Source organism: Alosa pseudoharengus, unplaced genomic scaffold (genome assembly GCF_046254945.1).
Source record: "Alosa pseudoharengus isolate Yale_2024_CS ecotype anadromous, Long Island Sound unplaced genomic scaffold, YU_APseudo_1.1 YU_APseudo_1.1_scf_4, whole genome shotgun sequence".
Classification (NCBI taxonomy): domain Eukaryota; kingdom Metazoa; phylum Chordata; class Actinopteri; order Clupeiformes; family Clupeidae; genus Alosa; species Alosa pseudoharengus.
Window position 1 is genome coordinate 16,399,639 of NW_027468774.1, and position 72,089 is coordinate 16,471,727.

At 40.9% G+C, this 72,089-nt stretch overlaps 1 protein-coding gene across 2 annotated transcripts; it reads right to left on the minus strand.

Moving 5' to 3' along the window:
• Nucleotides 1-8,368: 8,368 nt before the first annotated feature.
• Nucleotides 8,369-46,585, minus strand: kcnj19a (potassium inwardly rectifying channel subfamily J member 19a). Of its 2 annotated transcripts, none has more exons than XM_076265031.1 (4): nt 45,920-46,585; nt 15,561-15,777; nt 8,643-9,069; nt 8,369-8,585 (listed from the first exon to the last, which is right to left on the minus strand). In XM_076265031.1, exons 1-4 carry the CDS (start codon nt 46,583-46,585, stop codon nt 8,369-8,371), a joined length of 1,527 nt encoding a protein of 508 aa, XP_076121146.1. The 2 variants fall into 2 exon arrangements, with proteins under 2 accessions (XP_076121146.1, XP_076121147.1); XM_076265032.1 differs by having other exon boundaries at nt 8,369-8,563; nt 8,627-9,069.
• Nucleotides 46,586-72,089: the final 25,504 nt, after the last annotated feature.

Below are 72,089 nucleotides of genomic sequence, written 5' to 3' on the forward strand. Positions count from 1 at the left end.
ATTTACTCTTTTTACAACATTGTAACCTGCAAGTGGATATTACGCCGCATTTTGTTATCATCTCCAAAGTGCTGAAAAGTAAAGAACTTATTTAACCTTGGCATCTAATTCTTCAAGCAGTATTTTTTGTCTTTTCTTGGTTTTCCTACGAATTCCAGCAGGAGGGTAAGATAACGTGTCTCTTCTGTGGTTATTCATCTGTCTTTTCTAAGACTTAGGTCAGCGTGACTTTATACTGAACTCCACTCTTTAAAAACCTAAGCAAGAAGTAGCCTATAACCTGTGTCTCTAGATAAATTCTAGGGTCAAACATCTTCGCACGTTAGCCAACTGTTCGAGACCTAGGCGTAGTCGCTCCTTATTTCATAAACATCTCAATAAATCCACCACGGAAGCCTGATCAACTTCCAAGGGGGATATTTAAAAATAGGAGCTTTAGGTTATCTGCGCCGCAGAGGGAAGTCGTGCGACTGCACTCGACAGTAGGTCCCTGCTATCTACAATTACCTCCAGGGAGGTATCGTAGGTTTTAACTGCTTAGGCCTGGGGTTACGTCTGAGAAACGGCTGACGTTGACTAGGTTCTGGGGGTTACCTGCAGGGGGCAACACAATGTGGGTGTCTGTATGTGTGAATCTGTGTGTGTAGGTGTGTGTGTTGGGAATGGGATTACAGGTGTGTGTGTGTGTGTGTGTGTGTGTGTCCTGAGAGGAAAAAGCTTATCAGTCAGCCAGTGGGAGTATCAGTGTGGGTCCAGATGAGAGCCCAGCAGCACAAATGAATGAGTTAATAAAGAAAGCGAGGGAGGGGGAGAGAGAAAGAGGGAGGGAGGAGTGAAAGGAGAGAGGGGGGGAGGTGTGATTGTAGAGGGGACGTAGGGCTGGGGTAAATAGATAAATGGGGCATGGAGAGGGGACATTATTCATGTTTACAGGTTTCTGACACCAGGATTTAATTTATCTCCCAGCAGCAGAGCCTGGGGGGGGGGGGGGCACAGGCTGACAAGCAGGCACATGCATGTACACCCTTACACACACACACATGCACACACACTCACACACACCTATTAGCTACATGCATACATAGGCCAATAATATGATTTGTGTGCAAACATCCCTCACAAGTTGGGGGTTACTGGCAGCCATGTTCTAGAGGCTGTGGCCTAATTGGGTTGTGATGGTGCCCACGCACTGCTGTGTCTTAATTGATTTGTGGAGCTCATTCTCTCCTCACAGTGAGGTCATCTACCCACTCTGTCTAATCACCTGGACATTCAGTTTCTTTTTCATTCATTTTCATCAGGCTTTATGAGATGTACAACAAAGCAATTGCTTGTCATATTTCATATAGGCCTATGAATGTTTAATAAGGATATTAATATTAAATGATAGGTTTGTGTGTGTGTCTCTCTCTCTCTCTCTCTCTCTCTCTCAGTGTGTGTGTGTATGCGTGTCTAAGAATGTGTGAAAAAGATGTGTAGCTTTGTGCTGTAGCATTCTTTACTTCCACTGCACTGGCACAGAAATGTGCTCCTATGCCTTTGCATATCATCATATGCCTGTGTGTGTGTGTGTGAGAGAGAGAGAGAAATAGAGAGAGAGAAGAGAGATGGGGGAAACATCCGACCTCAGTTTTGCTACGAAGACCTTTGTGGCCATGGCACTGCGCAGCACACACCACTGAAGGTCACCAAATCTTTTAGGGATAGGAGAGAGAAAGAAAAGAGAGAGAAATGGTTTCTTTGCTTGTGAATGGCTCAAGTGTTGTTCATACGCTTGTGTGAAAAAAAACCCAGCCTTGGTCACAGGTCATGACCCCTGCCCAATTTAAGGTGGAATTGATCAATACGGCTCTTTCTTTCCTCTCCCAGGATATCACATGTCAAAATCCGATCAATTCATACACTGATATACAGAGATCCTCATATGCCCATGTGCCAAACACTTTGATTTATTTAACAGAGAATTGATCTCACTGGGTATTGATAAAAAAAAAAGTTTCATATGATATGTTTAAGTGGTTCTGAATGACCCCTCAATCTCTCTTTACACTTCCAAACATGAAAAAGGGAATGCCAGTAAGCTCAGCAGTGGTATGAGTTCAGCTGCCACAGCTATTTGGAATTCACCATCTCTCCTATCAGTCAGAAGCCACTTGACATGAAACATAATGAGCTGCTGGAGCCATTCATTCACTTGTCCATTAACTCAAGCTGATCTCCTATTAGAAATATGTCCTGACCATAGCGCTAAAGCCCCTGACCACTCTTTACAAGTCAGTGAGCAATGCCCCTGCTACATGCTGACCACTCTTTACAAGTCAGTGAGCAATGCCCCTGCTACATGCTGAGGAAACATTGATCAGTGGTACTCTGTCCCCAGCAGAGACTTAATGTGTGTGTGTGTGTGTGTGTGTGTGCGTGTGTGTGTGTGTGTGTGTGTGGTTGACAATGTGTTTGAGCGTGTGCTTACAGTAGGTGCTTATAGGTATACAGTATGCACATGTTTGTGCACGTTTACATGATAGCGTAAGAATGGAAGTGTATGTGTTCCTGTTAAATGTTGTGTGTCCATGTAAGTCTGTGAGTGTTTATGTGAGTTGGGTTTGTGACAAATGCCTGGGGAAACCAGATCAATATATCCCTGTGGATCCTCCACTGATGTATTTTATTCACAAATTTAAGCAGAGCAAACTACTGAATACACACACACACACACACACACACACACACACACACACACACACACACACACACACACAAACACACACACACACACACACACACACACACACACACACACACACAAACACATTTTGTCATGCATACATATATTTATATCAAGTATATCATATCATACACACACACACACACACACACACATATCTATATATCAGGTCTTCCTGCACCAAATGTAAATGTCCCATGCATGATATAGCCCGATTGATAGATTCATAAATAAATCAGTTAATGCACGTGCATATAGAGACAATGTATAGTACTTAAAAAACATGAATGTGTGTACTGTGAAGACATGCACTGCTTAATGAGTGAACATGCCTTCCACATGCTAGTAATCAATTGGGTCATTGAATAAACATGAACGTATTATTGATTTGGGGAATAAAAGAGAGATAGTGTGTCACCGTGAGGTGTGGAGAGACTGTTCATGGTGGATTCAAGTGCTGCCATGTCTTTGGATGGTGAGGGGAGCCTTCTCCAAATATCTCCAGAGAGTAGAAAGAAAATTTGTGTCTAAGTCTATTTTATTCTGTACTGTGTAACTCTATATGGCAGAGTTGCCCATGAACTATACCCTATAATATGATTTGGTCTCCACTATGCTGGCAAACATAGGTGAGTGTTTGCAAATGTTTGCTAACTGTTTTTTTCCATTAATGTTTGGAACATTTAGCGGAGTTGGACAAAGAGTTGCCGTTAAAATTGAATGTTTGCACAAAATTGTTCAAATGTAAGTGTTCAGAAAAAGCATTTTTCACTTTGTTTGTTGAATTTGAACGCACCTCGCATGTCGCTGCTCTCTGGGAGTTGAGGCCAGGATAATGGTGACGCTGTGCCCTGCTGCTGGAGCTGGTGTCTACTGCTGCCTCCTGATGGGCTTTGAAGTGGAATACACCTTAGTTGACATCAGAGTTCACTACAGGAGAAAGGAGGAGAGCAGAGAAGAGAGGAGAGGACAGGAGGAGAGCAGAGGATGGGAGGAGAGAGGAGGACAGGAGGAGAGCAGAGGAGAGGGGAGAGGAGGAGAGCAGAGGAGAGGAGGAGAGAGGAGGACAGGAGGAGAGCAGAGGAGAGGAGGACAGGAGGAGAGGAGAGGGGAGAAAAGAGGAGGAAAGGAGGAGAGCAGCAGAGAGGAGAGGGGAGAAAAGAGGAGGAGAGAGGAGGGAGAGAGGAGGAAAAGAGGAGAGCAGAGGAGGAGAGCAGAGAAGAGAGGAGAGGAGGATAGAGGAGACCAGAGGACAGGAGGAGAGCAGAGGACAGAGAACAGGAGGAGAGGAGAGAAGATGAGAGAGAAGAGGACAGAAGGAAAGGAGAGGAGAGGTTTTCGCCAGAAGCCTGGGGGCAAAGATCCTGTCATAATCCTCTCCCTTATCTTCTTTCTCCATGAACATTCTTCTCCTCATTGCTCTCCTATATCCTCTCTCTTTCTTTTATTCAGTTTCAATCTGTTGTCCATCTGCTGGGCACATGATCTGATACATGAGTGAGGCAACCTGAACACACAGAGATGTACACACACATGCACACACAAGTGTGTACTCATGTTGTTTCTTACATTGCCTGTGACTGTGGCAACAGCTAAGCGATCTTTTTCCAAACTCAAACTTATTAAGACCTATACCTAAGGAGCAGCATGGGGCAGGAGAGGCTCCGTGGGTTAGCTATCCTGTCCATTGAAAATACGAGAGCCAGAGCATTAAATATTGGGAACATCGTTGACGATTTTGCACAACGAAAGGCTTGTAAGATGGCCTTCTTCTAATGGCCTAATTCACGCATATTGGGGATTGTATGCATATGAATGATTTTATTTGGTTTCTGGACGGTTAAATAAGTTAGGCTACATTAAGTTTTGTTTGTGCGCAGTGCGAGTTTATAAGCAAGCAAACTACGCTTGCAGTTTCAGCAGAGGGTTGAAGAGGCGCATTGAGTGTTTCCATAATTCCATGTGAGTTGATGTTAATGCAGTAATATTAGATTACCCTGGCCTGCAGGCTGTTAATAAAATTATTTTTTAATGTTTTCACATGTAATGGATATATAGTCGTGTGTTTTTTATTTGAAATTGTAATCTGTAACTACTAAACTACTTCGGTGCCTCAGGCCCTTTGCATAAACAATTGAAGTCACCCTTAATGTGTATTGCATGTATCAGAGCTAATTCATCCTGGGCCAAAGTTCGTCGGTATGGGGCCCGCATAGCGCTCTCGCACCTGGGCCCACCATTGGTTTGTTACGTCACTGGTGATAGTACATGACCACCACACGACACATTTTTGTGTGTGTGTGTGTGTGTGTGTGTGTGTATGTGTGTGTGTGTGTGTGTGTGTGTGTGTGTGTGTGTGTGTGTGTGTGTAAAGAAAAAGAGAGCGAGAGAGAGCCTGTGTGTGAGACCTACTTTCATTGATGTGTTTGGTCAAGCACGCTTCCTTCTTGCTTTCAGGGGTCTGAGCCATTAAATCTCATGGTGAGTGTGTGGGAGCAACACCTCCATTTCCTGCAGCTGTAATCAAAGAGGAGACAAGCCAAAAGACGAGACACTGGAAGATAGAGGAGCGATGCAATCAGGCGCGTAGCAAGCGTGGTTATGTGGGTGTTATAACGTACACACTTTTGCTGGAACACGATTCTATCCCCAACACTTTTTGTTGAATGTCGAATGCATGCCAAGTTTCATGAACTTTCGTTCATGGGGGGCCTTACAATAACATAAGTTATGTGTACATTTAGTGACCGTACACCAACAGAGTTTTCTGTGAATATCTTGAGAACCGTAGGGCCTAGGATGACCAATTTTTTCATATGTTTGCCTCCAGGGGTCATGTTAACCCATTCCATATGCACACATGTGCATAAACAGATACACACGCACACACATACATTCACAGTAATCATATGTATGACACATACTCACACAGTAGACATATGTACGCATGCATGCACATGCACATGCACACACACAGGCTTATACACAGGCACACACACACACACACACACACACACACACACATAAACATAAACATGTACACGCAGACAGGACTGGGCGGCGGTCGTATTTTGTACCGCCCTGCGGTACATCTAGTTTTTTGGTGGCATATTCATGGTCCAGTGCATGTAGCGTACTACAGACAATTTTGACATTTAAATATGTCATGCATATTTGTATTTGTTCGTCTCCAGTTTCAATCAGAAAGTGACAAATCTGCAAGCGGCTACATCTGTCAAAGTCGTCACTCGTGAAATGTCACCAACGCAGCCAGTTAACATGGGTGCCAGTTGCCATGTAACACCGGCACGGGGCTCTCTTAAAGGAGCCGCACCATTTTACAACAATTGCATCTACATTTTCATATTAGAATGTTTTGTCAAGTGTAAGCTTAAACTACTGTGATCAATTTAAGTTCCCGTGCCCCCCTTGAAAAAGTGTAATGCCCGTCCGTAAATTTGTGTCTGCCGCCGGGTCTGGGATGGGTAGGTAATAGCATTAGCACTACTTCTGTTCTGTCTTGTTAGCACTGCCTTTAGCTTCTCTTAAATCATCATCTGTACCTCTACTCCTGTCATCTGCCTATTAAACATTCATAGCGCAGGTATTTTTACCCAAAAAGACTGGCACTGATATCAATCTCATTATTATAAGTCTTGAGACATTGCAAAAATGTCATGAGTGAAGTCTGTTAAGTAATAATGCCACTGCAGTATTTTTGGTTTGATGTATGAGGAAAAGTTTCTTGTTATATGCAGAAGTCCACAAGCAGTGCTCACGCCTGCAGTGTTAGGTGAGTGAGTATTTTCTTTAAAGTTGGATTTAGACCAATCATTTGGGAGTTGGGGTGAACAGGTACATGAGTATTGGATACATTTGGGCGTGATGACCCTTATGAGCTGAATGTTAAACTGCACTGGTAAACGTTTCATTTTTCATATTCTGTGTCTATGTGAGTGAGTGTGATGTGGTTTACCTTTAACTGTACTTAGTTTAATGAGTTCAGAGAACAGGTATTTCATTTGGTGCAAGGTCACATCCTCTGGTGGATAAGATGCTGAAGGCCCCTGTCACCTTTTATTTTCCTCTCAGTCTCAGGAACCTGGACCAATGGACTCTGTATTTCCAACATGTCATGTTTTGTGAGTTTCACCCGAATTCCTCTTTATTTCTTGGCTTAAGTGTGATTTATGCCCTCTACCTTTCTCCGCCTCCTTGAGTCCCCTCCAGAAAGCAACAGAGAGAGAGAGAGAGAGAGAGAGAGAGAGAGAGAGAGAGAGAGAGAGAGAGAGAGGAGGGCTGCAGTGCACAGGTGTTGCCCTGGCCATTCAAATCTATAACTGTCGGGGCTAAAGCAATTACTGCTGAGTAATTGATCACTAATAGATGTGTACTTTGTAACCCTTCCTGTCTCTGTTGTGTAATTAGATTACATCAGCATACATTCACATTTATTCATCTAGCTGACGCTTTGGTCCAAAATGAAGTGACTTACAAAAAACAGAGAACAATCAAAAGTACAATAAATACTACCTTATATAAGAAATAGGTTCACAGGCTACAGTCAAGTTAGGTCAGGGATGTAGATGTAGTGGTTTTGTTAAAACACAAGGTCACATCCTTTTCTTTATGTTCACGCTTTGCACCCTTTTTTGACCTAACAGTCCCTCCAACTGCGATAATCACAGGCCTACACCCCCCGCTCCCGTCTAGTTTGCTCCTGCTCACACGCAGCCATGACAACTGGTAACCTTTGGGCCAATTACAGCACACAGCCCCATTCCATGCACATTAATCGCTCATTTGTTCGCCAGGGCGGTCAAGAACCGTGCCTCATCTCTGAAGGTAATGAAAGGGTCCTGACTGGTTCACTTAATGATAGCGAATGGACCCAGGTCAAAATTGAAGGCCATTCACTGGCAGAAATTGACAAAGCAACACAGTGTGTAAATGGGAAATGATTACAGTCCCCTTAGTCAACTGAATGCAAGTCATTCAGTCTGTGTGAAGAGAAATCACTCTTTCCATCCCTATAAGCTTGACTGACATCTTGTGCATATATGCACATAAATGTATATGGACTATTCACTTTGCTTCCTAAGGCTGGAGCTAAACTGTCTGTACAACAAACATTTGTATACAGGTGACATCATGTGTGTTCTTTTCATCTGTAATATAGAGAGGAATAGAAAGAAGAAGGGAAACTATACCACAGAATTTGCTGTCATCTTAAATAGAATTTATTCATTCCAAACTAAGAAATACAACGAGGAACTGTTTGAGTGTGTGTGTGTGGTCAGAATAATATATATACGAGCATAGATGACAAAATGTGTGTGTGCATATGTGCAACACAGAGAAGTGCCAGTGTCTACTCTGTCACTACCAGACAAGATTGAAATGAAATCACAGTAAATCCAGTTAAGAGCTGTTCTCCATGTTTCCTATTGTTGTCAAAATTAAGACGGACTCAAAAATAGCTAAATTGATAACGATCCACCCAAATCCAAGTCATGCCTCCTGCGCCATTCAATTCATATTGTCCATATTAAATATTATATATCTATACATCCTTTCAAAATCTGTTTTGGGAGTTAGCAGTTCAATTCTGAGACCGTTTCCTTTGGGCTCTCTGGGCAAAGGCTAGCGGTCGGCATTCATGCGGCGCAGCTTTGCGGGCAAGTTGTCCTCTGGGCGTTTGGGTGTGGGCGTGCTGAGGGGCGTGTGGAGGGGAGCGTGCATCTGCGTGTGGAGCAGGCTGCGCCGGTGGAGGTCGCCCGTGGACCGCGTCACCCCGTGGACCTCAAAGCCCACCTTGAGCGACTTGAGCTGCAACCCCTGGTCTTCCCCAACGCAGATGCTCACGCCACCACCGCCGCCGCCACCGCCGCCGCCACCGGCGATCTCGTCCTGGCACGGCGACGAGCCCATGCGCTGGAGCTTGAGCGGCAGGTCGCCCGTGCTGCACGCCCGCTCGGCGGGCTGTGAGCTCAGCCGCAGCACCTTCCGCTGGAGATCCTCCTTGCCCGAGGAGCTCATGCGCTGCAGCTTGCTCGGCAGCCTGCTGGACACCGACCCTCCCCGACCGCCGCGCCCCTCCACCGCCTCCAGGCAGTCCACGGAGAAGACGCGGTCGCGGTGTGGCGTCGCCGCCGGCGACGGTAGTGAGGACTTCTCCTCGTACTCCTTGACGCTGTAGGCGGGAGTGGGCACCTCGAAGTTGCTGTGGAACTGGGAGTAGTCCACGCGGAAGAAGCCATCCTCTAGGGACATGACAGGCAGGAAGCGGTGACCCCACAGGACCTCATCTTCTGTGTAGGACGTCCGAGCCTGGCAAGTCATACCTGAGAGAGGGAGAGTGAGAGAAGGGTAAAGAGGGACAGTTGATTCCATCTGATGCATATGAGTGATGGTCACGTCATATGATGCATATGAGTGATGGTCACGTCATATGATGCATATGAGTGATGGTCACGTCATCTGATGCATATGAGTGATGGTCACGTCATATGATGCATATGAGTGATGGTCACGTCATATGATGCATATGAGTGATGGTCACGTCATATGATGCATATGAGTGATGGTCACGCCATCTGATGCATATGAGTGATGGTCACGTCATATGATGCATATGAGTGATGGTCACGCCATCTGATGCATATGAGTGATGGTCACGCCATCTGATGCATATGAGTGATGGTCACGTCATATGATGCATATGAGTGATGGTCACGCCATCTGATGCATATGAGTGATGGTCACGTCATATGATGCATATGAGTGATGGTCACGTCATATGATGCATATGAGTGATGGTCACGTCATCTGATGCATATGAGTGATGGTCACGTCATATGATGCATATGAGTGATGGTCACGTCATATGATGCATATGAGTGATGGTCCGTCAAATATGCAGCTGGGATGACATTGGCGACAGGTAAAAGAGGAGGCAGTTCAGACAGAAATACCACAGGAAAAACAACAAAATTATGGTGAGACTGAAAAAAAAACAGGTAAACTAGAAATAAAGAAAGAAAGAAAGAAAAAGGAGTAACAGCCAAAACAGAGAGCTTGCACTAAAAAAAAAAACAGTAAAAGAACAGTATCAGTTTGTCTCTAAGCCATAATGGTTGAGTTCAAAGAGACTGTCTGCATGTATAATGTCCTTTTCAAACATGAGTTCACAACATAATTTACAGACATGAACACATGCAAGCCTTTTTTGCACTCGTTTTCTCTCTCTCCTTGGTTCTCTTTTGCTCATTCATGGCGTCTTCTATTGATCATTCTCTCTCTCTTTCTCTTGCTCTCCTTCTCTGAGGAAATTTACAAGCACTGAGGTTGGCACGTGGTGAGCACCCCACAGAAGAGATTTAAACACTCCTCTTGCCGTAATTCAGACCAGGAGACGTAGAACAGCTCATGAAAGCAGAAAAGCCAACATCATCAGTCAGCTACTATAGGAGAGACTGAAGTAAGAGAGAGAGAGAGAGAAAGAGAAAGAGAGAGAGAGAGAGAGAGAGAGAGTTTGCGGGAGTGGACTTTTGGGGGAATGGTGAGTGCTGAAAATGTGCTCTGAATAGAAGAAAAGCAGACCCCGGCACAATGATACTCTCAGCAAATGAGATCGGGGTTTGTCCACGGACCATAAAGGGACCGACAATGTCTCTCTTGCACATTTACACTGAGCACAACTCATCCAATTAGCCCATTGTCACTTCAGAAGCATGTTCCCCCTCAGGTCTGATAATGAGCTCAATGTGAGCACAAAACAAGGGGCTCTCCAGAGGACAATAGTCAAAAGCCTGACCTTTTTGGAATTTCTTTGAAAATCAGTGGGAACGACATGTATATATCCACTGTAAAAAAAAAAAAAAAGCCAGCAGATGTGCCAAGCCAGGATCAATAACCATTAGCTTTTTGTGCGTTCCACACCATCCATGAGGAGAGCTCAATTAACTGTCCACGCACACATCTGATGAAGCACCGGTCAGGGAGCCGTTGGGATGCCAGTGTAACCGGGCCGAGGCAAGAGCATCATGAGTTTCATTGTCTGGTTGGGAAAGCCCGTTTCTTCACCTAATTAGGTGTCTAATTCTTCAGATCACTGCAGAAATCCACACTATTGACCCTGGGCCATGCATCACTGCTGATTGAATCATTCAATGTATGCAGTGACATGGGGCTCTCATGGAGCTCCACCTGACAGGAGGAGACAGATGAGTTGACTATTGGTTCACTTAACCTGTTGAGGAGTAAATTATTTTCCTGGTTCCTTCTAGAATTCTACGCAAACAATCTATAGTTTCAGTGTTCCTTATACAGTCTAAGGGGAAAATCTCTGAGGGTAATTGTGACATCATAATGTGGAACTCTCGGTTCGCAAACATTCTAATCACATATTTGTGACCGTACTCCTCAACAGGTTAACAACAGTTTTACTCACAATATAAATAGCAATGAACATCCCTACCGGCAGAATGCAAAGAGACATGATCATAAAAACTACAAAAAGTGCTACAACATTATGAAATGGTGCTGAATGATTGAATGTTACTTAAAACATTCCTTACATTACATACATTTTCGGTAACACTCCATAATAAGGTGCCATAATAAATAGCAAACTAGTAATTACCTAACCCTTTGTTAATTGTTACTAAAATATCTATTTGGCACAAGTTAATAGTTTTTTCATCATTAATTAAATATTAGTTGTTTGCATAAAATATGTATGTTAATGTTTTAACAAATCTATTAACTAATATTGTATTAATATATGTTAATAGTTAACTAAATATATTTTTGGCACTAATTAACAGTTATTTCTTACATCATTTAAATGTTAAATGTTTATTTATTATTATTTACAAACTATATGCTAATATAAAAGTTAATGACATATCATTATTTATCTAGCTTTTATGATTAGCTTTGTTGAGAATTTATGGAATTTATGGTTTATGGCTTTATGGTCTTGTGGGGTGCATACGGCACCCTACTGCCAGTGGTTGGTTGTGTGAGAGTTTGCGCTCCTCTTCTTCCACTTCATCCTTATTGGATACCTTTGTGGTTGGCTGTCCTGTAATTGGTGACTCTCTGTCTAGTCTTTGAAAGTAGTGTACTCTTTGCATTTAGAAGTACTATTTGGTTGCTGCTTGGATTTGGTGAAATTCAGGGGAGGGGTGTAACAGAGTTAGAAATGTAGTTTAGTGTTTGTATGTGATTTTCGCCGTAATTAAGCAGCTTTATTGATATTGGTGTTTTGGAGCCCCCTTTGGAAAAACGCTATACTGCAGTTCTGCTGCGTTTTGTCCTTGTATTGTTGCCATAGCCGATCAGAAGCGGTATGCTTTGCATTGGGTAGGTTGACTGTATAAAGCACTCCCCACTTTTGTAACTGTGAAATGTTGTTTAAGTTGAAAGCTTTGATATACCACCTGTATTATGTTACTTTACATGTATTTTTAAGATTTGGGTGCAATTCTAGCGACTTAGAGAACGTTTATTAATGTTTTCATTATGACCACGAGTTCATACACACTGAGTCTAACGTGACTAGCTGTAAACTCCGCTAGCAACTTTCCATGCATTCAGTGTAGTTAAGCAGTTTAGCTTAGTGTGCATGGAAAGTGCAATTCAGTCTAGCAGGAAATGAATGTACATTTAGTTTAGCATTATGTTTATGCATTACCTCCGTATGGTCTACGTCTGTGAGTGTTTAGTGAGTCTCAGAATATTAATAAACTGTCGTTCTGTGCACCTGAACATTCCATTTCTCCCTTGCTAGTAGGGCTGACAGTGATGGTATAGGAATGATGCATGTAATATAGCCCATTCAACTACTTGTTGTTTTGTTTTAACTTTTCCTAAAAGAATAAATGTGATAAGCCAGTTTTGGTCTCAGTCCCTTCACTGTCTGACTATAGTTATATATTACTAATATATTAATAAAGCTTAACCAACTTTATTATAAGGGTCCCCCATACTGATAGTTATATATTACTAATATATTAATTAAGCTTAACCAACTTTATTATAAGGGGCTCCACACTGATAGCTATATACTACTAATATATGAATTAAGCTTAACCAACTTTATTATAAGGGTCCCCCATACTGATAGTAATATATTACTAATATATTAATTAAGCTTAACCAACTTTATTATAAGGGACCCCACGCTTATAGCTATATACCACTAATATATTAATTAAGCTTAGCCAACTTTATCGCAAGCGGTTCCGGCGCTGACAACAGTGGCAACATGTCAAGGTGGCTCCATGTTTTTTTCTTGAATTTCCCCTTGGGGATCAATAAAGTATCTACAGTATCTATCTAAGGGTCTTATGGAGAGTGGTTCATATTGGGATAGGCAGAAGCACAGTTTAATAACAATTAGTTAAATAATAATATGTCATTAACTTTTCTATTAACATATACAGTAGTTTGCAAATAAACATTAAACATTTAAATGATGTAAGATATGACTGTTAATTAGTAATCACATATTAATGCAATATTAGTTAATAGATTTGCTAAAGCATTAACATACAGTTTTTATGCAAACAACTAATATTTAATTAATGATGAAAAAACTATTAACTTGTACCAAATAGATATGTTAGTAACAATTAACAAAGGGTTAGGTAATTACTAGTTTGCTATTTATTATGGCACCTTATTATGGAGTGTTACCACATTTTCTGATGCACAAATATGACAAGTGATACATGTGATTAATTACAATATTACAAACAAACTATGCAATTCTGACATGATGTAGTACATGACTCCTCTTCTCAGTATGAGTTTTGGTATGTCTCTCATGTGGATATCAGACAGCCCCTGTGGGGATGATGATGCCCACTCAGCGTGATGGCCAGACATGATACTCAGTTAGAGAAGGCTGACCCAATAATGCCTCTGCATGGGAGTATCATGGTGGGAATCGGTCGTCATTGCTGACCCTCGTTGCTTGACATGGCTGTTTTTACCAGTGAGTCCCTTACTGTCAGTCAATAAGCACTCTGCGCTCAGTGAGCAGACCTCTCGGGGCAACTCTGTTACGGTGTGTGTGTGTGTGTGTGTGTGTGTGTGTGTGTGTCTACACAGTGTGATACACACTGAGAGTAAATTGAACATTTTCTTTCTGCTCTCTGTGGATATGATGCAGAGGCTGGCAAATTAATAGGAAGGGGGCTAAAGCCAGCAGCCTAGTTTAATGACCTTATCACCAGCACCCACACACCCACACAGCACAGCACAGCACAGCACAGAGGAGTGGAGCAGCCGACTGCAGGGCATTGCTACACAAAACAGCACCTGTAGGTTAAGGGAGAAAAACAAAGCATATACTGTAGATATATCAGAGAGGCGTAAACCACTTGAGGTATCACACAGATGGCAGAGTTTGCTGCTTGTGTACTGCTACAGCTTTCGATCACTAGTCCTGACCCATAAAGAAAAGCAACAAAAAACTACACATACTGTACCAGAACGATATGAGAAAAATGTAGTGGAAGAATCACAGGAAGGGAGTCAGAAGCAATGCTGATATGCCAGAAAGCAAAAGAGCAAGCTATCGGTACAGAATGAACTGAAAAAAAGGGTTCAATTAAAGAGATTAGAGGGAAGTAAGATAGTGGAATACCAAATACACCCCTTTTTTACTTTGTATTTGACAGTATTGTGTGTGTGTGTGTGTGTGTGTGTGTGTCTGTCTGTTTGTTTGTTTATTGGAAAGGTGCCATATAACCATTTCAATAGGCATAAATAAAAGGGAAATGGAAAAAGATAACACAAAGTGCCTGGGGCCATTTCTCATGTCCATGTCTGTCCATCACGTTTCACGCTTGCAATCATTTCATCTCCTCAACTGTGGAAAAAAGGGAGAGAAAAAGGACGACCGAGATAGAATGAGAGAGAAAGAGTGTATCGGCATCGAAGGAAACATGAGACCTGCACGGCGAGTCTGGAGCTCGTACATCAAAGTGACGCGAGTGTGACCACGGGCTCTTATTATGCATAGTGCCGAGCTAACGCACAGCGCCTGCCCTGCACAGTAATAAAGAAGTCCTCATAATTCAATCAGTGGTCGGATCCCCCTCCCTGCTCACCACACACCCCACCGCACCGCACCTCCTCCGACTCCTCCATCTGCCTCCACTCCTCTCCCCTCCACCCGAGAGGCAGAACGCTGAAGGGACCAATGGGAACAGAGAGAACTAGAGAGGGCTTCGCAAAAGAGAGCAGATCCATCTCTCTTGGTTTCTGCTGGGTAAATGAAGGGAATGGTTGTGTGACAGTGTGAAAAGGAAAGGGAGAGACGCCATCTCAGAGTGATTGCTTCAAAATCCACAGGAGCAACCCACACACACACACACACACGGGAGCAACACACACACACGCACACACACGCACACATACACATAGAGCAATAGAGATGAATGAAAGGAATGAGAGGTAGGAAGAGTGTGAGTGGTGGGGGGTGAGTGGGAAAGCATCACGTGTGAGAATACTGGGCTGAATGTACACAGGCTGCTGGACCCCAGCTGCATGCCTGGAGGCTGGAGAGAGGTACAGTAAGGTGAGGAGCAAGACAGGGGAGGTGTGTGTGTGTGTGTGTGTGTGTGTGTGTGTCTGTGTGTGTCTGTGTGTGTGTATGTGTGTGTCTGTGTGTGTATGTGTGTGTGTGTGTGTGTGTGTGTGTGTCTGTGTGTGTGTGTGTGAGTGTGTGTCTGTGTGTGTCTGTGTGTGTGTGTGTGTGTGTGTCTGTGTGTGTGTGTGTGTGTGTGTGTGTGTGGGTGCAGCTGTCAACCAGCCATACCTGTCGTCTCCACGATGCCCTCCAGGATGACCACGATCTCGAACTGCTCGCTCTTGAGCGAGCGCTGCGACAGGTCGAAGAACGGGCTCTTGGAGTTGATCTCGTGGCAGATGGTGAGAGGTGAGACCAGGAAGAGCTGGTCAGCACCCGTCCCGAAGCCGACGTCCAGCTCACACTGGTCCAGCGGCAGGAACTCCCCTTCAGGAGTCTGACGAGACTACGTAAATAGAGAGAAACAGAGAGACAGCGCGAATGAGAAAAAGAGAGAAAAGTAGAGAAAGAGGGAAAAGGACAGAAAGAGAAAATAACACTAAATTACAATACATAACAACGAAATATTGCACTGCACAATTACACAGATACAGTACATATACATGGGTACAAATTGCCTGAGAGTCTTTAGCACTGGTTATTTATTTACTGCTTTGGGTGGACTGATCTGCAATCAGGTCATATCACCGTGATCTGTTATGAGTGCACAGTGGTCACAGAGCCAGGTTCAGTGTAGTCGAGCAGAACACACCAGCATGGAAGAGACATGACTGCAGGTCATAACTGCATAACCATAGCTACCTCCTCTGGATAAATATAACCCCACTGAATATACATAAGTTCCCAAGGGCCAGTGTGCTGAACACTGGCCTTAGGTCACTGTCTAGTCTTTGTGTGTGTGTGTGTGTGTGTGTGTGTGTCTGTGTGTGTGTGTGTCTGTGTGTGTACGTGTGTGTGTGTTGTGTGTCCGTATGTGTATGTATGCAGAGAGAGAGAGAGAGAGAGAGAGAGAGAGTGTGAAATGGCCATTGTTTAGACAGGACCTGCCACACTGGCGGAACACTGAGGTGGAAACATTTAATGGCTAGCTGAGAAGGAGCCGGTGAGTGGCGCTCTGTAACTCACTGGCCCCACACACACTGCCCATTATCTCCCTTTGGTGCACTCACAAGCTCACTGGGCTTTGATCCTGCACCCTTTCTCATCTCAGGGTGTGTGCTCTACACAAAATAAAAAAAACACTAGTTCAAAGCCACTAGGACATTCTAAGGCATATTTATTGGGTGGGTGACATTTCCAAGCATATCCTTCTTGTGGCTTCAGAAGTGTGCTCATATAATACGCACTCTATGCACACAAATACTTTTCACACACATAGTATCACACTGTTCATGCACATGCGCACACCACCACCACCACCACCCCTACACACACACACACACACACTCTCTCTCTCTCTCTCTCTCATACACACACACACACACACACACGTATTTGATCAAACAGCACTTCCTACAGTCCTGCACAACCCTCTCCCACACAGAGGCACACTAGCTGTCTCTGCAGAGACACCACATTTCCCATTTTTCCGCCTCTCTCGCATTCACCCTCTTCCACATATTTCAGGAAGATGTGTTTGCAGCTCTATGATGAAGTGAACTACAGGTATTAGAGTGCTGACATCAGCTCATGTAAACATGATGTGCTTTGAGTGGGGAAAGTCATAGGGTCAGCAGCATGCCGAAGAGGTAAATGCCTGCATATTTCTTCAGCTCACACACACACACACACACACACACACACACACACACACACACACACAGATACAGAAACTCTCTCTCTCTCTTTCTCTCTCTCTCTCTCTCTCACACCCACACACACACGCACACATACACATACACAGAAACTCTCTCTCTCACACACACACACAATATAAGAGGAGTAGTGTCACCTCTCAGCTGCTACAGTGAAATGAGAAGAGCTTTGCTCAAACTGTTGAACATACGTTTGTAACTGTTGTAACTCAATGTTCTTATAGGAAACTATCTTCTATTTGCTCCATTAAAAATAAAAGAAAGTTTTCCTTTTGTTTTCACTCATGTTGCTTTGCAACCATATTTATTTGATTCCCTGTGTCTGTTTGCTCCCAAGGCTGTGTGTGTGTGTGTGTATGTGTGTGTGTGTGTGTGTGTGTGTGTGTTTTCAGTGTATGTGTGTCGTGTGATCTTTTGGTACCACCAGGGGATGTCACCGCTTCACTGCACTTCACTGTCGCCTTTGCTCAGCATTAAAAAGACAGATTGCAGTATCTCAAATGCTGACACACAAAGCATCTTCACAGAGGTGCCTGCAGCAACACTTGTCTCTCTAGTAGAGGAGGTGCACCAGGGCTCTGTTGACCCGAATGGCTTTGTCTTAAGCATGCCGAACCAGCCTGTGATGTTTGGCTGGTTTTCCTGAAATGAGAAGAAAGAAACCTTGGGAGAATACAGGTCACATCTTCTGTAGCCTGGCATCACCATCCCACTAGTTTCACTGCCAAACTGAGCTAGCGAGATACGGTCTCTCAGCTCCAGGCTGTCTCCCCCATGTGTTTGGTTATAAAAAGAGCCGTTGCTACAGATGCAGTATGCACTCCTTAACAGGTTAACCTACATTTTATATAAAAGCTTTTTCAGCGTCTGTCTGACAATGGTAGTTTCTGATGAAGGCAATCGTGTTAAGTACAGAGGTTATCAGAGGGGCAGCAGAAGGCAGGCACATCTTAATCAAAATTTTTGGGACAGGATTCAACGGACAGGTGGAAGAATTAAGTTCACGTTACAAATTTGCAAAAAGAGGAGCAAGCGAAAAGCGTGTTTGGCGAGATCTCTAGCCAGGGTCATGGAGTGCTTTGCAGGGATCGTGCAGGAATCTACTGCTGCAGGATCCATGCGGACACCCAAATGCTATTCTTAACCTAGGAAGATGGGAGGCCATGGGGAGGTGGTGGGTTGAAAGCCAGTGATCAAACCAGAACAGGCAGGCTGGGAATAAATTACCTGCTAAGAGGGACACTGTGGCACATTTTGTCAAGCTCCTCCCGAACTTTCATTTAAAATCGCCTTTGATCTTGACTTGATCTGCATTCAGATGTGAACTTGAAGAGTATATGAGAACATGACCATGCCATGACCCTCTAGTTAATTAGACAAGCAGGTTCCTCTGGCTTGACCTTTTTAATGCTGTGAGATGATATGACATGAACTTCATGGTGATTTCATGACAGGCAGGCACCATAGGTGTCAAATAGCACAACTTTGTGGTCTGAAATGGGTAGTTCAGCAGCAGTGAGCAATTTGACCATTTGGCTGCCATACTACCAAATCTGGTTGTTTGGTGATAATGGTCAGGATGGCCGGTTTGGATTTACATAATTGTAATGTGGACATCGGTTGCACAAATGAAATGTGTAAAATTAATGCAGCATTTTGTTCCTGTTTCCATAATAAGGTGCCATAATAAATAGCAAACTAGTAATTACCTAACCCTTTGTTAATATTTGTTAATTGTTATTTGGCACAAGTTAATAGTTTTTTCATCATCAATTAAATATTTGTTGTTTGCATAAAATCTGTATGTTAATGTTTTAGCAAATCTATTAACTAATATTGTATTAATATGTGTTAATAGTTAACTAAATGTATTTTTGGCACTAATTAATAGTTATTTCTTACATCATTTAAATGTTAAATGTTTATTTACAAACTATATGTTAATAGAAAAGTTGATGACTTATTATTATTTAACTAATTGATATTAAACTGTGCTTCTGCCTATCCCAATATGAACCACTCCCCATAGGACCCTTACAATAGATAGATAGATACTTTATTGATCCCAAAGGGAAATTCAAGAAAAAAACACGGAGCTACCTTGACATGCCGCCACTCTTGTCGGCGCCAGAAACGCTTGCAATAGTTGGTTAAGCTTAATTAATATATTAGTAGTATATAGCTATAAGCGTGGGGCCCCTTATAATAAAGTTGGTTGAGCTTAATTAATATATTAGTAATATATAACTATCAGTACGGGGGACCCTTATAATAAAGTTGGTTAAGCTTTATTAATATATTAGTAATATATAACTATTAGTCAGACAGTGAAGGGACTGAGACCAAAACTGGCTTATCACATTTATTCCTTTAGGAAAAGTTAAAACTAAACATGCCTTCAGGCACTGGCATACATAAAACAGCATCTGCACAAGCAAAATAAAAAGAAGTAGTTGAATGGGCTATATTACATGCATGACTTCTATACCATCACTGTCAGCCCTACTAGCAAGGGAGACGTGCGACATGGAATGAATGGAATGGAAGGTGCACAGAACGAGTTTATTAATATTCTGACTCACTAAACACTCACAGACGTAGACCATACGGAGGTAATGCATAAACATAATGCTAAACAAATTGTACATTCATTTCCTGCTAGACTGAATTGCACTTTCCATGAGCACTAAGCTAAACTACACTGAATGCATGGAAAGTTGCTAGCGGAGTTTACAGCTAGTCACGTAGACTCGTGTATGAACTCGTGGTCATAATAAAAACATTAATAAACGTTCTCTAAGTTGCTAGAATTGCTACCAAATCCTAACAATACATGTAAAGTAGTATAATACAGGTGGTATATCAACGTTTTCAACGTAAACAACATTTTACAGTTACAAAATTAAAACAAAGTGGAGAGTGCTTTATACAGTCAACCCATAGACATAATATCATAGACAGTAAAAGATATGGACAGAGTCATCACGTAGACGTCAATCCATAGACAGTAAAAGAAATGGACGAACAGACTCCGTCGTTCTCAATGGGAGGGTACCAAGGGGGCAGGCGAATTCCCGGAAGTAGAAGAATCGACGTAGGCTGGAGGGACCACCTCTCTGCTAACTCCCATAGAAGTCTATTCATTCTAGGATTTTTTTGAAATACCATAACTTCATATAACGTATATCCTGTGCCGATATTGTAGCTTCTGTGTAATCTACATAAACACTACAAAGGCAAAACAGACTCCATTACCTCGTCCATAACGTTGGTTACCCGTAAGAAGAATGGTTAGCTTGTTCAGTTGGAGGGAAGCTAGCTTTGACGTAATCTCTCTTTCGCGCCGTAGGGAGATAACCGTATTGTTTGGATAAGAAGCTCAGTCCACCTTACTGTCTGACGGTAACTCATAAGCAAAACCTAGCATACACGACCGTATGTTAAGGTAAAGCATTACACAGAGGCAACCTTATAGTAATAAAAAAGTAAACCTAATTTTTTTAAAAACGGCACTAATCATTTCAGAGGTTTTCGATGGATTGACCGTAGGTCGGAAAAGTGGAAAGAAGATTAGCTTCAAGGCTATAACTTTTTTGTTTTGTTTTAGCATGACTGTTTTTGAAGATGATCATGTATGGTAGCTTCAACATTAACACGACTTGGTGAGGATGATATTAATAATAATACATAAATAAATGTTTAACTTTGATGACTTTGAAGGCGAAGGAAGTGTGAGAAGAATTTCTGTGTATCTATCATATGAGTTACAAGATTCAGTTCGATGGCTAACGTCACGAAGTTAAGTGTGAGTCTGCGCAGTACTGGGGGGACCAACTGAAAAATCGTTCTATTTGACTCAGTGCCCTCCCATTGAAAACGACGGAGTCTGTTCGTCCATTTCTTTTACTGTCTATGGAGGGTACTGAGTCATTTTTCAGTTGGTCTCCCCAGTACTGCGCAGACTCGCACTTAACTTCGTGACGTTAGCCATCGAACTGAATCTTGTAACTCATATGATAGATAGGCTACACAGAAATTCTTCTCACACTTCCTTCGCCTTCAAAGTCATCAAAGTTAAACATTTATTTATGTATTATTATTAATATCATCCTCACAAGTGATATCAAGTCGTGTTAATGTTGAAACTACCACACATGATCATCTTCAAAAACAGTCAAAACAAGTTATAGCCTTGAGGCTAATCTTCTTTCCACTTTTCTGACCTACGTCCATCCATCGAAAACCTCTGAAATGATTATCGTTAGACTACCTAACGGTAAAACTACTGTTTTTCCATTAGGTTTACTTGCCTCTATGCTTTACCTTAACATAGGCTACAATGCTATAGGGTGTGGGCGTCATGACGTAATTACTCCGCCATGTTGATTGCCTCCTTTACCGCTACTCAGACTACTGCCTATGACTACTGCGTAATGTACTCCCTCTCAGCCGTTAATAATGCTGATTTTGTCAACATACCGGTACCTGGCTTCTCTATTGAATGCGTCCCGGTAAATTCCAGATCCTTTTCGGGATTATTCCAGATCCTTTTCGGGATTTTAACATATTTCTTCTATCTATTTTTCTATCTATTCTTTCTCAACTCTACTTCTAGCTACATCTCTTCATTCAACAACGTTATGTCAGAGTTATTTTAACGTTCGCGTAGCCATCAACATGGCCGCCACGTCCCACAATGCAACGCGGATCCCACGCCCTATTGTAGGCTACATAGCTTTGTTCACGAGTTTCCGTGCTGGCTGGACTACGCTTCTTATCCAAACAATACGGTTATCTCCCTTCAGTGCGTTAGCTTCCCTTCAACCAGACATGCTAAACATTCTTCTTACGGGAACCTAACGTTACGTACGAGGTAGTCGAGTCTTGTTTTGCCTTTTATTGTTTATGTAGATAACACAGAAGCTAAAATATTGGCACATGATATATGTTATATGAAGTTATGGGAGTTCAAAAAAATCCTAAATGGATGGGCGTTCTATGGGGTTAGCAGAGAGTTGATAACCAGCGCTACATCGATGCTTCTACTTCCGGGAATTCGCCTGCCCCCTTGCGTCAATCGAGGCGGGTGAAGCAAATTTCAACCGTTTCCTGTTGGTTGACGAGGCTTTCTGCGCAGGCTCAGGGGACGTAAATGTAACGTAGGCACGTAGTCTGACTTGTTTAACTCTTGTGATAGCTGCACCGAGAGATTGGGTATGTAGCCACTTACTTCGTTACCACCATGTCTACATTACTGTTCTAAATGTCCTAGTTGTTCGTAGATAAATGTGATTTAATATAAACAGCACTTGCCACATTCATAGCCTAGGCTACTGTCAATCCATCAAAACTTCGCTGAAATGTTGTGCTCCGATGCTTTCGTTCTTATCCAGAGAATACAGTTATTTTGCTCCTGTGCGACGCTTTCACCCGCTCTGGCTGTATGCTTATTACGTCACTTTAGCATTGATTTCGGAAAAAAGTTTATTACTCAGTCTGTAAGTCAGTTACGAGGTTATGACGCCAATCACACAATGTTGTTTTAAAAAGTTCATATAAAGGCTTAAAACGCTTCAGCTGTAACATTATTTGATGTCAAAGTGGCGCCAAAATTGAATGGGCTTCAATAAGGGGATGGCTAGGTGAACTGGTCTACTATTTAGCCTCAGATCCGCCATAGTGTCTACACTCTCCGAACGTTCGCCTGCCCCCTTGCATAATATCAAGGGGGCAGGCGAATTCCCGGAAGTAGAAGAATCGACGTAGGCTGGAGGGACCACCTCTCTGCTAACTCCCATAGAAGTCTATTTATTCTAGGATTTTTTTGAAATACCATAACTTCATATAACATATATCCTGTGCCGATATTGTAGCTTCTGTGTAATCTACATAAACACTACAAAGGCAAAACAGACTCTATTACCTCATCCGTAACGTTGGTTACCCGTAAGAAGAATGGTTAGCTTGTTCGGTTGGAGGGAAGCTAGCTTTGACGTAATCTCTCTTTCGCGCCGTAGGGAGATAACCGTATTGTTTTTTGAGGACTATTGCTCAGTCCACCTTACTGTCTGACGGTAACTCATAAGCAAAACCTAGCATACACGACCGTATGTTAAGGTAAAGCATTACACAGAGGCAACCGTATAATAATAAAAAAGTAAACCTAATTTTTTTAAAAACGGCACTAATCACAGAGGTTTTCGATGGATTGACCGTAGGTTGGAAAAGTGGAAAGAAGATTAGCTTCAAGGCTATAACTTTTTTGTTTTGTTTTAGCATGACTGTTTTTGAAGATGATCATGTATGGTAGCTTCAACATTAACACGACTTGGTGAGGATGATATTAATAATAATACATAAATAAATGTTTAACTTTGATGACTTTGAAGGCGAAGCAAGTGTGAGAAGAATTTCTGTGTATCTATCATATGAGTTACAAGATTCAGTTCGATGGCTAATGTCACGAAGTTAAGTGTGAGTCTGCGCAGTACTGGGGGGACCAACTGAAAAATCGTTCTATTTGACTCAGTGCCCTCCCACTGAAAACGACGGAGTCTGTTCGTCCATTTCTTTTACTGTCTATGGCATAATATACAGTCAACCTACCCAATGCAAAGCATACCGCTTCTGATCAGCTATGGCAACAATGCAAGGACAAAACGCAGCAGAGCTGCAGTATACCGTTTCTCAAGGGCGCTCTAAAACACCAATCTCAAAAAAGCTGCTTAATTACGGCGAAAATCACATACAAACACTAAACTATATTTCTAACTCTGTTACAAGGATACAAGGAAGTTTACAAGGAAGTTTATTGTCACATGCATATAGTTACTGGAAGTAAGAAATGCAGTGAAATTATGTCTGGTGTCAGCCTATTTGTGCATTAATGGGGGGGGGGGGGGCAGATTAAGTGGCAAGGGCTGCATAAAAAAGGTGGGGGAGGATTGGGATTGGGTGGGGGGCACCAACAAGGAGCACCCAAGAGCAACAGGGGCAAGGAAAAACTCCCTTACCAAGGAAGAAACCTTGGGCAGATCCACGGCTCAAGGGGCTAACCCAACTGCCAGGGGTCTTGGTGTGTGTGTTGGGGGGATGACAGGGGAGATGGGATAGTGTGCTGTGTGTGTGGGGAGAGGGCAGTGTGCAATATGTGTGTTGGAGAAGCTTCCTCATGAGACAATGTGCTGTGTATTGGGGGGGCAGTGTGCTGTAAGTATGTTGGGGATGTGTGTTGGAGAAGCTTCCTGATGAAATAATGTGCTGTGTATGTAGGGGGGGGGGCAGGGACTTACTATTGCAAGCAGAGTACTGTATGTATGATGTATGTGAGTGATGACAGTGAAGATGTGTGTGTGGGCGGGAGGGGAGTGGAGCAGTGACTGTGTGTGTGTGTGTGTAGTGTGTGTGTGGGCAGTGTGCTGTAAGTATGTTGGGGATGTGTGTTGGAGAAGCTTCCTGATGAAATAATGTGCTGTGTATGTAGGGGGGGGGGGGGACTTACTATTGCAAGCAGAGTACTGTATGTATGATGTATGTGAGTGATGACAGTGAAGATGTGTGTGTGGGCGGGAGGGGAGTGGAGCAGTGACTGTGTGTGTGTGTGTGTAGTGTGTGTGTGGGTAGGTGGGGGCAGTGTGCTGTAAGTATGTAGAGGATGTGTGTTGGAGAAGATCCTGAAGACAATGTGCTGTGTATTTAGGGGGGGGGGGGGGCAGTGTGCAGCAAGGAGGCTTACTGTAGCAAGCAGTGTGCTGTATGTATGTGAAGTGATGACAGTGATGATGTAAGTGTGTGTGTTGGGGATGGGGGTGGGGGGGGCAGAAAGGCTAGGCAATCAAGGACATGGGTAGATGGAGGAGAAATCAAAAAGAATAAATAAAAAGTTCTATGGAGATGTGCAAAAGTTGGAGAAAGTCAGATATGTGTGTGTGTGTGTGTGTGTGTGTGTGTGTGTTTGTGTGTTTTGACGTGTGATGAAATAAGAAAATAAATAAAAGGTCTGTAGCATAGGGAGAGGGATGTAAAAGTGCTAAAAGTCTTGTAGGTGTGTGTGTGTGTGTGTGTGTGTGGGGGGGGGGGGGGGGGGGGTCATGAGTGCTGAGTAGTGAATGAGTGCAAAGTCAGTATGGTGTGAGTTCAGAGTTGGGAAATGTTTGAGAGTGCTGAGGAGTGAATGTGTGCAAAGTCAGTATAGTGTGAGTTCAGAGTTCGGATGGCCTGGGGATAAAAACTTCTCCTAAGTCTCTCAGTTCTGGCTTTGTGACTACATAGGCGTCTTCTTGATTTCAGCGGTTGGAATAATCTATTGTTAGGATGAGAAGAGTCCTTCAGAATCTTTTGGGCTCTTAGGAGTACTCTTCTGGAATAGATATCTTGTAGAGCAGGGAGTTGAGTTCTTATAGTACGTTCAGCTGAGCGCACTACTCTGCAGAGTACTACAATCTCTAACTGTGGAGTTCCCATACCAGTTGATGATGCTACCAGTTAGAACACTCTCAACCGCTGAAGTGTAGAAGGCCTTCATGATGGATGTAGAAACTTTGAATTTCCTTAGCTGACGAAGGAAGTAGAGTCGTTGTCTGGACTTCTTCAGAACATATTGAGTGTTAACAGTCCATGTTAAGTCTTCAATAATGTGGACACCAAGGTATTTAAAACTTGTGACTCTCTCTACAGGTTGCCCGCTGATCATTAGTGGGGTGTAACTGTAGTTCTGCTGCTGCCTTCTGTAATCCACTACCATTTCCTTGGTTTTATTGATATTAAGTGTCAAGCTGTTAGATTGACACCACTGTGCCACCTCATCAACCTGTTACACCCCTCCCCTGAATTTCACTAAATTCAAGCAGCAACCAAATAGTACTTCCAAAGGCAAAGAGTACACTACTTTCAAACACTAGACAGAGGGTCACCAATTACAGAACAGCCAACCACAAAGGTATCCAATAAGGATGAAGTGGAAGAAGAGGTGTGCAAACTCTCACACAACCAACCACTGGCAGTAGGGTGCCTTATACACCCCATAATACCATAAAGCCATAAACCATAAATTCCATAAATTCTCCACAAAGCTAATCAGAAAAGCTAGATAAATAATAATATGTCATTAACTTTTATATTAGTATATAGTTTGTAAATAAACAGTTAACATTTATATGATGTAAGAAATAACTGTTAATTAGTGCCAAAAAGACATTTAGTTAACTATTAACACATATTAATACAATATTAGTTAATAGATTTGTTAAAATATTAACATACAGATTTTATGCAAACAATATTGAATTAATGATAAAAAAAACTATTAACTTGTGCCAAATAGATATTTTAGTAACAATGAACAAATATTAACAAAGTGTTAGGTAACTAGATGTACCGCAGAGCGGTACAAAATATGACCGCCGCCCAGTCCAGCACATTTTTTCCACAAAAAGAAATCACGCTGAAAGGCCTATATGATTCTAACTGTCTCACTGTCTAACTGTGCATTATCCACACTCAATTCTCACTGGTATCTGCTAGACAACAAGTACCAAAACATGATTAGTTCATAGATTTCACATGTAAAATTCATTTTATACAACCCCACCTCCATCTTGCCTGTTCATAATTATGAGAAATTCTTGATTGTTTGTGTTATGTTTATGTTATGTGTGTGGGTGTGTGTGTGTGTGTGAGTGTGTGTGTGTGTGTGTGTGTGTGTGTGTGTGTGTGTGTGTGTGTGTGTGTGCGTGCCTGCGTATGTGCCTGTGCATGGAAGCGTACATATGTCTACTGTGTGAGTATGTGTCATGATTATTGTGAATGTGTGTGTGTGTGTGTATCTGTTTGTGCACATGTGTGCACATGAACTGGGCTAACATGACCCCTGGAGGCAAATATACGGAAAAAATGGTCATCCTAGGCCCTACAGTTCTCAAGATATTCACAGAGAACTGTGTCTGGCCTACCCTCCTTTCGGGGGGTCCAGTCCAGCGGGGGGGCTACAGATCAAAACGAAAAATGACAGTTCCATGCTATCCATGTGGGGGTACATGCCCACCAAGTTTTGTGTACCCCGGTCTTTCAGTGTCCCGGGAATCCTTGTTGGTGTACGTCACTAAATGTACACATAAATTGTTTTATTGTAAGGCCCCCCATGAACGAAAGTACACAAAACTTGGCATGCATTCGGAGGGTGTCATAATGATCCTACACTTTCAATTTCGTGCAGTTTTGACCATGTCAGCCAGAGATATTGTGATGAAAACACCTACATTTTTGCTTTTTAATTTTTAACTAGGTGGCGCTATACATGAAATAAGTGGTAATGGGATGGGTTGACATGGCCCCTTGAGATCAACATACAAAAAAAAGGTGGACCTCCTAGGCCCTACGGTTCTCGAGATATTCACAGAAAACTGTCTCCGGCCACCTACAGGCCAGTTGGTGTATAGTAACATAAATTCATTTATTGTGTGGCCCCCCATGAACGGAATTCCACGAAACTTGGCGTGCATTCAGAGGGTGTCATAATGATCCTACACTTCCAATTTCGTGCAGTTTTGGCTATGTTAGGTCACAGATACCTGCGATTACAACACCTCATTTTTACTTTTTTGTGTTTAACTAGGTGGCGCTATACATGAAATGAGTGGTTATGGAATGGGTTGACATGGCCACTTGAGATCAACTTACAAAAAAAAAATGGTCCTCCTAAACCTTACGGTTCTCGAGATATTCACAGAAAACTGTGTCTGCCCTACCCTCCTTTCGGGGGGTGCAGTCCAGCGGGGGGGCTACAGATCAAAACGAAAAACGATGGTTCCATGCTATCCATATGGGGTTACATGCCCACCAAGTTTCGTCTACCCCGGTCTTTCAGTGTCCCGGGAATCATTGACAGAAATTTGGACATGCGAAAAAGAAAAAAAGAAAAAAAAAAAAAAAGAAAAAAAAAAAAAATCTGACTAAACCTATATGACCGCCGCTTCGCTGCGCGGCGGTCATAATTACTAGTTTGCTATTTATTATGGCACCTTATTATGGAGTGTTACCCAATTAATTCCAATGAAATAGTTCACATGAATTAAACATGTTACTTCTATGTCATTGTGTTATACAAGCTGAGGCACCTACTGAGAATAGGTATTCAGATGTTGCAATGAATACTGACGTGTCAATGCTAATAGAGTCATTGCAAAATCTCAGCTTCTTGTGATGAAACATTCTGAATACATTCTGCCACAGTATTCAGATGCATTTACATCATGTCACATGGAAAAACACTGATATCTTGTGCATGCTCAATACCTAACACACTCATGGCACAACATGGCTCATCTAAAGCTTTACATACAACCCAGCTCCAAGCATAACTAACCATCTCTAAGCATAACTAACATTAACAAAGACATGTGAAAACTTTTGGCAACACTAATAGCTGCTTGATTACACTGACATATTATAAAGATGTGGGGCCTTTCCGAAACTAGTTACTGCGCCCTCTACCTAGCCACTAGCCACTAGGGTCTGCCATATTAAGGGCCATCCGAAACAGTGTGTTATAAACCCTCCAATGCGAGTTAACACTGATGGTGACTTGTCGAAGGTGTGTGTCAATTAATGCAGCATGTTATGGAGGACAATGAGTACACCTGTCCACAAATCCAAGGTTACATTAGAGTCTGTTTCCACTAGGAAGAGTGAACTTTATCCCAAAGCCGAGTTTGGTATTATAAAGGGCTAATAAAGGGAACTCGATTTAGCTGTGAGGATGACTCCCACCCAAGTGCACGTAACCGAGGGGGAATGGGTACGGACTGGTATCAGAAAGGGCCATGGAGAGACAATGACAAGTGTGTTCATTAGAGGAGGAGGAGCAAAAAGAAAGCTCATAAGTTCCAGTTTTATGGTTATGGTATTTTCTTGATTGATTATATTTGAATAATTAATAAAATTCTATCAGTAGAAAGGCATCAGAGGGAAATATGCCCTGAGGAGAAAAAGAGGGAATGTTGTTAATAAGTCATGAAGTGAAACGTTATGTACGTATCTATTATCTTGTTTTCCAGCATCAGAGAGAATAGTGTGTTGAGTCATCAGAAGATTTGTTTTGGCCCCTTGTTTGGTTTTCTGTTTCTTCTCCTGCCCTCTGTCAAACTTTAATCAATAATTCAATTCCATATAGAGCTATTTCACTGCAATATTTGTAATAACACCAATTTGTCCGTCTAGAGAGACAGTCAGGAAAATAACAATGTGTGGGGCCTCTTGAGAACCTGATATCTCACAATGCTAGATGTACAGTGAATGAATGAATAAATAAATTAATGCATGCCTATTAAGCAGCAATAACCTCTTTATATTCTCAGCCGGCATATTACGTTTTCTCCTCAGATTTTATTACTGACTATTTACAGGCCTCCAAAACATTCAGCTAAAGTATTTCTTGAAGATCTAGGTGAACTGCTGTCAGCCATTTGCATAGAGTTTGACTGTCTTATTATATCAGGGGATCTAAACTTGAATGTGGATAATCCTGAAAACAGGGCAACAAAATCCTGCGGTTAACATCCTAAAAAGAGAGTGTAGGAAGACCAAAAGAAAAATACAAAGTTCAGATCCACTATGAATGCTCTGCACATACAACTCTGTAACAATATGCAAAGCATGACAGTCTTTCTTCTCTAACATCATCAGTAGAAGTACAAATAACACTCGTGTACTATTTTCAACCGTTGAGAAGTTAACAAATCCCCCCCTCACAATAAGCACCTGAACTTCTCTCAAGTAATACTGTATGCAATGAGTTTACATCTTTTTTCAAAGGTAAAATTGACAAAATCAGACTCAACATATCTTCTCAACTCAACATCCGGAACTTCCAGCTACAAAGGGAGGAAAACTTAACTTAATGTCAGAGTTCAGCTTGAAAAAATGAAAAAATGGTACAGAATCTCAGCTCTTCTACGTGTGTCTTAGACACTGCCTACCAATTTCTTGAAACTGTTTTTCACCTTATTGCGGCAGATGTCCTTCACATTGTAAATGTATCATTGCTGTCTGGCACTTTTCCTAAGTCCCTGAAAACAGCTGCTGTAAAGCCCCTTCTCAAGAAGAATAACCTGGATGCATCCATGCTAAACAATTACAGGCCCATCTCCAATCCACCTTTTATTGGCAAAATTCTTGAAAAAGTAGTCTTTAATCAACTAACCACCTTCCTAACATCAAATGGGTATGATGATTACTTTCATTCTAGTTTTCCAGGTTGCAAATCACAGCACTGAAACAGTTCTTAGTTTTTTGCTAAAGTAACTTTATTATGGTCCGTGCATAAGTCTGTACATAAAATTGTAAAATGCAGGCATTTAGGCTACAGGTGAAGTAACCACAGAGAAACCAAAGAAATTGCATCAGGATACTGTTGTATCCTGATGCAAACAGATTAGGTGTACATGTAAATGATACTCAAATTCAGGCCAGGTGATGCTAGAAAGATATGCAGATTTGTGGCATTATGTCTCTGTCTTGTAATGATAAATTCAATATTTAAAAAAAAGATAATGAAAGAGCAACTTCTAAATATTTTGTATTTAATTTCACAATGATGTGGAGAACATCCTACTTTTGGATGGGTTGCCTGTGACAGACTGTAAATGGGAGCAGAGAGCATTACCATAGCATTACCATATTGCAAAGCTTTGGGGGAAGGTAGCTACAGTGCCCTGGCAGAGCTATTGACACATGGACATTGACAGGGGGAAGGGGAAGTTACAGGTGTGACACACCAATCTAATCATTATTCATTTGAAAGAGCCAACATAGTTAGTCTGAAGTGTTTAATTTGTATTGAAACTACATAACATTTCTGAATGCGCATCCTACTTTTATGTAGCCAACGTTTACAAGGTTCAGACTTCAAAAGTCTTGCCAAGATATATTTATAGTGTTTTTTACATGGTTTGAAGTCTTCTGAAAATAGTTTTTTTGTCAAGTTATGTTTACACTGAATTTTTAATAAAAACTAATTTCATTACATTCACTTTACTCTCATATTATTATTGTTTTTGTTTGAGGTTTTCCAGAATATAACCATATGTGTCACTTTTGCATAGATGTTTTGGTAACGCTTTAGAATAACATGTGCTTATTAGGTATTAACAGTGCATTATAAGCAGTTAACAATTCATTACTAACAGTTATTTAACTGTTGTTATCTTTTAATAACATTCAGTGGCGTAACGTGCCAACACCGGGCCCGTATGCAGGATTATCAAGGCGGGCCCCCCTACTACAGCATGTGATGACGTAATGTCCACGAGTAGTCTAACATGAATAGGACAGGATAAGATCATTGAGACACAGCATATAAGCGATGACATGTTAGTTAACTGTTGTTATCCTTTAATAACATGCAGCTTGTAAGTGTTAATAAGCAGCCTTTTAAGTTACTTACAAGCATATTTGTTAACAGTTGTAAGCAGGGCATGAAATTGGCACCCGCCCACACGCCAAATGCGGGTAACTTTTGTGATTGGCGGGTGAAACTGTCAATGTACCTGCCACGTTGGCGGTTAGCCAATAAGACAACACAACACTGAGCAAGGAGATGCACTGTCCAGATTGCCGTTTGTAGGCTCGGAGAAAGCGAGATCAAACCCATTTCGAGGAACGGCAAACGACTTTCCTTTTTCAGAACGGTAGCCTACTTCTACTCTTACTCAAGTACATTTTTGAGCCAATAATCTACTCTTTTACTCCGCTACATTTCAATTGCCTTACATAAGTTTATTATTGGAGAAAGTATCTCGAAGAGAGAAAAGGAGAAAAGAAACGGGGCTTCAGAATGTGTTAGCCCACGATTCTAAAAGTAATGCCTGGCTAACAGCTCAGTTAACACAAAGACGTACAGTTGCTGCATCTTCTGGTGAGGCTGCCAGAGTACAACGAGACTATAGAGGTAGGCTATGATATGACACGGAAACTTCCACATATATTCATTTCTGGCCAGCATCGTTCAACAATCACATTGGACAAGGAAAGTAGGCCTACAACTTAATTTACAAGCAAATCAAATGCACTGGAAATCGAGCATACAAGTTAGAAAAAGCCTAGCATTCATTTATGTAGCCTCAATGTTGCAGGACATGACATGAGACGGTCGGCTGAGAAAAAAGATAGCCTGCTCTGTCGCTCTGCCCGAGTGGATATGCCTAGACTATTATAGCCTAAATATAGGTCTACCCATAATATAGCCATTGTTTTTAGGTTACATTGTCTGTATGGTGGAGTTATAACCAGACTTCTAGCAATGCAAAGCAGAAGAATCAGCTGCAATGTATTGGAAGACTGCTTTTCGATCCATAGCCACGTAATGCTTATTCTGGCTATGACAAAGTATATTAAATAAAATATATTTGAATTGGGCTTTTAAAATATGTTTGACTATATGATTAGCCTACAGAGGAGGAGAATAGGCATAGAGGATACTTTTGTATCCCTTTAAAGGTCCATCAAAAATATAAAAATGTAGGCCTACAAAAAAGTAACTTGTTAGGCCTACTTGAGTAATTTATTAACAAAGTACTTTTTTACTTTTACTTGAGTACTGTAATGTGTATTCTGTACAAGTTCAAGAACCATTCTTATGCATTATCTGAGTCGTTCACCTTTATTTTGGGCACAAAATAATTTTGGCTGGTAAAAAACCACTGTGGCAGGTGGATTTCAAAATTCACCTGCCACAGTGGCTGGTGGCCAAAAAAGTTAACTTCAGGCCCTGGTTGTAAGTGTTCACAAGCAGCTTGTTAATGCTTGTTAATGGTGTATAAGACAAAGAGGTGGATAACGCTTATAAGACCTTTCTTACCTATTTGTAGTAAATTTTGCAGCCCCCCAATCTAAAGCGAGGACCATGTAGCCTATAGCTCCACAAGCCCGACCATCTATCTCTATATATCTACTGTATCTATCTATCTTGGTTTAGCTGTGAGAAATGCACCTTCAAAATTGCTGCAGTGTTCAAAGTCGCAAACATAGGCGAACGTTCACACTCGATTTGAAACATGTTTCAGTTTGCCTTAAACAGAGGCGAACATTCGTGGTCTGTTCCTGCATTAATTAAACACCACTTTTCCATCAGAAACATATTTGTAAAAAGCATAGTTGGTATGATATAGAACATTATCGGAATATAGAATCAATATGAACATGTTCTTCAAAAACACAGATAGGAGTGTAGCTCAGTAAGTAAGAAGTCACTCTGATGCAGGAGACCAGGGTTAAATTCCTGCTTGCTGCAGCAATTTTGAAGGTGCAAAATTTACTACAAAAAGGTAAGAAAGGTCTTATAAGCGTATTAGTTATCCACCTCTTTGTCTTATACACCATTAACAAGCATTAACAAGCTGCTTGTTAACACTTACAACTGTTAACAAATATGCTTGTAAGTAACTTAAAAGGCTGCTTATTAACACAGGGGCGTAACTATCGGTAAGCAGGGTACGCAGTTGCTTACGGGCCCGGTCCAATCAGGGGCCCGCATCACACTGAAATACATGATTGATGCTACTTACCATTTTTCCTAACAATTTGATTTGAATTTTCAGTTTCATGCAGCCCACCTGTGACATCCATAGACATCTCTGCTTGCCTACTCACATCATATTTCGGACGCACCTATCTGCGCTCACGCACAGGAGAGGCTACTTTCGCTTTCTAAGAACGTCAAAATTACGTTATTTTGGAATGGGGGCAGCTCAGTCGAAGAGGACAGACAGTAGTGTAGCCAGAAATGTTGAAATGGGTGGGCACATAAAAAAAACGGGTGGGCAAAGTCAATTTGATTGAACATAAGAGGGGCCTAGATTAGATACACCATACAAACAATGATACAATGATCGGCATGTTATATTTATGACATAAAAGTGGAATTTATTGAACGCATTTGATCACAGCTGACAAATTACGCAGAAACATTTTCAACTGGAGCAAAACAATGCATGAACGTAGCTTCAGCGCGTTGCATGTGTAGCAGGCAGACCTTGTCTGCTTGCTTGCTCTTTCTTCCTGGTCTCTCCTGGCCCCTCTGCTAATGAGTGGGTGGGGCCAATCATTCAATTAGGCCCACCATGTGCTACTTTAGGAGTTCTACAGCAAGAGGCTCGGTAGGTTCCACTGTTTGTCCCTCGGCTGAGCACTGGGGTCTACCGGCCATCAGGTATGTTGCTGCCCTAATGCTGTAGACTAAAATGTGCTTGGTTTAGCTAAACTCCATTTCTCTGTAGCCCTAGATGGATGGATATGCTATCCTCATCTGCTGTCAGTGGAAAATTGCCATAGAGAAGAATATGGGTATGTATAGCTCTAAAATAAATTGATGTTTGGGGAAATGGTATCAGGTTTGATGTATTTTGTTTGTCTTCCAGGTAGCACGGCTTTTCCATCCGCGTTGCCCTCAGCGTAGGTCGTGCTGCTGTCTTGTCTGTCTTAGTTTTGTTTGGTTTCTGTTTAGCTTTGCTCGCACTTGGCAACTGCTTGCATTGTACTTGTACCCTTCTGTTTTACTTTACTTTATTATCTTAGTTATACAGTGTGTGTTTTGCATAGTCTGGGAGCAACAACTTTTAACTATTTGTTAATTTGGCAGGCAGGGTTCTCGCTGGCGGGAGGCTAGTCCGTTACCTAGTGGTGGTGCAGTAAAGATGCACATTTTGGTGTGGTCTGCGGTGTCATGATTTGATCTTTCTTGCTGTGCGTGTGCATGTGTGTGGGCTCTAGGGCACGTTATCAGTAGTCTGCCTCCCCCCAGGTAAGCCTCTGCCTTGCTCATCCTGCTCCATCGTGCCTCCCCTATGGAGCCTGTGCTAGTTGTGATCATTTTTAATAAACAAAGGTGCAACAAGAAAACATAATAAATATTTTTGTACTTTCCTAACCCAGACTAGTCTTTATGTCTTTTTGCAGCTCTCCCCCCTTCCTTTTCCCTGGTTTTAGTTAAATAAACTTGGTCATGTTTCCACTGGAATTCACGTCTCTGCCTCGTGTATACGAACCTGTGTGCTATGGTGCAATAGTGTGTGCTCTTAACTCATTCCCTGGGTGCTAGGCCCAGGGTGGCGTAGTCTGGCTAAAGTGATTGGCATTTAGTGCCGCTTTCCCTCTTCGAAAACCTTGCCCTGCTACACATGATACACAATTGAGACAATAGATTGGCCATATTGGACAACTGCAAAGCCTTAGGCATGTTAAATTTATGACATGACAAGTGGAACTTATTGAACGAATTTCATCATAGCTGCATGACAAATTACGCAGTCGACTAGGACTAAACATTTTAAACTAACGCAAAACTGCATGAACCCAGCACCGGTGCATAATAAAACACAAATTGAAGCAACAGATTGACCATTGGACAATCCTACTGCAAAGGCTTTCCTTAGGCATGCTACCTTTATGACATAAAGAGGGGAATATTAAAGCATTTCATGACAGTTGACAATTACGCAGAAACATGTTAAACAGAGCTGCCGACTGTTCGCGATTTGACTGATTCTTGAGCTCCCAGCAGAGTGCGGTCTTGCGCGTCTTTTTTAGATGGTGAATGTTAACGAAGGAAAGCCCTCTATTTTGACGGGCATGACTGACAAGTATACAGTAGGTAGGCTTTTGCCATGTTCCTGGCTAAATGAACACGAATGATTTATCATTAACGCAATTTCATATTGTCACGCAGTGTTTTTTCATGTGTTACGTGCGCCCTCACCAGCATTTTTTTGTTGTTTTTGTGGTGCACGTACTCCTGATATTGTCAGACATGTCATCACTTATATGCTGTGTCTCAATGATCTTATCCTGTCCTATTCATGTTAGACTACTCGTGGACATTATACGTCATCACATGCTGTAGTAGGGGGGCCCGTCTTGATAATCCTGCATACGGGCCCGGTGTTGGCACGTTACGCCACTGAATGTTATTAAAGGATAACAACAGTTAACTAACTGTTAGCAATTAATTGTTAACTGCTTATTATGCACTGTTAATACCTATTAAGCACATGTTATTCTAAAGCGTTACCGATGTTTTTAGTAAGATGAAATACTTAAAAATTTCAAGGTGTAGCAGACAGCCTTAAAGTGTCTGACAGGCCCGGGACCTCAAAGGGTTAAGGTTTGAAATGACATACTGTACGCCTCAATGCAGACAAAACATTGGTCCTATTGCTAAAGACCTTAGTGCAGCATTTGACGCTGTTGATCACAACATCAGAGTAGAACGCTGGGTTGGATTTACAGGTATAGTTGTCAACTGACTCAAATCATATTTACAAGAAAGGAGCTGCTTTGTTGCCATCGGCAACTGCACCTCAACACCAACATCCTTGACCTGTGATGTTCCCCAGGGGTCAATCTTGGGGCTCTATACCACTTGGACAAATCTTCAAAAATAATTTGATTTCATATCATAGCTATGCAGATGACACCTAAATTTACTTAGCTCTGTCACCAAATCACTATGGTCCCCTCGTATCTCTTTGTCAGTGTACTGACCAAATCAACAACTGGATACCTTTTCTTCAGTTGAACAAAGAAAAAACTGAAGTAATTATATTTGGTAAAAAGGAGGAAAGACTTAGGGTTGCCACTCTCCTAGACACAAAAGGGTTCAAAGCAAAGGATTCTTGGTGCATTAATTGACAGTGATCTAAATTTCAACAGCCACATGAAAGCAATAACTAAATCAGCTTTTTACCACCTCAAAAACATTGCCAGACGTAGAGGGCTGATGTCAAAACATGATTTAGAAAAACTCATTCATGCCTTTATCTTCAACAGGGTTGTATTACTGCAATGGGCTTTTCACAGGCTTTTTTTAAAAAGACTATCAAACAGCTTCAGGTGATACAAAATGCAGCAGCTAGGGTTCTCACAAAAACTAAAAGAACCACATTACTCCAATTTTTATGTCCCTGCACTGGCTTCCAGTAAGTCACAGAATTGACTTTAAAGCACTATTGCTTGTTTATTAATCAGTAAATGGAGCAGGACCTAAATAAATACCTATCTGAAATGCTTCAGCAGTACACACCTTCTCGACCTCTCAGGTCTCAGGAGAAAAACCTGTCAGTATAGTAAAACCTGCTGTTAGAACTAAACATGGGGGGTTCAGCTCTGGAACCAACTTTCATATAACATCAAAAAAGCCCCAACTGTAGCCAGTTTTAAATCTAGACTTAAGACCAAACTGTTCTCAGATACCTGCACTGAGTTACCCATTCTTTAAATTATTCTACCTTGTGTCTTTTATTTAGTCTTTTAACCCTTAAAGGTGTAGGTTTTTGAACATTCTAAGTTCCGCAACAATTGAAGGTTCTAAAATTCTATGTTGAATTCAATGAACCCAGATATTCTTTAGAACGTTCATTTCTCAACATTCCCATCACACCGGTGTGACGGTACTCCTTTAAGGGTTAAAATGATTTTACCTTTTTTGTTTTGTTTTCTGTTTTTATTATGACCTTTGACTATTGCCCTTATATGCTTTTGCTGTTACTGTTTGATTTTGTTTATGCAAAGCACATTGAATGACCTCTGTGTATTCTGTGCCTCTGTGCCATATAAATAAACTTGACCTGATTTCACTTGAATGAATAAATGAATGAATTAATTATTTGTCTGACTAGAGGTGTATTATTATCTCGCAAAGATGTATAAATGTTGCCCATCAACACTTGTTTTAAACAGCAGATGAACCTGTGCAGATGTGAGTTCTTTCTGGCTTCTTGAGGCCAATAATGTGAATGCCTGTCGTATTTCCACAGTGGACCCTTTGATCCTGCGCCCCCACCCCACCCCACTGCCCTCCTCCTCTCTGATGACTGACTGGCCTTTGAGTTCAGACTGACACCTTCAGTGGGGCTGCAGGAATGGCACAAATGATATTCCCCTGCCCAGGCTTTTGGTCAGGCTAATTTAATTGAAACAGGACCTCAAGTGATACTTGATGACATAAAACCTCAAACTGGTCACGAAACGTCTAGAAAGCACACACATGGCCAAGTCTACAGCATGTGTGAGTCAGAGAGAGAGAGAGAGAGAGAGTGTGTGTGTGTGTGTGTGTGTGTGTGTGTGTCTCCTATCCTATACCTTGCAGTGTGGGATCCAGGTTGCGAGAAGCGGCGGCAATGACTAGCGCTAAACGAAATTGATCGCTGGCTAAAGAGCCTCTTGATTATCCGAGTCATTTTTACTTGCAGAAGCTGATTTGAGAGGACTGCATCGATCAGCACAGAGAGAAAAGTGAGGGAGATACAGAGAAAGACAGAAAAGAGCAAGACAGCAAGAAAGGGAGAAAGAAAGATACAGAGATAGAAAAAGAGAGAGCGATAACGACCTAAGCAAAGCTATACCCAAGCACATGGATGAAGATAGAACGATCGCATCACGATTAAATTCAGGGACTAGGGCCACTTGAGCAGAAGAGAGATTGTACCTCTCTAAGGCAAAAAAAAAAACCTGACCAGTGAGATGACCACATCCACTCTCCCAATATCTCTCCTTCAGCCATCCTAATAAAAGCCCTTTTGTCAACGCTAGCTAACAGCAACATACAGCCCTCCTTCACAGCCATCACTGAAACACTGGCTTTTCACATCTGCTCTGGAGCTACCCTCCCAAGGGTTATGCAATACACAGCTACACAAATGTGTCCATAAGCTCTGCTGTGCTGTGCTGTGCTGTGTTGGGCAGGCTGGGCTGGGCCTCTGTGCTGGGAGAGCTGTGCTTGCTCTGCTGTGTTGGGCAGGCTGGGCTGGGCCTCTGTGCTGGGAGAGCTGTTCTTGCCAGAGGGATGCACTCCTGTTCCTGAGCGTCTCCACATCCCAAGTGCTTTAGAATCCAGGTTAGCTCGTGTTACTGCATGCTTCTGATAATAACAAAAATAAAGAGCTCCACTCTAAACAGACATCAGACTCTCTCTTTCTGTGTCCCTGACTCTTTTACTCTGTCTGTCTCTCTCTCTCTCCTCTTTCTATCCCTCCATTCGGTTTTGAGTTTAAGAGCTAAGAGAAAGAGCCAGGGAAAGAATACAGATGGGGAAAAAGAGAATCCTTAATCCCTGTCTTTTCTCTTTTCACTTGTGTATGTGCATATAAATTGAATTTATGCATGTGTACTTCCTCCCCAACCCCCTCTCTCTCTCTCTCTCTCTCTCTCTCTCTCTCTCATACACACACACACACAGCTCTCAGTCGTCTGAATAAATCGGGGGCTCGCCCGTCATCATCACCCAATTAATGTCCGTCATCATCAGGCCTATTAATGTCCACTGTAAACAAACACATAAGACACAGGCACGCGGCACACTACAGTACCCCCAGGCCCGTGAAACAGGACAAGGCAGTATGAGCCCCCATCGTCAGTCATGCTGCTGTGTCTGTGCTTCAGTCCACACTAGATCTCCACCTCTTTTCCTCAGAGGCGGGAGCAGGAGGGTCCATCTCTGCTTCTTCTGCAGGGCTGGAAGCCTTCTTCCAATAGCAAATAAGCATCTCTACAGTTCGATGTTTCAGTTGGATGCTCATCACAAAGTTCATATATTCTGCGTCCCTGGATTGAAATCCCCCATGTAAGTGTGTGTACGTGTATGTGTGTGTGTGTGTGTATGCGTGCACGTATGTGTGTATGCTATCTCCTATGTAGCTGATTGTATGGTTGAAGGCATTAGCACTCCAGACATCCAGTGCCTCATCAGAAGTTTCTGGATCAATGTTAGCAAGGCCAACTCTCTAAGTCCTCAAGAAGCTTTCCATTGCCTCCCTCACACTGCAACCCCCTCTTTTAATTGCATTGCTACCTTTATTAGAAGACCAGTGGAAATCAATGGCCTGGTGCTCGCGGCAAATGCAACCCTCTGCACACACACACACACACACACATGTGCAAACAATTCTGCTTCAATGTTCTTATAGGAAACTATCTTCTATTTGCTCCATTAAAAATAAAAGAAAGTTTTCCTTTTGTTTTCACCCGTGTTGCTTTGCAACCATATTTTTTTGATTCCCTGTGTCTGTTTGCTCCCAAGGCTGTGTGTGTGTGTGTGTGTGTGTGTGTGTGTGTGTGTGTGTGTGTTTACCCCTTTTTATTTACATGTATGTGCATACTTCCGGATGTTTATGTGTTTTTGTACCTGCACAGGCACAACACTCCCATGTCTCTTCACCATATGTCAGCCTGTTCTTAAAGCATCCCATCTCATTCCTTCACAGCTTTCAATTACCACCATCACTCCACCTGGTGCCTCATTCACCCTCGGAATACCCTGCCCTCTTCCTACAAACTCTCTCATAACAATCTAAGTGTTCTGACACTCAGCCTTGCCAGTTTAACACATGGGCAATGACAGGACAACACAACGATGATGATAAGATGGCACAGCAGAGGCGGGCACGAGGACAGCAGCTGATTTGGGTGTAATTAATAGAAACAGGGGAAGCGTGCCGGCCGATCCAGTCGCTTGTACGGCTGAGTAAGCAGCTGTCTAAACACTCGGCATCCATATGTTCAATTGATAAAGGCACAGATGAGCACATCTAAATAAATGTAATCTGTCAAATTAATAAATGATCTCATGAATACACAGACACAGGCACACTCATGCAAAACTCACACTTGCACATGCACACAGACACATCTATAAATGCACACAAATCCAAATGCAAACATTATCAAAAATACACTGTGTGTGCGCAATGTCCATAAATATGTCCTGCCTACACACATCCTATTTGACCCTATAATGTTCAGAAACTGTGTACAAAAGAGAAGTGATTAAGTAGACTTGAGCAAGAAGAACAGATCTGTGTTAGAAGATCTGCGCTAGATACTGCAGTATAGACAGGGAGAAGGCAAACTGAAACAGAGAGAAAAAGCTCACTCTTTCTTTTTTTCCTTCTTTTTCTTACACACACACACACACACACACACACACACACACACACACACACACACACACTATGTGCAGATTGCTGCACTGGAAGTGCCTGAGTTTGAGGATCAACCGAGGTATAGTGGAAACTCCTACACAGCAGAGCTACCTCTGCAGTGCCTTACGTGGGCCTTCCCTGCCATGACTCTGTGTGAAATGGGACGTAGTGGACACCAGAGAGGAGAACATGAGAGCGCGCTAATCGGAGCCTGTGGCTAACAGGTGATGAGAGCAGAAATGGAGTGAAGTGGAGGAAGTTGACTAAGGGGGAACGCCACAACAGTGCCCCTGCTGTTTGTTCTGTGTAAAGGCACAATTAGGTGAGTCTGGGCCTTGACTGTGTGTACAGACTCACACTCACATGTGTTTTCTCTCTCTGTATGTGTGTGTGTGTAATGTATACATTGAACGGAGATGGAAAAATATGGACAGAGAGGAAGAGAGACAGTGTTTCACTTTGCGTGTGTAAATGAATTATCATGTATATACTTGTGTGCATCAGCTTACCATCACTGCAAACACACAGCTATTCAAATGGTTGTTCTGCCTTTACAAAAATGCACAGCAGGCATCCACTGAGAGCTTATCAAGTCAATTACCACACACTTCTGCAACAACGGTTCGCCATACTGTCTGTCATGAAAGGCTTGGTGCATTTGTTCTATTGTCTTGTTTTGTTTCACCTTGGGAAGAAAAAAAACACCTCCCCTCATGGATGCCTATCTGTCGTTTGGTATTGTTGGTTTACGTAATCTGCATGTGAGTCATACAGCCTGGTAGTGAGCCCTTTATTTTTTTAGGAGCGGTCAAAGTTATTTTTGCTTTTCTGATCCGTTTACACATTTATTGTGTCAGCGAAGGGATCTTAGAGGATAAGAGGAATCGAGTTTGCTAACAAAGCCCTTGAGCAACGCAACAATACCAGTGGGAGATCACAGATTGGATTGAGGAGAGTGAGAGAGAGAGAAAGAGAGAGATTACAATAAAAGAATATAAAAGACTAAAGGATTACCTACGAAAAGGTTCCTGCCAGGCTTGGAATTTCACCATTCCGGGGGCAAGGCCACTTGGCCTTCAGTTGGGCATATTTGGTGGGGGGCACAAAGGCCACATGTCAGGGCACCAAGGCCAAAGTTAACTATAGCCTACAGTAGTAGGCTATAAAAATGATCAAAGTTGTATTTAGCCTATTCACTGCAGTAGACCTGCATCACTGTATGAAACATTACAAAAACATGAAACATGACATATTACATAGAACTGTAAATCATCTGATCATCTAATATTTACAGATATATAGGCTATATATAACATTTATTTTATATTTGGCCTGTTATGTAAGAAATCATGTATTGAACAATTTAAGCACAGCTCAGCTTTAAGAAACTCAAATAGCCTAGATGCATGCTTAGCATTTTGTGATAATTAAGGCTACTTTCACAAACTCTTAGTCAGCTGTCCTCTGATTTACCAATATCTAGGCGATATTTGTAACATTTATTTTGTATTTGTCCCGTTATGAAATCATGTGGAACAATGTAAAAGTCCAAATTTGGAGACATCCATGTATGTCGAACTTTACTGCAAATTCAAAACTGGATTACTCTGGAACGGCTAACTGTACAGGGGACTGCTTTACGCCTTTGTGTTCGGTAAGGGCTCCTGTTTATTCTGATATATGGTTTGTCATGTGTTAAAAGAAGGGTTCGTAAAGTATTCCACCGAGATGAATGGGTAGGGAGATCATGGGACGCAAAACCTTCAGTAGAATGTATGATTAAATTGAATTATATTATTTACTTTTCTCGCGAACCGTTCAACACAGCAATTATCGGCTAACATCGTTTAAAAGCTGAGAAAAAGCTCTTTCATGTGATACTTGTGATGTCTGTGTGATGAATAGGCTACTTCGCGAGTAGTTCAACTGAAAAGGGTGAATTTGGACGCACTTTCTTTCTTGCGCTGTCACTTTCTCCACTGCGTAAAAGACTAAATTAATTTGCGCCGTGAATGCTAAGATTATTTTGACAGGCCACAGGCTAAATAAAAATAGCTATTAGTAGGACGCAAAGCAGAATATTGAAAGAAGGGGGCACCAAGGCCACCGTGGCCTGTAAACCTCTGATTTTCAAAGGGGCCTCACGGCCAATGCAAGGGGCTACGACGGCCATGGCCGTCGTGGCCGCCGTGAAATTCCTACCCTGGTTCCTGCAGTTGTCGTTTCTTTCCCCCCCCCTGACTTCTAAGACATTTATGCCCGTCTCACTTATTCTATTCCTCCATGCTGCACTCACAGCTTCGTTCTCACCCCTTATTCAGTCATCTTCTGGGCGGTGGTAGTGTAGAGTTTAAGGAGCTGGCCTAGCGTGCAGTAGCCTGAAAGTTACTCTCCTCTTGAGCCTGGCATGGCCCATGTACTAACCCGTTCTCATTATATCAGCCCCCGCTGGCAGACTGCTGTTAATGTGTGTCCTGACATGTTGTAATAAACCAGTTCTGAATGACTCGGTCTCTAGGTGCAGGTCGGTGCGGTGCGCTGATCGCTTGAGTGGGTCTGTGTGAGGCCACTACTGTGAACGCACGGTGATGTTTGCATTTCTGACCAGCGCTCTGTCCACCTCCACACACCAGCACTGGTGTAAGAGTCAGTGCTTGAAGCTGAGTTATGGCAGAGCACACAGCCTCCACTTTGGTGGTTCAACCTAAAAGACTAAGGTAGATGTTTTTGTCTTACTTTACTTTTTTTTGGAGGGGGCAGGGGGCAGTTTACTGATATTATCCATGTCTAACATACCTCTATGTCACCCTGTGCTAGGTAGGTAGGTAGCTCTTAACTCTCCTCTGTCTACACAAGGCTTCTGGTAATGGCAGAATCACCAGAATCAGGTGAGCACCAGTCGCACTCACACACACACACACACACACACACACACACACTCACACACACACACACACACACACACACACACACACACACACACACACACAGAATCTCTGTCTCAGTGCACCATGCCACCTTCATCCATCCTGCCACACAATATCTATGGTTCATGCATTAAAACTTTGCTTGTTGATAGATTTTGTATTTTGACCGCTGTTTGTTTCTCTCTATGTGTGTGTGTGTGTGTGTGTGTGTGTGTGTGTGTGTGTGTGTGTGTGTGTGTGTGCTTGTGAGTGCATGCATGTGTATGTGTCTCCCTGTCTCCCAGGAATGTTATGCATCATTAACTGGACCCATAGTCTGCTCAATGTACTGTAGGGTCATTCCGTGTCAAATCACCCAGTGGCTGGCAGGTGACCCTCTCCCAAAAAATCTGAAAAAAATCACAGGTGTTTGAAGACCAAACCTATGCATAAATCTTAAATAGTATATCTGTATCACTAATGGTTCCAAAACTACAGCCCTTTCAAGTTTCAAGTCATTTTAAGCATCGTGGTGAACAATCCTTTTTGTCCAACTTTTTGTCCAACTTCCAACATTATTATGAGTAGTATGTTGTTCATGTTGCAATAATTATTTGGAGCAATTTAACTATGAACCATAAACTGTGTGTTTAGATTGGATATGTGCAGCAAACAAGTGACTCTCCTACTCTTCCATTGACTTCCATTGTATTAAAAGAGCACCACGTGTGGTGCAAAGTGGTACTGCAGATAAAGTACAAATTCAGTGGATTTATAGACAATATTTGTCAAAAATCTTATCTCAATGAAGAAACTCAGCAACAAGCCCACATTTTGGGCAGATGATCCTCACATTCAGAATGATATATGGGAAAATTAAAAAAAATCATGTTAACTGTCCACGTGGTGAAATGAGAAGATGAAAACAGGCTTTTTGAAAATCAAGCCCAATTTTAAAGAAATGCTCTGAAAATATGATAATGATAACAACCAAAGTTAATGCATGGACAGGACCTTATAATACATACATGAGTAGGAAAAAAATCTGATGAATTTGTGTCACATACTTATTGAATGAGAAGCCCTCAAAGATGATGATGTCTTTTCACATTATGAATTTATAGCCATTTTCAGAGCTTTGCAGAGGGGAAAGTACACAAGATACGTCTGATCCGATTGGATTTTTTAATTCAACAGGAAAATGTACTTCTATTCACATAGTTTCACTAATGTGTGTGAAATACCAAAAGAGCCAATAAGGTTGGAAGTTGAACAAAAAGGATTGTTCACCACAATGCTTAAAATGACTTGAAGTTTTAAAGGGCTGTAGTTTTGCAACGATTAGTTATACAGATATACTATTTTAGATCTATGCATGTATTTGGTCTACAAACACCTGTGATTTTTTTCAGATTTTTACGGAGAGGGTCACCTGCCAAATTGTGCTGAAATTGGGTGATTTCACACGGAATGACCCTGTAATGAATGCAGACAAACTGGAAACACACGTACACATCACCATCTCACACACAAACACAAAAAGTACTTCTATTACAAGAAACAATGTTAAGAGTCTATTAAAACAACAACACAAATGCTTTAAATTGTTTCACTGGCTATTAACATGTTTTAAATTGTAAAAGAGAAAAATTGTGCAACAGTTTGATACATCACTATAATATACACCAGACTGTTCTCTGTCGGTTTGTTAACATTTTTCAGGCAACCCGCCTGTGTTATTTTGGAACAGGTGGAATTGAATATAATGTATCATTGTCTAAGAATAAACAAAATATGACTTTCCCTAAAGCACAACCAAGATTTTTGAGTTGGTGACTTTCTCCTTTGATACGTTTTGCATTGAACACCATTGCAAAATTCTCTCTCTCTCTCTCGCTTACCTTAATGAGTTTACACCTGATCTGAGCAGACACCATATGGCTATTACGGAGGTTTCCCACCCGGAACATGAGGCAGAGTTTCCCGTCGCGCTGCGAGATCACCGCGTCCTGGCTGAACATCAGCGTCTCAGCTCGCTTCTTCGGCTGGGACATCTTGATGAACATGCAGCCGATGAGAAACGCGTCCACGATGGAGCCCAGAAGTGACTGGAAGAGGAAGAGGATGATGCCCTCAGGGCACTTTTCTGTAATGTAGCGATAGCCATAACCGATGGTCGCCTCCGTCTCGATAAAAAAGAGAAAAGCTGAGGGGAAGTTGTACACATTGGCGACACATGGAGTATATGATTGGTCGTGGCCATTGCCTATGTCCCCTCTGATATAGGCAATGATCCACCACATAGATGCCATAACTAACCAAGCTATTGTGTAAGTTAAGATGAAAATTAGCAGGTTCCATCGCCATTTCAAGTCCACTAGTGTTGTGAATAGATCTGATAGGTACCTGCTAGTTTCTCCACCGAGATTTCCGTGCTGGACGTTACAACGGCCGTTCTTCTCAACAAAACGCTGGCGCTTCTTCTTGACCGGAGCAGAGAAAGTGGTTCCCCGACTCGTGTTCACGACCTGATAGTCCTCCCCGAATTTCCTCCTCAATGCTGCCATGACATCAGTGGTGTTGGACACTTGGTGTGATCCGAGAAATTCAGTTATCCGGCCTTTTGTTGACAGCACACTTAACTATCCAAGCGCACCATTTGCGCAGCGGATCCGCGCATTGGTCAGATCTAGTTATGGTCTAAAAAGGTGACATATCATGATCACTTGGGATTCGTTGGAATTGGTTAATAGAGTGACAACGACTTTTACCAAGATGTCAGTATCCCAGAATGATTAAGTTGACGTTAACTTTTCCCTAACGAAATCTTCTCTCTCTCTGCTCCATGCGCGCTCCTCGCGTTCCAGGTCGGAGAGCGCACAGAGGAGAAAGCTACAGAGACGCTCTGAAAGGTTCCTGCGTCTAAAGACACATGCCGACGCCGAGTAGCGAGAGAAACAAAATGAGGAGGGGGCGGGGGCTGAAGAACGAACAGTGCGTTTCCTCGTTCATCTAATGCGCTGTCAATGACTAGACCGGATTGGTGCGAGCGTGTGTGTGTGTACAGTGTGTGTGTGTGTTTGTGTGTGTGTGTGTGTGTGTGTGTGAGAGAGAGAGAGAGAGAGAGAGAGATTAGTAGATTAGTGTGTATAATAAGTAATAATAAAATTCACGAAGCCTTGCTTTATGGTCAATGCATACGAACTGTCACATAGAGTTTTTCATGAATCAAGAATTGTCTCTCTCTCTCGCGCGCGCTCTCTCTCTCTCTCTCACACACACACACACACACACACGCATCTGTGTGTGTGTGGGAGAGAGCGTGCGTGCGTGTGTGTAAATGAAGCATAACAGAAGATATGAGGTGAAGGCTATGAAATGGTGCCATCCTTCGGTAGAAAACTGCAAAATGCAATTGCCAGGTAAAGTCTGTGTGCTTTTGCGTTCATTTATTTGTGTATTTTGGAAGTGAAATTGAAAATGGAAAAACAAGTGTTATGTGACTTTTTGAAGTTCTGTAGTCAATTGCTAAATTAAAATGATGTCGTATTTTTCAGACACAGGCCTGTGTACCCCTAAATATGTCATCATATTCCAACATTATATGTTATTATTAATGACTATAGAGCACCTTAACAATTGGAAAAAAGAACGGTAAAAATACAAAAATGCACAAAATGCACCTTTCAGTAATTTTTATGCACAAATTGGTGTTTCATTTTAAATCTAAACCAAGGTAAGGTAAAAAGGTAAAAAAGGTAAAAAATCCGTCCAACAGAAATTTGACATTAGTCTTTGAAAGAGCTGAACAGACTGACCCCATTTGGCAGAGGGTATACCTTTGCTCATACCAAGCAACAACCTCCCCCAACAACATGCCCAGAACCAATCTGAACATCAGAAGCATGTATGCTTCTGGGAAATCACCGTAAACTTCACCACCAACGTTTTCCGTCAAACGCTGTCCACTCCAGCACATGAGAATATGCAATACAAATTCAACATATGCTGCCAAATGTTCTTTTTCTGACATTGCATAGATGGTGATATCATAAGGAACAATGATGAACCATACAAAGAGTTTGCATCAATATTTAGCCTCATCAATGGAAATACATAATTTTTTTCTGATGTCCGCTCCAACACATTTCAAGTATAGTGTTTAGGATTATGGTAAACCATACATTTTCAGAATTAAGTTATCTTGTGTAATGCTATCATGCAGTTAATAAGCATATTTTACCAGGTGGTGCTATATACTAGCCTGGCCACGCCCACTTTTCTCCTTTCAGGAAGATACTAGTCTGGAACACCATAGTTCAGTTTCCATCAAACAAACAAAAAATGTCAGGCCAATCAACAACGAGGGGGATGACAAAATCAAAACTGACTATGGTAAATGGTAAAAGCAATGCCTGCAAAACTGCAAACATCAAAAATTGTAGATGGAAAAATGCAGAAATGTATTTACACCAAAAGTAAGCTCACATACATTGTTTCCTGACTGCCTATTCTGTTTATAGTTTGTAAAGTTTCGGTGACTCTGATCAGTGTGAAAGACCAATGATTTCAAATTTTATGATATTTCTACGCCCGTCACAATGCTAGCATTGTAAAGGATTCCCAATCGTGAGTGACCAGACTATTCACTCATGAGTTTGACTTACCATGCAGGCAAGCTATATACCCCTCAAAAGATTAGAATAAACAGTCATGTTTTCATATCATAAGACCCTTACGTTGATGCCACCTTATCTCTGTCCCTTTTAGTCATTTGTTCATATTTGGAGGGATTTCTTTTCTTTAGTCTGCTTTGACCATGGGGTTTTGTCATGGAATTCACAGGTGATTTTGGTTTTGATCAATCCCTGAGTTGAACATGACACTTTCAGGGTTTTTAGTCAATGTAAAGGCTTACTTAATGAATCTGAAACCCATTTGATTCTATTTACCACTTTCTTACTGCAGAGGGTGAAGCACAGTTGATTGAAATTACAATTGTGATTACAAATGCAATTAAAATAGCATAATTATGCACCTGTGAAAACATGCACAGTGATACCCAATTTCATCCAAACAGTGTCAGCATTTTACCATTTTAGAAGTAACATATTTATTATGACCGCCGCGCAGCGAAGCGGCGGTCATATAGCCTATGTTTAGTCAGATTTTTTTTTTTTTCTTTTTCGCATGTCCAAATTTCCATCAATGATTCCCGGGACACTGAAAGACCGGGGTAGACGAAACTTGGTGGGCATGTAACCCCATATGGATAGCACAACACAGTCTCACCCCTAATCGTCACATATTGAGGCTTGCCCAGCTAACACACAACTAAACAGCCACGTTGCCTATAAGTTGCCAGTTGGTCACCACCAACTAACCTTCTGGCAACCTTCCTGCAACGTGGCCACAACGTTGCCACTATGAAGTGGCCATTTGGTGACTTGAGCCCTATGGTCATTTGGTAACGTTGCCGTTTGGTGAATTGAGCAACGTGGCCATAACGTGGCCCTATGGTCATTTGGTAACGTTGCCGTTTGGTGAATTGAGCAACGTGGCCATAACGTGGCCCTATGGTCATTTGGTAACGTTGCCGTTTGGTGAATTGAGCAACGTGGCCATAACGTGGCCCTATGGTCATTTGGTAACGTTGCCGTTTGGTGATTTGAGCAACGTGGCCATAACGTGGCCCTATGGTCATTTGGTAATTGTTTCCATAAATGCAATACTTAATCCATCTTTCAACCTCTGGGATCTGCATACGGAACTCAGGTGTGACAATTTGGTGTCTGGCTCGTTTTACATCTCTCTCTCTACATATATATATCAGTGTTTCCCATACATTGACTTATTTGTGGCGGCCCACCACAATATCAACATTGACCACCACACAATGATTTTCCAGGTTGTACTACATTGTGCTTTACTCTGGTTAGCATCATGCTGCGCTAATTTGTTAAAAACTGTTGCATTCAAGTTAATTCTGCAAACCTACCACCACAAATAGAATTACATTCTGTGGGAAACACTGTACAATTTCTAGTTTAGAAATTGTATTGTCATTTTAAAAGGGGACTATGCTGCTGCCCTCGTACTGCATCACCAGTCATAACTAGACAGCTGTCAGAAGTTCCAAATAAATCCAAGGCTTGACTTTTCTTGTTTTTACTGAAGTTTCCAACAATAATTCAAAGTATGGACACCAAAATACTGGGTTCTTTTGATATTGGTTTTGATGTAAACTGTAAAAGAATACAGAAAAAAAAAAAATAGCACACACAACCAATTGTCCAGTTTCACATCACGCATTTTATTTATATTTCCCCAGTGAAGCTGCAATATGACCCAAACAACCTCAAGTAATACGTTATAAGTTAGCCTACATTATATGTTGTAGGTACATTTCACGCAGCTATGTGAATCACGGAAAGTGTGAATGAAGTGACCACTTTCGGACCCACTCGGTCAGCTCAACACAGTTCGCTAGCAAATATTTAAACGTGACGAAAGTACGAAAATCAAAGATATCTGACGAGGAATATCTAACACAAATGATCTACTTACAATGTCCAAAGCAAAGGTTAAAAGGGAAATTGCTGACACCTCATGTGTGTTTAACTCGTGCAGACTGAAACATGAATCAAGTATAGACAGGAAGTGCTTAACTACTAAACCATTACCCCAAAAAGACCACAAGGTAGCAGCATATACAAAGGAATGTGAAATTATATAACAAATACAAATAGGATGTGCTCTTATGGAAGGCAGAACACATGAGAATAATCAGAGATATTATTTAAAGTCAAACTATCTTCCAGATGGAAGAATTGACTTAGATTGATTGGTTTGTATTGTTTATTTACTACCTAGTGATGACTCAATTCTCACAAAAAATGCTTAACTGGAGATTAATGTTTGACCATCCAGAACTACATTATAATTTCCTCATTTCCACAAACTGACCCATATTCAGATACTGAAGTGATTAATCATTCATTTTAAATGCATATGCAGGGAGCATATAAATAAATCACACTGAGAATTCTTTCTATTGACATAAATTTTACTTCAAATGTTGTTTCATGAAAAGTGGTGTACAAACAATCCACATTGCACATTGTACAAAGACAATAACATGCAGTTTGCATCTAAAGAGGTGTAAAAAATAAAATAAAAAAGTGCAATGTGATACAAAGTATAGACAGATGGTGCATAGACAAGTTAAGAAATATAGTTAAGTGTATACGGTAGTATACAGTTGATTTACAGGCGGTTTAGAGTAATATAAATTCAATATCAATATGTGCAGTGTATTAGCAGTTACCTTAAGAGCAGAATAAATCTGGCTATGTAATATGAACAATGTATTAACAACATGTACAGATATGTGCAATGTAGTAGTAGTAGCAGTACCATTAAGGAGTAAGAATGATAGATATATGCAGTGTATTAACAGAGTATAAGAAATCAGAATAAATATGGATATTCAGTATGAAAAATATAAAGTTAAGTACAGAATATCAGTCTCTTGTCCAATCAGAAAACAAAATATAATGCCGTAGAACCCAGATATTGTATGAAATTATAACATGAGAAAAGAACCATACATTACAACACCAGCTTAAGTATTACAATGTAATTTTTATTGTATTCAACAAATTTAATCAGCAAGTCATTCAGTGGTGCCAATCCAACATCAGTTCATGTGTCAATTAAGTGTCAAAGGGGAAACCCTCAAACATCAAAAGGAATGTGGATCACAATTTGAATGCCGTAAAATAGATATGCAGATGCGCAGATGTGCTGGCTGCACCCAAACAAGAATATGACTAACCTCAGGGCTACAATGATCCCCTGGTCAAAGAGGCTTTTTGACTGGTTTGTATCAGCAAACTTGATTGAAAGCTTTCTCCCTCATAAATATGCTTATATCAAGCCACACCAAAATGCTATTCAAGGGCTGCTTTACAGGCATGCAATCTTAACACTAATATAAACTGCCAAAGACCAATTTTCTTTTAACGAAAATAACTCAAACTCAACAAGTGTACCTAACACAATCCTACCCAAGGATTTTTGAAAACACAAATTACTACACAGCATAAACTCACATGCACACCCTAAAACTCTCCATGGTCCAAGATGTCCTAGGTCAAGCCTTTTACACACACTGCCTGGCCACAATCCCCACTGGCGAACTCTACTATTTCATACATTCTGTAATTAAGAACAAGTTTAAGGCAAGAAGACAATGTCAATGAAAGGGTGTAGTCAGTGTATATAAGAAATGGTACAAATGGCAAAACAGCATAAATACATAATGACAGCATCAACAACAACATACGGTCATAAATCATGTAGAATGGCCATGAAGATAATTTTTTCTTTAACTGGAATTTTAATTGCACTTTTTTTCAGGTTTTCTTTTGGTTTCCACCTCAGCACACAGTCATTTTGTTTAAACCTCATCACTCCAATGATTCCTGAATCACAAGGCTGCTGAAAAAGAGGTTCTGGGTACTGAAACACTCGACAGACACATTGTCCATTTCGTTCATCCTCTATTTCGCAACATTGGCGTTGATTCAGGACAAACACTTGTTTTCCCTTAAATGTCCAATCGCAATTGGCAAGTGTTTTTCTACACTCAACACCTTACCATCTATTGATGTCATTGTGGTTGAGATATCTGACATTTTTCTGTTAAAGATTGGCATGGAGACAATGGGACATGGTTGCCTTTGTCAGTGTCCTTATGTGAACTTGCACAGGTCAACTTGCTCATCTTTACTTGCGTACCACTTCACACCAGTGCTTCAGACCAGGGCTGATGCTTCAGCAATAGCCGTCACTGAAAAGCTGTAAGTGTTGTTGAACACAGCTGTTCTCACATTAGCTGATTGCGATAAACATAAACCATTGTTGCCTAATTACCAATTATTCATTACACCTGTGTGTGGTATCTACTTTTTTTGTATTTTTCACATTTAGTATTTTGCAGTATTTTTAAAATACAAAACACACCAATAAAGTATTTTGATACAAAATACAGAGCCATTTCCTTCAACCCAATAAAATACAAATGACAAAATACTATTTTGCATTTGAAACACATACATGTTTCAGAAATACTACCCATCCCTGGGAACAGGCGGATTACACCTTTATAGTTGGCCATATGATGACATACTTAGGTTAATACTGTATTTCACCAGTTAGGGCACCAAAATGGCCAGTAGCTGCACTGTGTAGCCTATCTTGACATGTCTTTAAGTTTTTGGTTACAATATACAGGTAGTGGGCTCTCTGTTGATTTTAATGAGTAGGCCTAAGCCTAAAGTTACAGCATTTCCATCACAATTGACCAGACTTTGACTTTTTGTCTTCTTTAAACAAAATTCTGGCTATGATTGTTCCTTGTATTGCATCATGAGCCATCACTGCACCTATTGCATTCTACTGTAGCCTTAAGCCTAGCTCAGTCATTATGTTGTACCACATCACCCTCCATTAGAAGTGCAATGAGCTACATTGAGCATAATGAACTGCATTTAGAATTCCAAATCCATATTTCTAGATATTTTGGTAAACGTAACTTAAAAGTAATACAATAGTGTAATGCCTTACAATTCAGAGACAGTAATATTATAATGTAATGAATTACTTTGAAATAATAAGTAATACATAATATATTACGATTTTGAAGTAACTTGCCCAAAACCACATGTCACTGTTTGACTAAATGAAAAATATATGCTACTGAACATGCATGGAGATCATCATAGTTGACAGAAATTACGATTTGTGCCAACATGTTGTAGAAACACAACCACAGCCTTTAGGCCTATTTGGTACAAATCTTCTACATTGGTTATAGTCAGCGATTCACATTAACTGTAGGCTATCACCACAAGTGTATACTAAACGTTTTTGCCCAAGTTTGTGTGCCGTCATCACATTTTGCAAAATTAGGCTACCTTCGTTACTAACCTACCAGTTGATACTTTTTACATGCATCAAGATTGATTGTGCATCTAATGTAACACTCGGTGGAGAGACTTCCACTTTCCAAGTTCCACTTTCATTGTCGTTGTGAGCTAAAAGGCTACTATGGGAAATACTTTGAAGTTCCTTTTGAGTCCAAACATGAATAGGTTTTCTTTAACCTGTGCTACACTTTTCCACCAAGTTGTGCGAAAATTGTAGGTACCCAGAGATTTTTTTATGTTGACAGACAAACCGCACTACAGTAGCCTACATGGTGCAGTAAATGGAAACTCTTCGTAGCGCGTGCAACTTACGTCTATGAAAACAATATTATGGAATAAAATTAGACACCTCTGATTGCTGTTTACGGTTAAACTGCGATGATGTGAACCCCAGCCAGCGGAGGGCACTTATATAGCCTAGGCTACCATGCATGGACTCGTAGGCTATATTTCCCCACAAACCAAGCGGCTGCTTGGACAAATCCACTTGAGGGGTGGGGCAGGGGGGCGCGATCGTAACACACACTGAACCTGTCATGAAGAGGCCAAAATGATTGACCTGTCACCCCCGAATCCAAACGGATGCAACTGCATTTATAGGCTAAGCCTAGGTCTACATGACGTGCCGCAAGTAGGCTAAATAACTTAAAAAAAATAAAATAAAAAAAAATCCCGGAGGTCACCGGCCCACATATGGACCAGCCCACCGGGCATTTGCCCGGTTGTACAGATATACAATATAAACAATATAAACATACCAGGTCTCTTAGATCTACTGACGCTGGTCTGCTGGTAGTGCCCAAGGTCAAAACTAGGTTGAAATGGCATTTAGCCATATGGTGCCCACTGGAACTCAGATGCCTAGAGATCAGATTTGATCAGATTTAAAAATAAATTAAAAACTCTAATATTTTCTACTGCCTTTGATTAATCTGATGTCTTTTGGTTGAGTTATAAAGTGCATTTTTTATTTATTATTATTATTATTATTATTATTATTATTATTTTGTCTTTAGTGCTGTTTATATTAGGCTACTGTTTACATTATTGTGGGCTACATATTAATCTTGTGTCATTAGCCTACATGTAAAGCACATTAGATGACCACTGTGCATGATAATGCACCACCTTTTTTGTATATCACATTGCACTTTTTTGCACTTCTGATTAGACACAAACTGCATTTCGTTGTCTCTTTGTACTCTGCACATTGACAAAGTTTAATCTAATCTAATCAAATGTGCTATAAATAAATTTACAAACTAGAGCCTCAGAATGTAGGCTTCTAAACATGTCATTAGGTTAATTTATGCCTATCAAATATTAGCCTAAAGAATTAAATGTAGATAGGCCTACTTTTTTATAACTATAGTTGCCAATTAAACTATTTTAGCTTCCTTAGTTCTAACGTGTCAGCTGCTTTTGGCGCCAAAAACTTGACGCTGTCATCAGACAACCAAGGGAGACGTTGAATGAAAGATTCTTTGAAGAAGACACTGGTTAGATCCATCCTCCAAGGTTGGACTTATTTTTCAAAGCTGAGTTGACAGAGGAGGTGAAGAGAGATTACATTGGATAACCAGTCACACGAGATTGAAGGGTAAGTGTAGTTTGTCTTTTTATGTTTGTAACGTTAGCTAATAATAATAGAAAATATGAACCACCATCTTCATGGCTAACATTAGCTATCTGCTAACGTTAGCTAGCTAGCTAGTTAACCAGAGCTTTGCTGAGGAGCTAGGGTGAACGTAGACCTAGTTTAGAAATAATTCGGCACCTTTTTGTCCCTTCATGCTACAAATAACTTACTATTAATATAGTAAGATCTAGCTAGAGCTATGTGTAATGTCAATGTTTAACCGTGATGTTAGTGGCTAATGGCTATCTTCCACATAACATTAGCAGTTAAGCATAATGGAGGTTTGGAAGAAAACGGCCATAGTCTCTCATTTGGCAACGTGACAAGTGAGTGTGATAATTACCTAACTTGTAGCTATTTTCTTGATTAATGCAATTTCAGAGCCTTTACTTTTAAGATGAAGAAGTAAAGAAAGCCTTCTGCCTTACAGAGGAGTTGCTGGGGGTTCGTGGGCATCAAGATCCCTGTGGAACTAGATTCTGAAGGTGGGTTTAGCACATTTCTGTTTGCAACATATACCGGTATATATAATATATTGCAACTTGACATGTGTGATGTGTTACATTGCCCCTAATCTTTTGAATTAATTTCTGTAATCTCTTTATACATATTGCCAAAAGTATTGGGTCACCTGCCTTGACTCGCATATGAATTTAAGTGACATCCCATTCTTAATCCATAGGGTTTACTGTAATATGACGTCGGTCCACTATTTGCAGCTATTCATACTTTGCACGTGACGTCACAACCACTGGCTGGCGGGCAAGAACGTCGTTCTCCAGCAAGGAAATCCAGTAAATTAGTCTAGGATCTGGCCAGGATGTCGCCAGTTTTACTATACAAAAGTTGTTTTTTTGAGGTGTAAATAACATGCCAGATAGTTGTTGTGCGATTGGATGCACTAACCGCCGAGGAGATAAGCCGGGGTTATGTTTTTACCGGATCTGATAAGGAGAATTCAGAGAGAAGACGACAACTATGGATACAGGCTATCAGACATGAAATCGTTTCAGGAAATGGGACCTGGCAACCTTCACAGGCCCTACACGTCTGTGCAGTGATCATTTCATCAAAGGTAATTTCAACATTTGAATACAATGGGTGTATGATCATGTAATTAATCGTGTCTTAAGTTACCCTGTAGTTTCGTCAATCAACACCACCAGCTGGTTCCGCGAGTCAGCTGTTTGTGTTATGAGTCTAAGCTAGGCTAACAGCTGTCGTCTTTAGCTAACAACAACAAAAGTTGTGTGATAGATAGGTTGTTTTGAGGTTTGTGATATCTATGGTTTTCAATGAGAACCAGAGATGACCCAACAGTAGAGCTAGATTATTTACGGAGGAATTATTACTGCTCGATTATAAAAAATAAAAAAAAACTTGTCTGCTTCACACAATTTAGCTATAACCTATCCCTTATGCAGCTAGCTTGCTAACATACTTGATAGTTACTAGAAATACCTGGAACTAACGTTACAAGACTCAATGTTGAAAATACCCAAAACCTTAACCAATAACGTGTTTAATCTATTATATTATCTTATTTTATTATTTCAGGTGCCAAATCTGATGACCCGCTGTCCCCTGATTGGGTTCCGTCTGTCTTCTCTCACACCCCTGCCACCAAAAGGAGGAAAAGGGAGAAAGACATGGAAAGCTTGTCCCATCATTTGTATTTTGGCCACAGAGAGAAGAGCTGTCAATGCCCATGATATTTAGACAAACTTACCCTAGATGTGCCTGCATAATTAATTGTTTCGAAATTTTTATAGAAAAACCCAAAGACTTAGAAGCAAGAGCACAAACATATTCGACCTATAAACATCATCACACCATGAAATACCTAATAGGCATATCCCCACAAGGAACAGTCATATTCATATCTAAGGGATGGGGAGGCCGAACAACAGTTTTAGACAAAGTAGCCTAGTCCATGTGTGTTGTGCCCTTACAAATGTGGCACCCTCAATCATTCCTTCTGGTTAAATACTACAATAATACAATGTAAATATGCAATGATTTATTTATACAAACACACACTGTAAATAATAATAATAATTAATATAGCCTATGACATTTTATATATTACAATAATACATGTATTACATTTTCACTTTAAATACCTTTGTGCATTGTATTTATTTGTATTCATCTGTTTTATTTATCTATGTGTGTGCATTTTATTTATTTATTGAATAAATCTGTATTTGTCTGTCTAACAGTGCAATTCAAAATGTAGCACTTTTCATTTGTTTTCTTTGTGCACAGTTGCGTTTTGCCAATTCCTGTTTGCAGACACTGCACCTCCAATTCAAAACACTAAGATCAGTAGTCTGCAAACAACTTCTGTGCATGTACAGTCTCTTACAGATTCCTGATGTACACTACATGTGAGCACACTTCACCCAGCGATACAGGTGCAGTGGCCAAATCGAATCAGTCCCTCCTTTTCCACAGCAACCCAAGTTGTCAGAGGCGATTCATTCAAGCTGTAGGAATGATGTAAGGTTTTAGTTAGATAAAGTATATCATTCACAAGCACAGTAGCCTACAACAGATATTTTTTAAAGCTACACATTTCTTTCCTTTTTTTAATTAGGTTACCATATATGTTTACATGTGGCAACACGTGGGTAGACAAATCAGACGAACTGCAAGCTGTGCGTCCAGCTGGGTTTCACTTCTAAGTGACGGTCATGAAGTCTCGTGTCATAGAGACAGTTGACATAATGGATAATTTCAGATTTATGATTCGCTGATGTTATGTTTCATGTCAATCGTGTAATCTTATCTAAACGTGCTTACACGTTCGCCAGTAGGTGGCGAGAACGCGTTATCATCTGTACGTGATTTGATATGAGAAGAAGATTACATGGTGAATGAATGACACGTTACTGTTGTACTGCGTCTACTTATTACTTACAGTTACTTTGCATGCATACTATCGTACACTTATTACTACTACATTACAACCTAACAGCTTGCTAACAGGATTATACGCATTTCGCTGCCCCAACTGCTCTTGTCTGTTGTCTGATGCTATGTGGAGTGGATAAGCAGGTAGCACTAGGCTACAATGTTGACATCCTGCTAGCCATATATGATACAGTTGGCATACGTTTTTTTTTTTTAACTACTTATCAAGCTGTCATTCGCCGGCAGGCAGGGTGTACATATTCAGATGAAGACTTCATCACACGATGAAACAGATGTCACTTTGTGTAACTTATAGCTACAAACATGCAAACATTAGCAAACGGGTAATGTTAGCTAGCTAACTAGTAACACTCACCTTTTATGAAGATATTCCTGTTTTTCACCTCCCATAAGAAATCGTTGTTAACCCATCCACTCTTGATAAAAAGATAGCCATCTGTACTTTTGTAGGCTTTCATATTTTGTGCGGTGTAAGGTGACGGATTCTCTATAAGATATGTAAATATCTCCAAACTCCAAGTCTGGTAGAGACTTTGCCAGCTTCAAAGCAATGAAAACATCAGCGGGTGCTGTGTAACGTGGATCACATGTTCCGAGTATGCTGTGTAACGTGGATCACACGTTCCGAGTATGTTAATCTTTTCTTGATATCTATTTGAACATTTGGTGACATATGGTCTAAATAGTTAATTGATTGTAGTATTGGAAATCTGCAATTCCCCTGGCTGGCCACTGTTCATCGCCATTTTGTTAGCGTTTCTTGCCCGCCAGGTATCCATGGTAATCACGTGACTGCAAAGTATGAATAGCAGCTTCAACTCTTCCATTCTTCCAGAAGCGCATTTGTGAGGTCACACTGATGTTGGACGAGAAGGCCTGGCTCTCAGTCTCCACTCTAATTCATCCCAAAGGTGCTCTATAGGGTTGAGGCATATGCGAATCAAGGCAGGTGACCCAATACTTTTGGCAATATAGTGTATGTATAGGGTTGTTTTGTTACTGTAGGAGATTTCATGTGCTACGTAGATGGGTGCATGTACACTCTCTGTCGGAGGTTTACATTGTATACATCTTGTAAATGTTCAAGCATAGGCTATCACAGAGAAGCTGAGACTACAGTGTCTTCCTAGCATTAGCCATTGTGATGTTTATTCTGTCAAACAATGAAAATATCGATACCTGAATTGAAAATGTTATACAATGTCACTCGCCCCTTAAACATTTCTCTCTCTCTCTGTCTCTCTCTCTCTCTTTTTCTCAACCCTCCCCCCCACACACACACACCTCTCTCTCTCTCTCTCTCTCTCTCTCTCTCTCTCTCTCTCTCTCTAATACATACCTCCCTCAAACACATATTGTTCTTTCACACGTGTCTCTCTCTCTTATGGAAGCATATGAGTAGCTTTATTCAAATGAGAATGCAATCTGCAATATGCAATTCAAAAAGACATTACATTATGCAATTGACAATTCATTATGCAATTTAATATTGCAATTTGCAATAATATCCAACAAATTGTATTTTAATCTGCAAAGTGACAATAAAATCCTAAAATCAATTCCAATAATTTTGGTTAAAAAATAGAATAAACATGGATTGAATTGCATTCCATTTTGCCATGGTACTTCAGTCTCAAAATTCAAATGGCAATTAATTTTGCATTTTAATTTTCAATATTGAGTTTCATCATTTAACTGTCAATTCGTTTTGCAATTTAATATTTAAAGTGCAATGTAGGATTGCATTTTAAAAACATATTTGGCAAAACTGTCAATGCCAGCCTGAAAAGATTTTGGATTATTTTGGGCAAAACGTTTTGCCATCGTTTTGAGGCATTTTATTCAAATGGAAAAGAAATAGCGCCCCCTGTGATTGCATTGCACTTTAGTCACGCTCTTTGTGTTGCAAAATTCAAATGGCCATTCAATCTGCCAAACGCATTGCAATCTGTCAAGTCACTCGTCAAGGCGGGAACTAGGCTACGTCACTTTTTTGTGTTTACGTCTTACCCAGTTAGCGCTTGCAATGGAGGAGTTTGCAGCTGCACTAAGGTCTCTGGCTGATTATGTAGAACACCACCGTGTCAACGAGTCTGACTCAGCGGACAGATTACTGAAAATGGACGACAGAGCCCTATCTAGCCCTACTTGTCCGATTTGATGTCAACCTGGTCCGTTCAAAGATTTCTGAGGCCTTACAGCTAATGGGCGCTAGCCTGTGGGGAGACCTTCTGTGGAGACCACTGGAGGGAATAGAGGGTTACCTCTCCTATTAGGGAGATCGCGGAGGTCTTTGGAGTTCACAGGACAAGTAGGGCTAGATCGCCCACTCTGTCGTCCATTGTCGTTAGTTAGGCTAAAACTCACACAGCCTTTCCTTGCCCTGTTCTCTCTCTCTCTCACACACACACACAACGGAGACTCCCCTCCGTGGTCTGGCTAGCCTCATAAGCGGACCGGGGGTGCGGTCTCTCCGGGCCCACGTTTGGCCAAATCTATCTCGCTGAATTGTTGTATACGATGCTTATTTGTAGGCTACTGATTGCTGGGGGTGATTGCTGGGGGGAGGGGGTGCTACTAAAGATGCCGCTGGTTGGCAAAGTTATCAGCAGCAACATAAGAGCCTTAATAATGTAAGAACACAGCTGGGTCTCGCGGACACTAGGCCTACTCGCGGTCACGGTTAACATTATTCATCAACTGAGAAATGTTTCCAGTAGCAGTGCTGTTACGTGCCTGAAGTTGTAATCAAGCCATGGTAGGGGGCTTATTTTTTTTAATCTATGGATGTAAATATTTTGGCTGTAGCCTAAACTATTTTACACTTCAGAATTTTAACCATACACACACAGGTGGAATAGTTATGATGATGCAATAAGAAAGTATGAAATGGTCACCTGTGTTGTTCAGCTAGTTAATCTAATTATAATGTAATGGCCATCTATGCTATACAGTCCCTCCAGGATTTTGTGATCGCAACAATTAATGCAAATTCAACAAATCCCCTCAAATTCTGTGTTACCTTGCAATTTTGTCCAAACACCGCAACTTGTCCACAAATTTGACCAATCATTGTGAAATTTCACCTACACAGTCCCTTGCGCAGAATATTGAGCCAGATGCCAAACTCCTTTTTGCAGACACGAGAGACCGGCAGAGACTTCGTTTCGTTTTGATGACATTAATGATCTGCTAATTTGCAACACTCAACCTGGTGTTGCTAGGCTGTGAAACTAAGTTCATATAGGACTACTTGGTTTACTTACATTTGAGTAGGCTATCCAACCCATTGCCAAACTTTTACATCTGGAGATGTCCTTGTTACACAAACTAGACTCACAAGCTCATATCACGTTTGCTTGTGAGTCTAGTTTGTGTAATGCTTACCAAAATCAAAAAGTTATTTCCACTCTTACCCAAAAACAGTGAGATTCACTCAGATATTTAATTAGGCTACTCTCACGTCCTTAAAGTGACAGGCACTCAATTAGACTGACGCACCACCAATACAATGTAATGACATTAAAGAGAAGTGTAGACTTATGGTTTAAAACCAATATGAAATTAATATTAAATACTTAGTTGACTATTAATAATTATGTAGGTCACAGAATATGAATTATTAAAAAGATATGAACTTAATGTGAATTACAAAATATATAAATGTATTGAAACATATGGCATGATGCAATCTTTTTAGGGGTTGGCTGTCTTTTTGAACAGTTCTACAAAAGGTTATACTGCTTTGTGAATTACCCCAGCCAAATTTACCATTTATCTTTACTTATCCTTTTTTAAAGAGGAACTTGGCAACTATTTCAACTTAATAAACCCGTTTAGAAATCATTTGGATGGTTAAATGACCTGTTCCAGTGAAAATGGTGACTTTCTCCGCTCCCCCAGCACAGGGATAGGCAACCTGCGGCCCAAGGGGTTCCTCTCTCAAAAGTGGCTCCCTGGCTTTCTCTAAAAATGGAAGTTATAAAATATTTCTAGCAATTTCATATAGTTGTTAAGCTTTAACCCTTAGAACCCGATTGACGTAAAGTGCGTCAAAAAACACACCCTTTCTTCTCTGTTACATTGCTCCGGAACGGTTCATTGCAGCGAGATGAAACCTTTATTGCACGACAGAGCAGAAGTGGGGCTTTCCAACGAGACTACACACTTGTCTGTACGATCAAGTATGAAAATTAAAAAAAATCATGAAATTAAATCAAATTGCATCATATTTACAGTCTATACTTCTCTGCATTCACCTGCACACACATTACTCTAGTTTGAATTACTCGCGAACCCGTGATCGCATCGATATGGCAAGCATATCAGATGAAAGAGGGGGCACAGGGCTATCCATTGGTACCAAGTACATCCTTCTGGGTTATAAAACAGACGAAGTGACAGCAAAATAATAACTTCATATAGCTGGACTGTGTTTCTCTATGGCAAAGCATGTTCATATTCCGGTTTTGAGATCCTAGCAAATTCCTGCATGGCATCCAATTCAAGGCTCACATTGCATCCCAATTTGTTCAACAAATAAACACCTTTTTTGCCTTTACTTTGTTCATGGCAATGCAGTGAAGAGTTGAGAATTATTATGACTGCATACACACAGGCACGCAGGCTAACACGCAACCTCGGGTCAAGTCAGGTCAGATCAGTTCGTGTCACAGATATGGAGCGCAGAAAGGTCATTTTTCATCACTAAATAAAAAATGGCATTTATTTCCGTAAATCACACAGCAAATATTTCTGTAAATTGCTCAGCCCCAGAGTATCCCTCCAACATGGCAATTATATTGCCCGATTCAGGACAGTCTGCCCTACACACACATGAAATGCATGTAGAGCTGTGAGCTTGCAGTGGTGAGATACATGTCGAAATATAATAATTTTTATAATACACTTTTTATATTTTAATTCTTTAAAAATCTAAATAAAACCAATGCTAGTATTAATACATGAAATGGCAGATCTGAATAGCCTAAACTCTCCTGAAAAAAACAATATATAATATATGTGTGTGGCACTTACAATGACCAGAATAAATCCTTATGAATAAAGGTAGTGAAAATGCCCTAAAAACAGCTTAGGGTTCTAAGGGTTAAGCTGTCCCAACACATTAACAGTTAGTGAAAGTATTAAACAATACACCACATATGCAGAGTAGGGGTGTAACTGTAGAAGTCACGGTTCGGTTCATACCTCGGTTCGGACATCACGGTTCGGTACAAGTTCGGTACAATGGAGGGAAAAGCAAAACAAAAATGCAGAAAGCATTTTTTTTTTATTGTGCATGTCTCAGGCTGTACCACCTAGTGTCATACAGTCTCTTTCCTGAGCTATCTGCAACAGCCTGAAGTGTGTAAGATGTAAACAGTAAACAATAAGTACCCAGACTCCATCTGTAACTTGTAAACAAAATAAAACAATCAGCTATACAACTGAAAATAGGCCTACTACAGCATCTCTTATTTCTGAAAGTGCAAATTACATAGAATAATGATTTTTAAAAATCCACTTAAGAAAGACCTTCAACATCCGTTTTTAGTTGTATATGGAAGGGTCTACAATTTGCCTCAATATTTTTCAGTGTGTGTACAGTAATAATCTACTAACTGTGAAAATATCACACTATTTTGCCTTCTTTTAAAAAAACGAAATTGCTCCTTTCATTTCATAAACAGACTACAACTAGAAGTCACATGACTTTACCCTTTGATGTTAACTCACCGTAGCATGGTTTGTTTATTAGCCTGGTTAGCGTTGACACTTTCTTTTACTGTCTATGCACTTAACACTGCCAGCTCCTCATGTGAGAAGTTACCCTAACATAAAGGTAATTACCACGCGATTTACATAGGTTTCTGTCATTACGAAATCATTTAATTTAAGCCATAGGTTTTGGCCCTATTTGTATGTGTATCCAAAGGCTAGTGAAATGCAGGGGAAGTTTTTTTTCTCGTTTTAGTGATTGGTAGCCTACATCATCTGGGTGATGGCTTCGAATATGTGTAGCATGTTCGATATATTTCCACTCACATACCCAACAACTGCTGAACAACGCCGACACACAGTTTCGTCTTATCTACCACTCTCGCCTGTACTACTGTAACTGAAGTTCTCAAACTTGCGATAAAAAGACCAGCGGGTCCTCTAACTCTTGTGGGTCGCCACCACTCGCTTAGAGCTGCTATCTCTGACTGACTGACTACACTGATGACCTGACAAAAAAATAACATAGGCGCCAATCAGAGCTAAGGCGAGGCTACAGATTAGCGTTAGGTGTCGCTAAAGAACTCTCGTAGGCCTACTTAACAGTAATTCCGCATTACATTAATTAATCCGCACACAAGTTTTATGTATTTTTATACGGTGTATTCTCCGTGTAAAGTCATGCACCGAACCGTGACGCCCGTACCGTTTTGGTTCAATACGAATACATGTACCGTTACACCCCCAATGCAGAGTATGGCGATTATGCCATATGCCTGAGGCTAATGAAGATAGAGATGTTTAAACTGATTGCTTTTAAATGGTTCCGACATCTTTGCGGCTCCAGACAGATTTATTTTTATTTCTGGTCAAAGAAATGGTCCTTTTGAGATAAAAGGTTGCCGACCCCTGCCGTAGCAGAAAACCAACCTTGCGACATTGGGACTACCGTGTTGGGACTACTGTGTTTCTTACCTTGTAGCATCTACATTGTTCTGCCGAACTTATGCTAACCGTTTCACTAGCTTGTAAACAAATCCATGTCCTTTATCGTTACTTTTTTCCACAGTTTGAAATATCATAATGCACAACTTCTCCAGCAGAGGGGGAAATATAGCTAATCCTACCAAGGGCTTTACGCATATCAAGATGATCAGTGTGATTTTGGTCTTACTAGCCTTAGTCGCCCTCAATAAAAAAAATCAACTCTTTTTGCAATTTTCCCTTTCTCCCGCAATTCCCTACACACCGCAACTTCCATCACAATTTTTTAGCAAAGTTGTCGCGGAATCTAAAAACATGATACATTCACAAAGAAAATGTGTGTCCTTAAAGGTTGGAATTTTCCTCATTTTTTAAATTTAAGGCATTAAGATCAATTTCCAAAAGATGATTTTTATTCCTCCTTTTAGTCAATTTTAGCATGGGTCTTAACTTTTGCACAGCACTGTATAAACTATATAGACTTCTCTTTCATGTCATTACACTGTGCTGTGCAGGCCGAATTGAGTGCCTGTCACTTTAATTGTTCTTGAATTTCCCCTTGGGGACCAATAAAGTATCTATCTATCTATCTCTATCTATCTAAAGGCTATGACATGGGTCGGGAACCTGGGGCTCGTGAGCCACCAGTGGCTCTTTTGCTGGATGGCTGGGGCTCTCGAACGAAATGGGTTGGCAAAAGATGAACAAAAAACCCCAAAATGACAAGGTTTCGTGGCAAATATGTAGGTCTATCTGAGTAATTTAATATAACTTTCCATCTCACTTGACTCACACACAATATTGTTACATTCGCGGTTCGTTGCCATGTCAATATCAAACAAAATCACAGATTTCCCTCCATTTCAGTCAACGAGAACACTTTATTGTTGATATGTGCGCTTGCTGTAGGCTAGATAAGGAAAATGTGAAATAGGAAACGTCAGCGAGCACAGCTTGCGAGCGCGAACACAAGCGGGCTGAAATGGGAAAGTTTCCATCCGAAGACTGTTTCTTAAACTAATCATAGACTGTAAAAATGCACTACACATGGCACTAAAAAACGAATAGATTATTTATAGTCTAGTTCGACTACGGATATTTCACATCATGTTCGAATGCATATTCGAATATCGAATAAAAAGTGACAGCCCTACTCCCTGCATAGAGAGCTGACATTACTTTGGATTAAATGCATCTTTTAAAAATGAGTGTAGCCTAGCACCTATTCCTGAACAATGAAATCAAATCGCGAAACTCCCCAGTAACACTTGTTTATCGAGGTGCATTCTCGCCTGTTCCGTATATAATGTGTTATCAATAATGATAATAATAATAGTAGGCTAATAAAAGGAATGTAGCCTCTCCCAGGTGCACTCATTATCACCTACTCCTGAACAATGCTGAACTCAAATCTCGAAATTTGCCTGTCCTACTTTCAGGCTCGACGTACCGCCCCCAGTTGGTGGGGCAGAGTATCACAGTTAATTTGTAGTGCGCAGGCGCTAACCTTAATCATATAGCGCGCATTCAGGACAACAGAAATTGGAGTATGCCTCGTGTACGGTACGCGTCAAAAATAACGCACGTCTTCGACACGCGCAAATGTGACGGAGGAGCATACCATTTCCTTAAGGCCGTGACGGCCCGTGACAAGGCCCGGCCCAAGGCTTGCTTGATTCTCATGGTTTTAAGCTAACTTTTGTTGCGCTAACTTTTGCGTTGTTGCGCATGGTGCATAAGGATATGTGGATGAAATTAATTATGTTTTCCATATCATTTCCATGTCAATCAACTCAATCTTGGATTGTAAGAGATAAGTCTCTTGTAATGATCATTTTGGTGAGCTCTACAGGAATTACAAACTATCTCCAGATGTAAATGGTTGCATATCCTATTACTCAAATTCAATTAAACCCACCAATAAGCTAGACCTTAGTTTCACAGTCTATGTATGTTAGCAACACAGGGCTTGAAAGCATTGACTGTATATATAGAACAAACAAAAACGAAACAATGTGTGGAATTTATCTGGGAATAGGCTACTGAAGGTAGGGGCGAGCTACCTTGCTGGCATATTTAATTTGGTTCCATGGTTAACATAATGTAGGCTACGTTTTTTTGCACAAAATTCCATCTGCCAATAAACTTAAACATAAACACAAACAAACGTGATCTCCTGTGGAATCCCTGACTGTGCCTTCAATGTTAGCCTACTATTATTTGTTGACATCAAACCTGGAGAGGAACGAATGGCAGCTGTTCCCGAAGTTTACTTGTGTTTTTTTTTTTTTTAATTAGTCAACTTTTTTGCAATTCTAGGAGTGGCGCTGCATCGCTGCTCAATACATTGTAGGGGAAACACTGGAATTACAGAACTGGCACCAACCCTGGAGTTTCTGGAGGTAAAGTCTTTTTGGATTTTGTTATTTAACATTTTCACTTTATTGAACTGAAGCAAATACTGTATAATAGCTGCTATCGTGGCATGGGGGACTTCTCATGCTTGAAGGGGCGCAGTGGCCCAACTGTAGCTGTCATCTCCACTGTTCTATCTGAATAAAAGGCCTTAATAATAACTAGACTGCATTTCCGGCGGGAACTGCGAAAGTGTGCTTGCCCTGGTCCGGTCACCAACGTGAGCAGACAGTGACATACGCTATGCTGAACCTGGCTTGATCCAAGCATTCTAACAGTGCCTTTCAGTGTTGGAGCAGTGGCAAAAAAGCTCTATTCAACTATTGCCTTGCAGGGTGAATGCGGTTCGTTGGCTTTTACCTGTGGCCTGCCTTCGAATTTAGCTTCTATGACTAAAATCAAATCAATAAAATAAAACAACAGCAGTGATTGGCTGCAAAAATAAATAATGTCACGCGTCTTGCACCTCTCAAACTGGGCTATCAGGTAACGTAGAGAAAATTTTGAAATTATGAAATATGACTAAGGCATTAAAATGCTGCTTGTTTGTCAGGATACTTTTTCACTGATTTATTTTAAAAATATGAGCTATGAGTGTGAATGTTATATATTCCATCCCCTAATTCTGTTTTACTGGTTTATTTGACAAATAATCTATATGGATTTGCTCTATAAAGACCTTATGTCTGTTTGGGATTGTTTTGAGAGCCTATTGATGTATCTCAGAATAAAGGAATGTCCACAACATTAGTGATGTTTTTTGTGTGTGTGTGAATGTATTTTACTTAACTCATTGAATGTAGCTGGATACTCATGAACGCATGTCTCTAATAGCCACAATAGGAGTAATTTTAGCAACACCGTATTTTGTGTGGCCCATAACGACCCAGTGGATCATGAAAATGTGCCAAAATTCACATTCCTTGCTTGTTGTTGGTACATTAATCCCATTCAGATTGCCACTTATCTGAGATGTAAGAGTTCAGTATAGGTTTAAGGTCTGGGGCAGGGATTTGACATTCTGTGACTTCTTCATTGAGGGCTTGCTTAGCAGCACTGTCCGCTTTCTCATTTCCCCTCAGACCAACATGGCCTGGGACCCAGCAAAAAACTACACTCAAGTTCTGGTTCTTTAGACGTTCTAGGTGATCAAGCTCAGCTTTGGTTGTACTTTTTGCGTGACATTAAAGCCTACTGGAAAGATTTTTAATAGCAATTTAATTGAATGCAATTTACTTTTACGATTAAATAAAATTAATGTATCCCTCTCACCCATAGTTTTCTATTTATTTACAAATTTACATAGACCTACTGTAATTACATTTATACATAGTTATTCTACTGATCTTTATACTATTCATCCTGCACATAGACTTATTCTTACTACTCTTATAATGTTGTTTCTGCACTATGCTGTTTCCACACTGCACATAGCTGTATGTTATGTACATATCTGTTATATATTTGTCATATTGAATATCCATATTTATTCTGTTTTATTATATTCTGTTAATACACTGCATATATCTATCTTATTATTTCTACTATTATAATGTTACTGTTACATCTACATACAATATTCTACTTATTGTATGAGATAACTGCTAATACACTGCACATATTTATATTTAATTCATATTACTCTAAACCACCTTCTGTAAATCAACTGTATACTACTGTCTACATTGCACTATATTTCTTGACCTGTCTCTGTATATTTCATCACCTTTCTATACTTTGCATCACATTGAATGCATACTGTACATGAATCACAGCTAAGATCTTTGGTTGCTATGAAGGCCAGTCGTTCTAAATGGATGGTTGCTATGGCCAAAGGCCAGTTCTATCTCTGCCGTTGTCAAGCGGGCATATCCTAACCTTATCTTATTTGATCTTATCTATTTTACTTAGCCTACTTCCATACAGCGAGTCCCATTAAGAAGTGGCCACTTCATTCACACTTACCGTGATTCACACAGCAGCATTATTAAATTAATCTGTCACCATACGCCTATGCCTACGTTTGCAAAGAAAACCTTTTAATTTGATTCACATGAAACGTTACATTTCATGTACATGTTGACAATGAGTAGGCTAGTTTTGGTTGCTGGTGGTGTTATTGCATCCCTTCGTTATGCCTACAATTGAAGGTCCCCTTGCGATTGGAAGCTCCTGTAGACAATAGTAGACGCATTTCAAAACATCGCGTTAGGAGTCCTTGCCACTTCTTTTAAGCTGTCACAGACGTAGGTGCTACTTTTAGGGCTAAAGTGCTTCGTGAATTACTGTTAGTAAAAAAAAATAGCAGTCCTAAAGTTACACGTGACGAAGTTGAGTGCAAGCATCTCATATCAAATTACCATAAATCCCAATTAGCAACATACATCTCCTCCCTATAGCTAGCCACACAAGAAATTAATGATACTAAATCTCTGCTTAGCATGCTTCTCCGCTTAGCATTCTAATAACAGAAGGGGCACATTTATGTTGACCACTACAACATGACTCATTATGTCTGTAACGTTAACTGTATAAAACACTTACTTTCATAAAGGACGCACACCATCCAGCACATGGAAACCGATATTTTAGGTTCTTGGCCACAAACTCAAAACGTGTCTCTCTGAAGCCCTGTTCTAGAATCTTTGCTCTGAAGGCTGTGTTGCTAGGCGACATCAAATAAACGAAATGCTAGTCTTTCAGTATTAAATGTGTACGTGTGATTCCGAATGGATGTGTGTGGTTTGCAATTAGAATAAACAAGAAATAACATTTCCAATAATGTCCCATGATAAATTACATAATATTTGCACCTTCCTTACTTGTGAATCTCACACCGTATTTCAAGTAGGCTACACTAGTGAAATGTAATACAACGCTGCCACCTAGCGTTCAGATAGGTAGGCTACTTAAGATTAACGTGGCATTTCCTGCTTATTCTTTTGTCAACACCATGCTTTTAGGAAAACAATCTTTTTATCATAGTTCCCTCTTCAATGAGCGATTACCAGCTCGTTTTTGTAACAGAGATAGCTGATTATTGTCCCTAGGTTTACAGAAACACCTATTCATATTAATACGTAGCCTATGGAGTGCTGCCGACCACTGTTCATTACATGGCCCAGAATGCCTTGCATGTCTTTACAACAAAACAACACAGTAAAACCTAAATGCCCGTAAACATATGCATTTGTATACTTGTAACATTTTTAATAATACTCTCCCATCATGATATTTAACAATAATGAAAAATTTAATTTGAATACCGTCAATGTGAAAACAACTCTATTATGTAAGCTATATATAGCTACTGTTCTCCTTGCTATTTCAGTTCGTAAGTCCATACTATCCCATGGCAGAGCAAGGATTTCATGATTGGGCAAGGTTGCCCGGAGACATTGTGGCTACCCAGAGACATTGAGCATACTTGGAAGGCGTTGTGATAGAAGGTGAATGGTGCAAAGGTGAATGGTGAGAGTTACCAAATACCTGTGGGTGGTTTGCCAAATCATGGAAACTTTTGGAATATTTCTTTTTTTTTTTTAGCTTATGCATCCTCACACTGGAGTCCCCAGTTCATATACAAAATTTGGTATCGATATGTGACAGTGTTCCTGAGATATGGACGACTTCCTGTTTCGGAGCTTCGCCGCCGATTTCGTTTGACTGTGACGGGCAAACGCTTTCGAAAATCAAAAATCCTTCTAGTAACTTTTGTGAGGCTTGGTCCAATGATAATGTACGTCAAGTTTCGTGGCGTTCGGACCAAATTTGTGACCTGTGAAAATTTAGTTTCGCTTTCTATTCAATCCAATATGGCGGACGAACGACACGCCCACTTGACGTCATCTTCTCGAGCAAGTTACACCGGTACTGCCCGGACGTTTTAAAGTTGGAACGGTGTCTCTGTCTCAAAGGGCCTAGGCACAGGGAGAAAAAATTTAAGGGAGACGGGAATAATAATAATATTAATAATAAATATAACCGCAAGCGGTGATTTACGGGGTCCGAGCAAAACGAACATGATGGCATAGCTTTTTAGTTTTACATATGCTTTGATTGTTTGGGCACAATTGTTCAAAAGAAACGTGATCGGATTTCGGTTATCGGATTTCAGTTACCGGATTTCAGCTATCGGATTGGATCAAATCTTGAAAATGGGTTGTTCAAAGGGAAACAAGGATCCTGAAATTGGATTAGATCACATAATCTATTCTTGGTTTTGATCTGGATAAAACCTTCACTTTGTGTCGTTCAAAACTTTTGAGTTGGATTGGAATAAATTTGATACATAAAATTAGGATTACCCTGTGCTGTAACATTATAGTGTGCTAACCTCCACAACCCACCAGTATTCTAACAATACTTGATTCTACAGGACTATTT

Excerpts from the sequence above, each read along its gene's own strand:
- kcnj19a (XM_076265031.1), bottom strand. The coding sequence starts at position 46,585 with ATGGCAGCATTGAGGAGGAAATTCGGGGAGGACTATCAGGTCGTGAAC. Across the intron at positions 15,778-45,919 it reads TCAGGTGTAAACTCATTAAG|TCTCGTCAGACTCCTGAAGG; the intron begins GTAAGCGAGAGA and ends CTATTTACGTAG. Across the intron at positions 8,586-8,642 it reads CAGCGCATGGGCTCGTCGCC|CATCTGCGTTGGGGAAGACC; the intron begins GTGCCAGGACGA and ends TGGTGGCGTGAG.